A 72,089-nucleotide genomic window follows, 5' to 3' on the forward strand; every position below is an offset into this window, starting at 1 on the left:
CTGCAAAGCTATGTCGCGTGCTGCGGTGTGCGGAGACACTAAAAGCACAATAGTAGAACACAGATGAAGCTTCTAAGTTGATGTAATAGCCAGTAAGGAGTAGTACAATTCAAGTTTTAGGTATCGAATATTGACTTTTTAGCAGGCTTTGGTGCCTTGGACATGGGCTAGGACCTTAAGATTCTGCATGAAAGGAGGACTAGCAGCCGAGTTGCACGGGAGGATGCGAAAAGTGTTCATATGTAGTAAAAACCTGAGAAATCCGTCCGTTTTCGTAATTTATTATCGAATCGACTTAAAGCAGTGCGTCACATTGGCCGCTCTTCTCTCTGAAACGGTTGTACTTATCGTCTGCAAAGCTACGCCGCGTGCTGCGGTATGCGGAGACACTAAAAGCACCATAGTAGAACACAGATTAAGCTTCTAAGTTGATGTAATACCCAGTAAGAAGTAGTACAATTCAAGTTTTAGGTATCGATTATTGACTTTTTAGCTGGCTTTGGTGCCTTGGACATGAGATAGGTCCTTAAGATTCTGCATGAAAGGAGGACTAGCAGCCGAGTTGCATGGGAGAATGTGAAAAGTGTTCATCTGTAGTAAATACCTGAGAAATCCGTCAGTTTTCGTCATTTGTTATCGAATCGCCTTAAAGCCAGATCGTCACATTGGCCGCTCTTCTCTCTGAAACGGTTGTACTTATCGTCTGCAAAGCTATGTCGCGTGCTGCAGTATGCGGAGACACTAAGAGCACCATAGTAGAACAGAGATGAAGCTTCTAAGTTGATGTGATAGCCAGTGAGAAGTAGTACAATTCAAGTTTTAGGTATCGATTATTGACTTTTTAGCTGGCTTTGGTGCTTTGGACATGAGCTAGGACCTTACGATTCTGCATGAAATTAGGACTAGCAGCCGAGTTGCACGGGATAATGTAAAAAGTGTTCATATGTAGTAAAAACCTGAGAAATCCGTCCGTTTTCGATATTTGTTATCGAATCGACTTAAAGCCAGATCGTCACATTGGCCCCTCTTCTCTCTGAAACGGTTGTACTTATCGTCTGCAAAGCTATGTCGCGTGCTGCGGTATGCGGAGACACTAAAAGCACCATAGTAGAACACAGATGAAGCTTCTAAGTTGATGTAATAGCCAGTAAGGAGTAGTACAATTCAAGTTTCAGGTACCGAATATTGAATTTTTAGCTGGCTTTGGTGCCTTGGACATGAGCTAGGAGCTTAAGATTCTGCATGAAAGGAGGACTAGCAGCCGAGTTGCATGGGAGAATGTGAAAAGTGTTCATATGTAGTAAAAACCTGAAAAATCCGTCCGTTTTCGTCATTTGTTATCGAATGGACTTGAAGCCAGATCGTCACTTTGGCCGCTCTTCTCTCTGAAACGGTTGTACTTATCGTTTGCAAAGCTATGTCGCGTGCTGCGGTATGCGGAGACACGAAAAGCACCATAGTGGACACACAGATGAAGCTTCTAAGTTGATGTAATAGCCAGTAAGAAGTAGTACAATTCAAGTTTTAGGTATGGATTATTGACTTTTTAGCTATCTTTGGTGCCTTGGAAATGAGCTAGGACATTAAGATTCTGCATGAAAGGAGGACTAGGATCCGCGTTGCATGGGAGTATGTGACAAGTGTTCATATGTAGTAAAAACCTGAGAAATCCGTCCGTTTTCGTCATTTGTTATCGAATAGACTTAAAGCCAGATCGTCACATTGGCCGCTCTTCTCTCTGAAACGGTTGTACTTAACGTCTGCAAAGCTATGTCGCGTGCTGCGGTATGCAGAGACACTAAAAGCACCATACTAGAACACAGACGAAGCTTCTAAGTTGATGTAATAGCCAGTAAGAAGTAGTACAATTCAAGTTTTAGGTATCGATTATTGACTTTTTAGCTGGCTTTGGTGCCTTGGACATGAGCTAGGACCTTAAGATTCTGCATGAAAGGAGGACTAGCAGCCGCGTTGCACGGGAGTATGTGAAAAGTGTTCATATGTAGTAAAAACCTGAGATATCCGTCCATTTTCGTCATTTGTTATCGAATCGACTTATAGCCAGATCGTCACATTGGCCCCTCTTCTCTATGAAACGGTTGTACTTATCGTCTGCAAAGCTATGTCGCGTGCTGCGGTATGCGAAGACACTAAAATCACCATAGTGGAACACAGATGAAGCTTCTAAGTTGATGTAATAGCCAGTAAGAAGTAGTACAATTCAAGTTTTAGCTATCGATTATTGACTTTTTAGCTGGCTTTGGTGCCTTGGACATGAGCTATGTCCTTAAGATTCTGCACGAAAGGAGGACTAGCAGCCGAGTTGAATGGGAGAATGTGAAAAGTGTTCATATGTAGTAAAAACCTGAGAAATCCGTCCGTTTTCGTCATTTGTTATCGAATCAACTTGATGCCAGATCGTCACATTGGCCGCTCTTCTCTCTGAAACGGTTGTACTTAACGTCTGCAAAGCTATGTCGCGTGCTGCGGTATGCAGAGACACTAAAAGCACCATACTAGAACACAGACGAAGCTTCTAAGTTGATGTAATAGCCAGTAAGAAGTAGTACAATTCAAGTTTTAGGTATCGATTATTGACTTTTTAGCTGGCTTTGGTGCCTTGGACATGAGCTAGGACCTTAAGATTCTGCATGAAAGGAGGACTAGCAGCCGCGTTGCACGGGAGTTTGTGAAAAGTGTTCATATGTAGTAAAAACCTGAGAAATCCGTCCATTTTCGTCATTTGTTATAGAATCGACTTAAAGCCAGATCGTCACATTGGCCGCTCTTCTCTCTGAAACGGTTGTACTTATCGTTTGCAAAGCTATGTCGCATGCTGCGTTATGCGGAGATACTAAAATCACCATAGTGGAACACAGATGAAGCTTCTAAGTTGACGTAATAGCCAGTAAGAAGTAGTACAACTCAAGGTTTAGGTATCGATTATTGACCTTTTAGCTGGCTTTGGTGCCTTGGACATGAGATAGGTCCTTAAGATTCTGCATGAAAGGCGGACTAGCGGCCGAGTTGCATGGGAGAATGTGAAAAGTGTTCATATGTAGTAAAAACCTGAGAAATCCATCCGTTTTCGTCATTTGTTATCGAATCGACTTAAAGCCAGATCGTCACATTGGCCGCTCTTCTCTCTGAAACGGTCGTACTTATCGTCTGCAAAGCTATGTCGCGTGCTGCGGTATGCGGAGACACTAAAAGCACAATAGTAGAACACAGATGAAGCTTCTAAGTTGATGTAATAGCCAGTAAGGAGTAGTACAATTCAAGTTTTAGGTATCGAATATTGACTTTTTGCAGGCTTTGGTGCCTTGGACATGGGCTAGGACCTTAAGATTCTGCATGAAAGGAGGACTAGCAGCCGAGTTGCACGGGAGGATGCGAAAAGTGTTCATATGTAGTAAAAACCTGAGAAATCCGTCCGTTTTCGTAATTTATTATCGAATCGACTTAAAGCAGTGCGTCACATTGGCCGCTCTTCTCTCTGAAACGGTTGTACTTATCGTCTGCAAAGCTACGCCGCGTGCTGCGGTATGCGGAGACACTAAAAGCACCATAGTAGAACACAGATTAAGCTTCTAAGTTGATGTAATACCCAGTAAGAAGTAGTACAATTCAAGTTTTAGGTATCGATTATTGACTTTTTAGCTGGCTTTGGTGCCTTGGACATGAGATAGGTCCTTAAGATTCTGCATGAAAGGAGGACTAGCAGCCGAGTTGCATGGGAGAATGTGAAAAGTGTTCATCTGTAGTAAATACCTGAGAAATCCATCCGTTTTCGTCATTTGTTATCGAATCGCCTTAAAGCCAGATCGTCACATTGGCCGCTCTTCTCTCTGAAACGGTTGTACTTATCGTCTGCAAAGCTATGTCGCGTGCTGCAGTATGCGGAGACACTAAGAGCGCCATAGTAGAACAGAGATGAAGCTTCTAAGTTGATGTGATAGCCAGTGAGAAGTAGTACAATTCAAGTTTTAGGTATCGATTATTGACCTTTTAGCTGGCTTTGGTGCTTTGGACATGAGCTAGGACCTTACGATTCTGCATGAAAGGAGGACTAGCAGCCGAGTTGCACGGGATAATGTAAAAAGTGTTCATATGTAGTAAAAACCTGAGAAATCCGTCCATTTTCGTCATTTGTTATCGAATCGACTTATAGCCAGATCGTCACATTGGCCCCTCTTCTCTCTGAAACGGTTGTACTTATCGTCTGCAAAGCTATGTCGCGTGCTGCGGTATGCGAAGACACTAAAATCACCATAGTGGAACACAGATGAAGCTTCTAAGTTGATGTAATAGCCAGTAAGAAGTAGTACAATTCAAGTTTTAGCTATCGATTATTGACTTTTTAGCTGGCTTTGGTGCCTTGGACATGAGCTATGTCCTTAAGATTCTGCACGAAAGGAGGACTAGCAGCCGAGTTGAATGGGAGAATGTGAAAAGTGTTCATATGTAATAAAAACCTGAGAAATCCGTCCGTTTTCGTCATTTGTTATCGAATCAACTTGATGCCACATCGTCACATTGGCCGCTCTTCTCTCTGAAACGGTTGTACTTAACGTCTGCAAAGCTATGTCGCGTGCTGCGGTATGCAGAGACACTAAAAGCACCATACTAGAACACAGACGAAGCTTCTAAGTTGATGTAATAGCCAGTAAGAAGTAGTACAATTCAAGTTTTAGGTATCGATTATTGACTTTTTAGCTGGCTTTGGTGCCTTGGACATGAGCTAGGACCTTAAGATTCTGCATGAAAGGAGGACTAGCAGCCGCGTTGCACGGGAGTTTGTGAAAAGTTTTCATATGTAGTAAAAACCTGAGAAATCCGTCCAATTTCGTCATTAGTTATAGAATCGACTTAAAGCCAGATCGTCACATTGGCCGCTCTTCTCTCTGAAACGGTTGCACTTATCGTTTGCAAAGCTATGTCGCATGCTGCGTTATGCGGAGATACTAAAATCACCATAGTGGAACACAGATGAAGCTTCTAAGTTGACGTAATAGCCAGTAAGAAGTAGTACAACTCAAGGTTTAGGTATCGATTATTGACCTTTTAGCTGGCTTTGGTGCCTTGGACATGAGATAGGTCCTTAAGATTCTGCATGAAAGGCGGACTAGCGGCCGAGTTGCATGGGAGAATGTGAAAAGTGTTCATATGTAGTAAAAACCTGAGAAATCCATCCGTTTTCGTCATTTGTTATCGAATCGACTTAAAGCCAGATCGTCACATTGGCCGCTCTTCTCTCTGAAACGGTTGTACTTATCGTCTGCAAAGCTATGTCGCGTGCTGCGGTATGCGGAGACACTAAAAGCACAATAGTAGAACACAGATGAAGCTTCTAAGTTGATGTAATAGCCAGTAAGGAGTAGTACAATTCAAGTTTTAGGTATCGAATATTGACTTTTTAGCAGGCTTTGGTGCCTTGGACATGGGCTAGGACCTTAAGATTCTGCATGAAAGGAGGACTAGCAGCCGAGTTGCACGGGAGGATGCGAAAAGTGTTCATATGTAGTAAAAACCTGAGAAATCCGTCCGTTTTCGTAATTTATTATCGAATCGACTTAAAGCAGTGCGTCACATTGGCCGCTCTTCTCTCTGAAACGGTTGTACTTATCGTCTGCAAAGCTACGCCGCGTGCTGCGGTATGCGGAGACACTAAAAGCACCATAGTAGAACACAGATTAAGCTTCTAAGTTGATGTAATAGCCAGTAAGAAGTAGTACAATTCAAGTTTTAGGTATCGATTATTGACTTTTTAGCTGGCTTTGGTGCCTTGGACATGAGATAGGTCCTTAAGATTCTGCATGAAAGGAGGACTAGCAGCCGCGTTGCATGGGAGAATGTGAAAAGTGTTCATCTGTAGTAAATACCTGAGAAATCCATCCGTTTTCGTCATTTGTTATCGAATCGCCTTAAAGCCAGATCGTCACATTGGCCGCTCTTCTCTCTGAAACGGTTGTACTTATCGTCTGCAAAGCTATGTCGCGTGCTGCAGTATGCGGAGACACTAAGAGCATCATAGTAGAACAGAGATGAAGCTTCTAAGTTGATGTGATAGCCAGTGAGAAGTAGTACAATTCAAGTTTTAGGTATCGATTATTGACCTTTTAGCTGGCTTTGGTGCTTTGGACATGAGCTAGGACCTTACGATTCTGCATGAAAGGAGGACTAGCAGCCGAGTTGCACGGGATAATGTAAAAAGTGTTCATATGTAGTAAAAACCTGAGAAATCCGTCCGTTTTCGATATTTGTTATCGAATCGACTTAAAGCCAGATCGTCACATTGGCCCCTCTTCTCTCTGAAACGGTTGTACTTATCGTCTGCAAAGCTATGTCGCGTGCTGCGGTATGCGGAGACACTAAAAGCACCATAGTAGAACACAGATGAAGCTTCTAAGTTGATGTAATAGCCAGTAAGGAGTAGTACAATTCAAGTTTCAGGTATCGAATATTGAATTTTTAGCTGGCTTTGGTGCCTTGGACATGAGCTAGGACCTTAAGATTCTGCATGAAAGGAGGACTAGCAGCCGAGTTGCATGGGAGAATGTGAAAAGTGTTCATATGTAGTAAAAACCTGAAAAATCCGTCCGTTTTCGTCATTTGTTATCGAATGGACTTGAAGCCAGATCGTCACATTGGCCGCTCTTCTCTCTGAAACGGTTGTACTTATCGTTTGCAAAGCTATGTCGCGTGCTGCGGTATGCGGAAACACGAAAAGCACCATAGTGGACACACAGATGAACCTTCTAAGTTGATGTAATAGCCAGTAAGAAGTAGTACAATTAAAGTTTTAGGTATGGATTATTGACTTTTTAGCTATCTTTGGTGCCTTGGAAATGAGCTAGGACATTAAGATTCTGCATGAAAGGAGGACTAGGAGCCGCGTTGCATGCGAGTATGTGACAAGTGCTCATATGTAGTAAAAACCTTAGAAATCCGTCCGTTTTCGTCATTTGTTATCGAATAGACTTAAAGCCAGATCGTCACATTGGCCGCTCTTCTCTCTGAAACGGTTGTACTTAACGTCTGCAAAGCTATGTCGCGTGCTGCGGTATACAGAGACACTAAAAGCACCATACTAGAACAGAGATGAAGCTTCTAAGTTGATGTAATAGCCAGTAAGAAGTAGTACAATTCAAGTTTTAGGTATCGATTATTGACTTTTTAGCTGGCTTTGGTGCCTTGGACATGAGCTAGGACCTTAAGATTCTGCATGAAAGGAGGACTAGCAGCCGCGTTGCACGGGAGTATGTGAAAAGTGTTCATATGTAGTAAAAACCTGAGATATCCGTCCATTTTCGTCATTTGTTATCGAATCGACTTATAACCAGATCGTCACATTGGCCCCTCTTCTCTCTGAAACGGTTGTACTTATCGTCTGCAAAGCTATGTCGCGTGCTGCGGTATGCGAAGACACTAAAATCACCATAGTGGAACACAGATGAAGCTTCTAAGTTGATGTAATAGCCAGTAAGAAGTAGTACAATTCAAGGTTTAGGTATCGATTATTGACTTTTTAGCTGGCTTTGGTGCCTTGGACATGAGCTATGTCCTTAAGATTCTGCACGAAAGGAGGACTAGCAGCCGAGTTGAATGGGAGAATGTGCAAAGTGTTCATATGTAGTAAAAACCTGAGAAATCCGTCCGTTTTCGTCATTTGTTATCGAATCAACTTGAAGCCAGATCGTCACATTGGCCGCTCTTCTCTCTGAAACGGTTGTACTTATCGTCTGCAAAGCTATGTCGCGTGCTGCAGTATGCGGAGACACTAAAAGCACCATAGTAGAACACAGATGAAGCTTCTAAGTTGATGTGATAGATAGTGAGAAGTAGTACAATTCAAGTTTTAGGTATCGATTATTGACTTTCTAGCTGGCTTTGGTGCCTTGGACATGAGCTAGGACCTTAAGATTCTGCATGAAAGGAGGACTAGCAGCCGCGTTGCACGGGAGTTTGTGAAAAGTGTTCATATGTAGTAAAAACCTGAGAAATCCGTCCATTTTCGTCATTTGTTATAGAATCGACTTAAAGCCAGATCGTCATATTGGCCGCTCTTCTCTCTGAAACGGTGGTACTTATCGTTTGCAAAGCTATGTCGCATGCTGCGTTATGCGGAGATACTAAAATCACCATAGTGGAACACAGATGAAGCTTCTAAGTTGACGTAATAGCCAGTAAGAAGTAGTACAACTCAAGGTTTAGGTATCGATTATTGACCTTTTAGCTGGCTTTGGTGCCTTGGACATGAGATAGGTCCTTAAAATTCTGCATGAAAGGAGGACTAGCAGCCGAGTTGCATGGGAGAATGTGAAAAGTGTTCATCTGTAGTAAGTACCTGAGAAATTCGTTCGTTTTCGTCATTTGTTACCGAATCGACTTAAAGCCAGATCGTCACATTGGCCGCTCTTCTCTCTGAAACGGTTGTACTTATCGTTTGCAAAGCTATGTCGCGTGCTGCGGTATTCCGAGACACAAAAAGCACCATAGTGGACACACAGATGAAGCTTCTAAGTTGATGTAATAGCCAGTAAGAAGTAGTACAATTCAAGTTTTAGGTTATGGATTATTGACTTTTTAGCTGGCTTTGGTGACTGGGACATGAGCTAGGACCTTAAGATTCTGCATGAAATTAGGACTAGCAGCCGAGTTCCATGGGAGAATGTGAAAAGTGTTCATATGTAGTAAAAACCTGAGAAATCCGTCCGTTTTCGTAATTTGTTATGGAATCGACTTAAAGCCAGATCGTCACATTGGCCGCTCTTCTCTCTGAAACGGTAGTACTTACCGTCTGCAAAGCTATGTCGCGTGCTGCGGCATGCGTAGCCACTAAAAGCACCATAGTAGAACACCGATGAAGCTTCTAAGTTGATGTAATAGCCAGTAAGAAGTAGTACAATTCAAGATTTACGTATCGATTATTGACTTTTTTGCTGGCTTTGGTGCCTTTGGCATGAGCTAGGTCTTTATGATTCTGCATGAAAGGAGGACTAGCGGCCGAGTTGCATGGGAGAATGTGAAAAGTGTTCATATGTAGTAAAAACCTGAGAAATCCATCCGTTTTCGTCATTTGTTATCGAATCGACTTAAAGCCAGATCGTCACATTGGCCGCTCTTCTCTCTGAAACGGTTGTACTTATCGTCTGCAAAGCTATGTCGCGTGCTGCGGTATGCGTAGCCACTAAAAGCACAATAGTAGAACAGAGATGAAGCTTCTAAGTTGATGTAATAGCCAGTAAGGAGTAGTACAATTCAAGTTTTAGGTATCGAATATTGACTTTTTAGCAGGCTTTGGTGCCTTGGACATGGGCTAGGACCTTAAGATTCTGCATGAAAGGAGGACTAGCAGCCGAGTTGCACGGGAGGATGCGAAAAGTGTTAATATGTAGTAAAAACCTGAGAAATCCGTCCGTTTTCGTAATTTATTATCGAATCGACTTAAAGCAGTGCGTCACATTGGCCGCTCTTCTCTCTGAAACGGTTGTACTTATCGTCTGCAAAGCTATTTCGCGTGCTGCGGTATGCGGAGACACTAAAAGCACCATAGTAGAACACAGATTAAGCTTCTAAGTTGATGTAATACCCAGTAAGAAGTAGTACAATTCAAGTTTTAGGTATCGATTATTGACTTTTTAGCTGGCTTTGGTGCCTTGGACATGAGATAGGTCCTTAAGATTCTGCATGAAAGGAGGACTAGCAGCCGAGTTGCATGGGAGAATGTGAAAAGTGTTCATCTGTAGTAAAAACCTGAGAAATCCATCCGTTTTCGTCATTTGTTATCGAATCGCCTTAAAGCCAGATCGTCACATTGGCCGCTCTTCTCTCTGAAACGGTTGTACTTATCGTCTGCAAAGCTATGTCGCGTGCTGCAGTATGCGGAGACACTAAGAGCACCATAGTAGAACAGAGATGAAGCTTCTAAGTTGATGTGATAGCCAGTGAGAAGTAGTACAATTCAAGTTTTAGGTATGGATTATTGACTTTTTAGCTATCTTTGGTGCCTTGGAAATGAGCTAGGACATTAAGATTCTGCATGAAAGGAGGAATAGGAGCCGCGTTGCATGGGAGTATGTGACAAGTGTTCATATGTAGTAAAAACCTGAGAAATCCGTCCGTTTTCGTCATTTGTTATCGAATAGACTTAAAGCCAGATCGTCACATTGGCCGCTCTTCTCTCTGAAACGGTTGTACTTAACGTCTGCAAAGCTATGTCGCGTGCTGCGGTATGCAGAGACACTAAAAGCACCATACTAGAACACAGACGAAGCTTCTAAGTTGATGTAATAGCCAGTAAGAAGTAGTACAATTCAAGTTTTAGGTATCGATTATTGACTTTTTAGCTGGCTTTGGTGCCTTGGACATGAGCTAGGACCTTAAGATTCTGCATGAAAGGAGGACTAGCAGCCGCGTTGCACGGGAGTATGCGAAAAGTGTTCATATGTAGTAAAAACCTGGATATCCGTCCATTTTCGTCATTTGTTATCGAATCGACTTATAGCCAGATCGTCACATTGGCCCCTCTTCTCTCTGAAACGGTTGTACTTATCGTCTGCAAAGCCATGTCGCGTGCTGCGGTATGTGAAGACACTAAAATCACCATAGTGGAACACAGATGAAGCTTCTAAGTTGATGTAATAGCCAGTAAGAAGTAGTACAATTTAAGTTTTAGCTATCGATTATTGACTTTTTAGATGGCTTTGGTGCCTTGGACATGAGCTATGTCCTTAAGATTCTGCACGAAAGGAGGACTAGCAGCCGAGTTGAATGGGAGAATGTGAAAAGTGTTCATATGTAGTAAAAACCTGAGAAATCCGTCCGTTTTCGTCATTTGTTATCGAATCAACTTGAAGCCAGATCGTCACATTGGCCGCTCTTCTCTCTGAAACGGTTGTACTTAACGTCTGCAAAGCTATGTCGCGTGCTGCGGTATGCAGAGACACTAAAAGCACCATACTAGAACACAGACGAAGCTTCTAAGTTGATGTAATAGCCAGTAAGAAGTAGTACAATTCAAGTTTTAGGTATCGATTATTGACTTTTTAGCTGGCTTTGGTGCCTTGGACATGAGCTAGGACCTTAAGATTCTGCATGAAAGGAGGACTAGCAGCCGCGTTGCACGGGAGTTTGTGAAAAGTGTTCATATGTAGTAAAAACCTGAAAAATCCGTCCGTTTTCGTCATTTGTTATCGAATGGACTTGAAGCCAGATCGTCACATTGGCCGCTCTTCTCTCTGAAACGGTTGTACTTATCGTTTGCAAAGCTATGTCGCGTGCTGCGGTATGCGGAGACACGAAAAGCACCATAGTGGACACACAGATGAAGCTTCTAAGTTGATGTAATAGCCAGTAAGAAGTAGTACAATTCAAGTTTTAGGTATGGATTATTGACTTTTTAGCTATCTTTGGTGCCTTGGAAATGAGCTAGGACATTAAGATTCTGCATGAAAGGAGGACTAGGAGCCGCGTTGCATGGGAGTATGTGACAAGTGTTCATATGTAGTAAAAACCTGAGAAATCCGTCCGTTTTCGTCATTTGTTATCGAATAGACTTAAAGCCAGATCGTCACATTGGCCGCTCTTCTCTCTGAAACGGTTGTACTTAACGTCTGCAAAGCTATGTCGCGTGCTGCGGTATGCAGAGACACTAAAAGCACCATACTAGAACACAGACGAAGCTTCTAAGTTGATGTAATAGCCAGTAAGAAGTAGTACAATTCAAGTTTTAGGTATCGATTATTGACTTTTTAGCTGGCTTTGGTGCCTTGGACATGAGCTAGGACCTTAAGATTCTGCATGAAAGGAGGACTAGCAGCCGCGTTGCACGGGAGTATGTGAAAAGTGTTCATATGTAGTAAAAACCTGAGATATCCGTCCATTTTCGTCATTTGTTATAGAATCGACTTAAAGCCAGATCGTCACATTGGCCGCTCTTCTCTCTGAAACGGTTGTACTTATCGTTTGCAATGCTATGTCGCATGCTGCGTTATGCGGAGATACTAAAATCACCATAGTGGAACACAGATGAAGCTTCTAAGTTGACGTAATAGCCAGTAAGAAGTAGTACAACTCAAGGTTTAGGTATCGATTATTGACCTTTTAGCTGGCTTTGGTGCCTTGGACATGAGATAGGTCCTTAAGATTCTGCATGAAAGGCGGACTAGCAGCCGAGTTGCATGGGAGAATGTGAAAAGTGTTCATCTGTAGTAAATACCTGAGAAATTCGTTCGTTTTCGTCATTTGTTACCGAATCGACTTAAAGCCAGATCGTCACATTGGCCGCTCTTCTCTCTGAAACGGTTGTACTTATCGTTTGCAAAGCTATGTCGCGTGCTGCGGTATTCCGAGACACAAAAAGCACCATAGTGGACACACAGATGAAGCTTCTAAGTTGATGTAATAGCCAGTAAGAAGTAGTACAATTCAAGTTCTAGGTTATGGATTATTGACTTTTCAGCGGGCTTTGGTGACTGGGACATGAGCTAGGACCTTAAGATTTGGCATGAAATTTGGACTAGCAGCCGAGTTGCATGGGAGAATGTGAAAAGTGTTCATATGTAGTAAAAACCTGAGAAATCCGTCCGTTTTCGTAATTTGTTATGGAATCGACTTAAAGCCAGATCGTCACATTGGCCGCTCTTCTCTCTGAAACGGTTGTACTTATCGTCTGCAAAGCTATGTCGCGTGCTGCGGTATGCGGAGACACTAAAAGCACCATAGTAGAACACAGATTAAGCTTCTAAGTTGATGTAATTGCCAGTAAGAAGTAGTACAATTCAAGTTTTAGGTATCGATTATTGACTTTTAGCTGGCTTTGGTGCTTTGGACATGAGCTAGGACCTTATGATTCTGCATGAAAGGAGGACTAGCAGCCGAGATGCATGGGAGAATGTGAATAGTGGTCATATGTAGTAAAAAAATGAGAAATCCATCAGTTTTCGTCATTTGTTATCGAATCGCCTTAAAGCCAGATCGTCACATTGGCCGCTCTTCTCTCTGAAACGGTTGTACTTATCGTCTGCAAAGCTATGTCGCGTGCTGCAGTATGCGGAGACACTAAAAGCACCATAGTAGAACAGAGATGAAGCTTCTAAGTTGATGTGATAGCCAGTGAGAAGTAGTACAATTCAAGTTTTAGGTATCGATTACTGACTTTTTAGCTGGCTTTGGTGCCTTGGACATGAGGTGGGACCTTAAGATTGTGCATGAAACGAGGACTAGCAGCCGCGTTGCACGGGAGTATGTGAAAAGTGTTCATAAGTAGTAAAAACCTGAGAAATCCGTCCATTTTCGTCATTTGTTATCGAATCGACTTAAAGCCAGATCGTCACATTGCCCGCTCTTCTCTCTGAAACGGTTGTACTTATCGTCTGCAAAGCTATGTCGCGTGCTGCGGTATGCGGAGACACTAAAAGCACCATAGTAGAACACAGATGAAGCTTCTAAGTTGATGTAATAGCCAGTAAGAAGTAGTACAATTCAAGCTTTAGCTATCAATTATTGACTTTTTAGCTGGCTTTGGTGCCTTGGACATGAGCTATGTCCTTAAGATTCTGCACGAAAGGAGGACTAGCAGCCGAGTTGAATGGGAGAATGTGCAAAGTGTTCATATGTAGTAAAAACCTGAGAAATCCATCCGTTTTCGTCATTTGTTATCGAATCGACTTAAAGCCAGATCGTCACATTGGCCGCTCTTCTCTCTGAAACGGTTGTACTTATCGTCTGCAAAGCTATGTCGCGTGCTGCGGTATGCGGAGACACTAAAAGCACAATAGTAGAACACAGATGAAGCTTCTAAGTTGATGTAATAGCCAGTAAGGAGTAGTACAATTCAAGTTTTAGGTATCGAATATTGACTTTTTAGCAGGCTTTGGTGCCTTGGACATGGGCTAGGACCTTAAGATTCTGCATGAAAGGAGGACTAGCAGCCGAGTTGCACGGGAGGATGCGAAAAGTGTTCATATGTAGTAAAAACCTGAGAAATCCGTCCGTTTTCGTAATTTATTATCGAATCGACTTAAAGCAGTGCGTCACATTGGCCGCTCTTCTCTCTGAAACGGTTGTACTTATCGTCTGCAAAGCTACGTCGCGTGCTGCGGTATGCGGAGACACTAAAAGCACCATAGTAGAACACAGATTAAGCTTCTAAGTTGATGTAATACCCAGTAAGAAGTAGTACAATTCAAGTTTTAGGTATCGATTATTGACTTTTTAGCTGGCTTTGGTGCCTTGGACATGAGATAGGTCCTTAAGATTCTGCATGAAAGGAGGACTAGCAGCCGAGTTGCATGGGAGAATGTGAAAAGTGTACATCTGTAGTAAATACCTGAGAAATCCATCCGTTTTCGTCATTTGTTATCGAATCGCCTTAAAGCCAGATCGTCACATTGGCCGCTCTTCTCTCTGAAACGGTTGTACTTATCGTCTGCAAAGCTATGTCGCGTGCTGCAGTATGCGGAGACACTAAGAGCACCATAGTAGAACAGAGATGAAGCTTCTAAGTTGATGTGATAGCCAGTGAGAAGTAGTACAAATCAAGTTTTAGGTATCGATTATTGACTTTTTAGCTGGCTTTGGTGCTTTGGGCATGAGCTAGGACCTTACGATTCTGCATGAAAGGAGGACTAGCAGCCGAGTTGCACGGGATAATGTAAAAAGTGTTCATATGTAGTAAAAACCTGAGAAATCCGTCCGTTTTCGATATTTGTTATCGAATCGACTTAAAGCCAGATCGTCACATTGGCCGCTCTTCTCTCTGAAACGGTTGTACTTATCGTTTGCAAAGCTATGTCGCGTGCTGCGGTATGCGTAGACACGAAAAGCACCATAGTGGACACACAGATGAAGCTTCTAAGTTGATGTAATAGCCAGTAAGAAGTATTACAATTCAAGTTTTAGGTATGGATTATTGACTTTTTAGCTATCTTTGGTGCCTTGGAAATGAGCTAGGACATTAAGATTCTGCATGAAAGGAGGACTAGGAGCCGCGTTGCATGGGAGTATGTGACAAGTGTTCATATGTAGTAAAAACCTGAGAAATCCGTCCGTTTTCGTCATTTGTTATCGAATAGACTTAAAGCCAGATCGTCACATTGGTCGCTCTTCTCTCTGAGACGGTTGTACTTAACGTCTGCAAAGCTATGTCGCGTGCTGCGGTATGCAGAGACACTAAAAGCACCATACTAGAACACAGACGAAGCTTCTAAGTTGATGTAATAGCCAGTAAGAAGTAGTACAATTCAAGTTTTAGGTATCGATTATTGACTTTTTAGCTGGCTTTGGTGCCTTGGACATGAGCTAGGACCTTAAGATTCTGCATGAAAGGAGGACTAGCAGCCGCGTTGCACGGGAGTATGTGAAAAGTGTTCATATGTAGTAAAAACCTGAGATATCCGTCCATTTTCGTCATTTGTTATCGAATCGACTTATAGCCAGATCGTCACATTGGCCCCTCTTCTCTCTGAAACGGTTGTACTTATCGTCTGCAAAGCTATGTCGCGTGCTGCGGTATGCGAAGACACTAAAATCACCATAGTGGAACACAGATGAAGCTTCTAAGTTGATGTAATAGCCAGTAAGAAGTAGTACAATTCAAGTTTTAGCTATCGATTATTGACTTTTTAGCTGGCTTTGGTGCCTTGGACATGAGATAGGTCCTTAAAATTCTGCATGAAAGGAGGACAAGCAGCCGTGTTGCATGGGAGAATGTGAAAAGTGTTCATCTGTAGTAAATACCTGAGAAATTCGTTCGTTTTCGTCATTTGTTACCGAATCGACTTAAAGCCAGATCGTCACATTGGCCGCTCTTCTCTCTGAAACGGTTGTACTTATCGTTTGCAAAGCTATGTCGCGTGCTGCGGTATTCCGAGACACAAAAAGCACCATAGTGGACACACAGATGAAGCTTCTAAGTTGATGTAATTGCCAGTAAGAAGTAGTACAATTCAAGTTTTAGGTTATGGATTATTGACTTTTTAGCTGGCTTTGGTGACTGGGACATGAGCTAGGACCTTAAGATTCTGCATGAAATTAGGACTAGCAGCCGAGTTGCATGGGAGAATGTGAAAAGTGTTCATATGTAGTAAAAACCTGAGAAATCCGTCCGTTTTCGTAATTTGTTATGGAATCGACTTAAAGCCAGATCGTCACATTGGCCGCTCTTCTCTCTGAAACGGTAGTACTTACCGTCTGCAAAGCTATGTCGCGTGCTGCGGTATGCGTAGCCACTAAAAGCACCATAGTAGAACACAGATGAAGCTTCTAAGTTGATGTAATAGCCAGTAAGAAGTAGTACAATTCAAGATTTACGTATCGATTATTGACTTTTTTGCTGGCTTTGGTGCCTTTGGCATGAGCTAGGTCTTTATGATTCTGCATGAAAGGAGGACTAGCAGCCGAGTTGCATGGGAGAATGTGAAAAGTGTTCATATGTAGTAAAAACCTGAGAAATCCATCCGTTTTCGTCATTTGTTATCGAATCGACTTAAGGCCAGATCGTCACATTGGCCGCTCTTCTCTCTGAAACGGTTGTACTTATCGTCTGCAAAGCTATGTCGCGTGCTGCGGTATGCGTAGCCACTAAAAGCACCATAGTAGAACACAGATGAAGCTTCTAAGTTGATGTAATAGCCAGTAAGAAGTAGTACAATTCAAGATTTACGTATCGATTATTGACTTTTTTGCTGGCTTTGGTGCCTTTGGCATGAGCTAGGTCTTTATGATTCTGCATGAAAGGAGGACTAGCAGCCGAGTTGCATGGGAGAATGTGAAAAGTGTTCATATGTAGTAAAAACCTGAGAAATCCATCCGTTTTCGTCATTTGTTATCGAATCGACTTAAAGCCAGATCGTCACATTGGCCGCTCTTCTCTCTGAAACGGTTGTACTTATCGTCTGCAAAGCTATGTCGCGTGCTGCAGTATGCGGAAACACTAAAAGCACCATAGTAGAACACAGATGAAGCTTCTAAGTTGATGTGATAGCAAGTGAGAAGTAGTACAATTCAAGTTTTAGGTATCGATTATTGACTTTTTAGCTGGCTTTGGTGCTTTAGACATGAGCTAGGACCTTAAGATTCTGCATGAAAGGAGGACTAGCAGCCGAGTTGCATGGGAGAATGTGAAAAGTTTTCATATGTAGTAAAAACCTGAAAAATCCGTCCGTTTTCGTCATTTGTTATCGAATGGACTTGAAGCCAGATCGTCACATTGGCCGCTCTTCTCTCTGAAACGGTTGTACTTAACGTCTGCAAAGCTATGTCGCGTGCTGCGGTATGCAGAGACACTAAAAGCACCATACTAGAACACAGACGAAGCTTCTAAGTTGATGTAATAGCCAGTAAGAAGTAGTACAATTCAAGTTTTAGGTATCGATTATTGACTTTTTAGCTGGCTTTGGTGACTTGGACATGAGCTAGGATCTGAAGATTCTGCATGAAAGGAGGACTAGCAGCCGAGTTGCATGGGAGAATGTGAAAAGTGTTCATATGTAGTAAAAACCTGAGAAATCCGTCCGTTTTCGTAATTTGTTATGGAATCGACTTAAAGCCAGATCGTCACATTGGAAGCTCTTCTCTCTGATCCGGTTGTACTTATCGTCTGCAAAGCAATGTCGCGTGCTGCGGTATGCGGAGACACTAAAAGCACCATAGTAGAACACAGATGAAGCTTCTAAGTTGATGTAATAGCCAGTAAGAAGTAATACAATTCAAGTTTTAGGTATCGAATATTGACTTTTTAGCTGGCTTTGGTGCCTTGGACATGAGCTAGGACCTTATGATTCTGCATGAAAGGAGGACTAGCAGCCGAGTTGTATGGGACAATCTGAAAAGTGTTCATATGTAGTAAAAACGTGAGAAATCCGTCCGTTTTCGTCATTTGTTATCGAATCGACTTGAAGCCAGATCGTCACATTGGCCGCTCTTCTCTCTGAAACAGTTGTACTTATCGTCTGCAAAGCTATGTCGCGTGCTGCGGTATGCGGAGACACTAAAAGCACCATAGTAGAACACAGATGAAGCTTCTAAGTTGATGTAATAGCCAGTAAGAAGTAGTACAATTCAAGTTTTAGGTATCGATAATTGACGTTTTAGCTGGCTTTGGTGCCTTGGCCATGAGCTAGGACCTTAAGATTCTGCATGAAAGGAGGACTAGAAGCCGAGTTGCATGGGAGAATGTGAAAAGTGTTCATATGTAGTAAAAACCTGAGAAATCCATCCGTTTTCGTCATTTGTTATCGAATCGACTTAAAGCCAGATCGTCACATTGGCCGCTCTTCTCTCTGAAACGGTTGTACTTATCGTCTGCAAAGCTATGTCGTGTGCTGCGGTATGCGGAGACACTAAAAGCACCATACTAGAACACAGGTTAAGCTTCTAAGTTGATGTAATAGCCAGTAAAAGGTAGTACAATTCAAGTTTTAGGTATCGATTATTGACTTTTTGCTGGCTATGTTGCCTTGGACATGAGCTAGGACCTTAAGATTCTGCATGAAAGGAGGACTAGCAGCCGCGTTGCACGGAGAATGTGAAAAGTGTTCATATGTAGTAAAAATATGAGAAATCCGTCCGTTTTCGTCATTTGTTATCGAATCGACTTAAAGCCAGATCGTCACATTGGTCGCTCTTCTCTCTGAAACGGTTGTACTTATCGTCTGCAAAGCTATGTCGCGTGCTGCGGTATGCGGAGACACTAAAATCACCAGAGTGGAACACAGATGAAGCTTCTAAGTTGATGTAATAGCCAGTAAGAAGTAGTACAATTAAAGATTTAGGAATCGATTATTGACTTTTTAGCTGGCTTTGGTACCTTTGGCATGAGCTAGTTTCTTATGATTCTGCATGAAAGGAGGACTAGCAGCCGAGTTGCATGGGAGAATGTGAAAAGTGTTCATATGTAGTAAATACCTGAGAAATCCATCCGTTCTCGTCATTTGTTATCGAATCGACTTAAAGCCAGATCGTCACATTGGCCGCTCTTCTCTCTGAATCAGTTGTACTTATTGTCTGCAAAGCTATGTCGCGTGTTGCGGTATGCGGAGACACTAAAAGCACCATAGTAGAACACAGATGAAACTTCAAAGTTGATGTAATAGCCAGTAAGAAGTAGTACAATTCAAGTTTTAGGTATCGATTATTGACTTTTTAGCTGGCTTTGGTGCCTTGGACATGAGCTAGGACCTTAAGATTGTGCATGAAAGGAAGACTAGCAGCCGCGTTGCATGGGAGTATGTGAAAAGTGTTCATATGTAGTAAAAACCTGAGAAATCCGTCCATTATCGTCATTTGTTATCGAATCGACTTAAAGCCAGATCGTCACATTGGCCGCTCTTCTCTCTGAAACGGTTGTACTTATCGTCTGCAAGGCTATGTCGCGTGCTGCAGTATGCGGAGACACTAAAAGCACCATAGTAGAACAGAGATGAAGCTTCTAAGTTGATGTGATAGCCAGTGAGAAGTAGTACAATTCAAGTTTTAGGTATCGATTATTGCCTTTTTAGCTGGCTTTGGTGCCTTGGACATGAGCTAGGACCTTAAGATTCTGAATGAAAGGAGGACTAGCAGCCGAGTTGCATGGGAGGATGCGAAAAGTGTTCACATGTAGTAAAAACCTGAGAAATACGTCCGTTTTCGTAAATTATTATCGAATCGACTTAAAGCAGTGCGTCACATATGCCGCTCTTCTCTCTGAAACGGTTGTACTTATCGTCTGCAAAGCTATGTCGCGTGCTGCGGTATGCGGAGACACTAAAAGCACCATAGTAGAACACAGATGAAGTTTCTAAGTTGATGTAATAGCCAGTAAGAAGTAGTACAATTCAAGTTTTAGGTATCGATAATAGACGTTTTAGCTGGCTTTGGTGCCTTGGACATGAGGTAGGACCTTAAGATTGTGCATGAAAGGAGGACTAGCAGCCGCGTTGCACGGAGAATGTGAAAAGTGTTCATATGTAGTAAAAACCTGAGAAATCCATCCGTTTTCGTCACTTGTTATCGAATCGACTTAAAGCCAGATCGTCACATTGGCCCCTCTCCTCTCTGAAACGGTTGTACTTATCGTCTGCAAAGCTATGTCGCGTGCTGCGGTATGCGGAGACACTAAAAGCACCATAGTAGAACACAGTTGAAGTTTCTAAGTTGAAGTAATAGCCAGTAAGAAGTAGTAAAATTCAAGTTTTAGGAATCGATTATTGACTTTTTTGATGGCTTTGGTGCCTTTAACATGAGCTAGGTCCTTATGATTCTGCATGAAAGGAGGACTAGCAGCCGAGTTGCATGGAAGAATGTGAAAAGTGTTCATATGTAGTAAAAACCTGAGAAATCCATCCGTTTTCGTCACTTGTAATCGAATCGACTTAAAGCCAGATCGTCACATTGGCCCCTCTCCTCTCTGAAACGGTTGTACTTATCGTCTGCAAAGGTATGTCGCGTGCTGCGGTATGCGGAGACACTAAAAGCACCATAGTAGAACACAGATGAAGTTCCTAAGTTGAAGTAATAGCCAGTAAGAAGTAGTACAATTCAAGTTTTAGGTATCGATTATTGACTTTTTATCTGGCTTTTGTGCCTTGGACATGAGTTAGGACCTTAACATTCTGCATGAAAGGAGGACTAGCAGCCACGTTACACGGGAGTATGTGAAAAGTGTTCATATGTAGTAAAAACCTGAGAAATCCGTCCATTTTCGTCATTTGTTATCCAATCGGCTTATAGCCAGATCGGCACATTAGCCCCTCTTCTCTCTGAAACGGTTGTACTTATCGTCTGCAAAGCTATGTCGCGTGCTGCGGTATGCGGAGACACTAAAAGCACCATAGTAGAACACAGATGAAGCTTCAAAGTTGATGTAATAGCCAGTAAGAAGTAGTACAATACAAGATTTAGGTATCGATTATTGACTTTTTTGCTGGCTTTGGTGCCTTGGACATGAGCTAGGACCTTAAGATTCTGCATGAAAGGAGGACTAGCAGCCGAGTTGCACGGGAGAATGTAAAAAGTGTTCATATGTAGTAAAAACCTGAGAAATCCGTCCGTTTTCGTCATTTGTTATCGAATCGACTTAAAGCCAGATCGTCACATGGGCCACTCTTCTCTCTGAAACGGTTGTACTTATCGTCTGCAAAGCTATGTCGCGTGCTGCAGTATGCGGAGACACTAAAAGCACCATAGTAGAACACAGATGAAGCTTCTAAGTTGATGTGATAGCCAGTGAGAAGTAGTACAATTCAAGTTTTAGGTATCGATTATTGACTTTTTAGCTGGCTTTGGTGCCTTGGACATGAGCTAGGACCTAAAGATTCTGCATGAAAGGAGGACTAGCAGCCGAGTTGCACGGGAGGATGTAAAAAGTGTTCATATGTAGTAAAAACCTGAGAAATCCGTCCGTTTTCGTCATTTGTTATCGAATCGACTTAAAGCCAGATCGTCACATGGGCCCCTCTTCTCTCTGAAACGGTTGTACTTATCGTCTGCAAAGCTATGTCGCGTGCTGCGGTATGCGGAGACACTAAAAGCACCATAGTAGAACACAGATTAAGCTTCTAAGTTGATGTAATAGCCAGTAAGAAGTAGTACAATTCAAGTTTTAGGTATCGATTTTTGACCTTTTAGCTGGCTTTTATGCATTGGACATGAGCTAGGACCTTATGATTCCGCACGGAAGGAGGACTAGCAGCCGAGTTGCTTGGGAGAATGTGAAAAGTGTTCATATGTAGTAAAAACCTGAAAAATGCGTCCGTTTTCGTCATTTGTTATCGAATCGACTTAAAGCCACATTGCCACATTGGCCGCTCTTCTCTCTGAAACGGTTGTACTTATCGTCTGCAAAGCTATGTCGCGTGCTGCGGTATGCGGAGACACTAAAAGCACCATAGTAGAATACAGATGAAGCTTCTAAGTTGATGTAATAGCCAGTAAGGAGTAGTACAATTCAAGTTTTAGGTATCGAATATTGACTTTTTAGCTGGCTTTGGTGCCTTGGACATGAGCTAGGACCTTAAGATTCTGCATGAAAGGAGGACTATCAGCCGCGTTGCACGGGAGTATGTGAAAAGTGTTCATATGTAGTAAAAACCTGTGAAATCCGTCCATCTTCGTCATTTGTTATCTAATCGACTTGAGGCCAGTTCGTCACATTGGCCCCTCTTCTCTCTGAAACGGTTGTACTTATCATCTGCAAAGCTATGTCGCGTGCTGCGGTATGCGGAGACACTAAAAGCACCATAGTAGAACACAGATGAAGCTTCTAAGTTGATGTAATAGCCAGTAAGGAGTAGTACAATTCAAGTTTTAGGTATCGAATATTGACTTTTTAGCTGGCTTTGGCGCCTTGGACATGAGCTAGGACCTTAAGATTCTGCATGAAAGGAGGACTAGCAGCCGAGTTGCACGCGAGGATGCGAAAAGTGTTCATATGTAGTAAAAACCTGAGAAATCCGTCCGTTTTCGTAATTTATTATGGAATCGACTTAAAGCAGTGCGTCACATTGGCCGCTCTTCTCTCTGAAACGGTTGTACTTATCGTCTGCAAAGCTATGTCGCGTGCTGCGGTATGCGGAGACACTAAAAGCACCATAGTAGAACACAGATGAAGCTTCAAAGTTGATGTAATAGCCAGTATGAAGCAGTACAATTCAAGATTTAGGTATCGATTATTGTCTTTTTTGCTGGCTTTGGTGCCTTGGACATGAGCTAGGACCTTAAGATCCTGCATGAAAGGAGGACTAGCAGCCGCGTTGTACGGGACTATGTGACAAGTGTTCATATGTAGTAAAAACCTGAGAAATCCGTCCATTTTCGTCATTTGTTATCGAATCGACTTAAAGCCAAATCGTCACATTGGCCTCTCTTCTCTCTGAAACGGTTGTACTTATCGTCTGCAAATCTATGTCGCGTGCTGCGGTATGCGGAGACACTAAAATCACCATAGTGGAACACAGATGAAGCTTCTAAGTTGATGTAATAGCTAGTAAGATGTAGTCAATTTAGGTATCGATTATTGACTTTTTAGCTGGCTTTGGTGCCTTTGACATGAGCTGGGACCTTATGACTCTGCATGAAAGGAGGACTAGCAGCCGAGATGCATGGGAGAATGTGAATAGTGTTCATATGTAGAAAAAAAATGAGAAATCCGTCCGTTTTCGTCATTTGTTATCGAATCGACTTAAAGCCAGATCGTTACATTGGCCGCTCTTCTCTCTGAAACGGTTGTACTTATCGTCTGCAAAGCTATGTCGCGTGCTGCGGTATGCGGAGACACTAAAAGCACCATAGTAGAACACAGATGAAGCTTCAAAGTTGATGTAATAGCCAGTAAGAAGTAGTACAATACAAGATTTAGGTATCGATTATTGACTTTTAGCTGGCTTTTGTGCCTTGGACATGAGCTAGGACCTTATGATTCCGCACGGAAGGAGGACTAGCAGCCGAGTTGCTTGGGAGAATGTGAAATGTGTTCATATGTAGTAAAAACCTGAAAAATGCGTCCGTTTTCGTCATTTGTTATCGAATCGACTTAAAGCCAGATTGTCACATTGGCCGCTCTTCTCTCTGAAACGGTTGTACTTATCGTCTGCAAAGCTATGTCGCGTGCTGCGGTATGCGGAGACACTAAAAGCACCATAGTAGAATACAGATGAAGCTTCAAAGTTGATGTAATAGCCAGTAAGAAGTAGTACAATTCAAGATTTAGGTATCGATTATTGACTGTTTTGCAGGCTTTGGTGCCTTGGACATGAGCTAGGACCTTACGATTATGCATGAAAGGAGGACTAGCAGCCGAGTTGCACGGGAGAATGTAAAAAGTGTTCATATGTAGTATAAACCTGAGAAATCCGTCCGTTTTCGTCACTTGTTATCGAATCGACTTAAAGCCAGATCGTCACATTGGCCCCTCTTCTCTCTGAAACGGTTGTACTTATCGTCTGCAAAGCTATGTCGCGTGCTGCGGTATGCGGAGACACTAAAAGCACCGTAGTAGAACACAGATGAAGGTTCTAAGTTGATGTGATAGCCAGTGAGAAATACTACAATTCAAGTTTTAGGTATCGATTATTGACTTTTTAGCTGGCTTAGGTGCCTTGGACATGAGCTAGGACCTTAAGATTCTGCATGAAAGGAGGACTAGCAGCCGCGTTGCACAGGAGTATGTGAAAAGTGTTCATATGTAGTAAAAATCAGTTAAATCCTTCCATTTTCGTCATTTGTTATCGAATCGACTTAAAGCCAGTTCGTCACTATGGCCCCTCTTCTCTCTGAAACGGTTGTACTTATCGTCTGCAAAGCTATGTCGCGTGCTGCGGTATGCGGAGACACTAAAAGCACCATAGTAGAACACAGATGAAGCTTCTAAGTTGATGTAATAGCCAGTAAGGAGTAGTACAATTCAAGTTTTAGGTATCGAAAATTGACTTTTTAGCTGGCTTTGGTGCCTTGGACATGAGCTAGGACCTTAAGATTGTGCATGAAAGGAGGACTATCAGCCGCGTTGCACGGGAGTATGTGAAAAGTGTTCATATGTAGTAAAAACCTGTGAAATCCGTCCATTTTCGTCATTTGTTATTTAATCGACTTGAGGCCAGTTCGTCACTTTGGCCCAATCTCTCTGAAACGGTTGTACTTATCATCTGCAAAGCTATGTCGCGTGCTGCGGTATGCGGAGACACTAAAAGCACCATAGTAGAACACAGATGAAGCTTCTAAGTTGACGTAATAGCCAGTAAGGAGTAGTACAATTCAAGTTTTAGGTATCGAATATTGACTTTTTAGCTGGCTGTGGCGCCTTGGACATGAGCTAGGACCTTAAGATTCTGCATGAAAGGAGGACTAGCAGCCGAGTTGCACGCGAGGATGCGAAAAGTGTTCACATGTAGTAAAAACCTGAGAAATCCGTCCGTTTTCGTAATTTATTATGGAATCGACTTAAAGCAGTGCGTCACATTGGCCGCTCTTCTCTCTGAAACGGTTGTACTTATCGTCTGCAAAGCTATGTCGCGTGCTGCGGTATGCGGAGACACTAAAAGCAGCATAGTAGAACACAGATGAAGCTTCAAAGTTGATGTAATAGCCAATAAGAAGCAGTACAATTCAAGATTTAGGTATCGATTATTGTCTTTTTTGCTGGCTTTGGTGCCTTGGACATGAGCTAGGACCTAAAGATTCTGCATGAAAGGAGGACTAGCAGCCGCGTTGCACGGGAGGATGTAAAAAGTGTTCATATGTAGTAAAAACCTGAGAAATCAGTCCGTTTTCATCATTTGTTAACGAATCGACTTAAAGCCAGATCGCCACATGGGCCCCTCTTCTCTCTGAAACGGTTGTACTTATCGTCTGCAAAGCTATGTCGCGTGCTGCGGTATGCGGAGACACTAAAAGCACCATAGCAGAACACAGATTAAGCTTCTAAGTTGATGTAATAGCAAGTAAGAAGTAGTACAATTCAAGTTTTAGGTATCGATTATTGACCTTTTAGCTGGCTTTTGTGCCTTGGACATGAGCTAGGACCTTACGATTCCGCACGGAAGGAGGACTAGCAGCCGAGTTGCTTGGGAGAATGTGAAAAGTGTTCATATGTAGTAAAAACCTGAGAAATCCGTATATTTTCATCATTTGTTATCCAATCGGCTTATAGCCAGATCTGCACATTAGCCCCTCTTCTCTCTGAAACGGTTGTACTTATCGTCTGCAAAGCTATGTCGCGTGCTGCGGTATGCTGAGACACTAGAAGCACAATTGTAGAACACAGATGAAGCTTCTAAGTTGATGTAATAGCCAGTAAGGAGTAGTACAATTCAAGTTTTAGGTATCGAATATTGACTTTTTAGCTGGCTTTGGCGCCTTGGACATGAGCTAGGACCTTAAGATTCTGCATGAAAGGAGGACTAGCAGCCGAGTTGCACGCGAGGATGCGAAAAGTGTTCATATGTAGTAAAAACCTGAGAAATCCGTCCGTTTTCGTAATTTATTATGGAATCGACTTAAAGCAGTGCGTCACATTGGCCGCTCTTCTCTCTGAAACGGTTGTACTTATCGTCTGCAAAGCTATGTCGCGTGCTGCGGTATGCGGAGACACTAAAAGCACCATAGTAGAACACAGATGAAGCTTCAAAGTTGATGTAATAGCCAGTATGAAGCAGTACAATTCAAGATTTAGGTATCGATTATTGTCTTTTTTGCTGGCTTTGGTGCCTTGGACATGAGCTAGGACCTTAAGATCCTGCATGAAAGGAGGACTAGCAGCCGCGTTGTACGGGACTATGTGACAAGTGTTCATATGTAGTAAAAACCTGAGAAATCCGTCCATTTTCGTCATTTGTTATCGAATCGACTTAAAGCCAAATCGTCACATTGGCCTCTCTTCTCTCTGAAACGGTTGTACTTATCGTCTGCAAATCTATGTCGCGTGCTGCGGTATGCGGAGACACTAAAATCACCATAGTGGAACACAGATGAAGCTTCTAAGTTGATGTAATAGCTAGTAAGATGTAGTCAATTTAGGTATCGATTATTGACTTTTTAGCTGGCTTTGGTGCCTTTGACATGAGCTGGGACCTTATGACTCTGCATGAAAGGAGGACTAGCAGCCGAGATGCATGGGAGAATGTGAATAGTGTTCATATGTAGAAAAAAAATGAGAAATCCGTCCGTTTTCGTCATTTGTTATCGAATCGACTTAAAGCCAGATCGTTACATTGGCCGCTCTTCTCTCTGAAACGGTTGTACTTATCGTCTGCAAAGCTATGTCGCGTGCTGCGGTATGCGGAGACACTAAAAGCACCATAGTAGAACACAGATGAAGCTTCAAAGTTGATGTAATAGCCAGTAAGAAGTAGTACAATACAAGATTTAGGTATCGATTATTGACTTTTAGCTGGCTTTTGTGCCTTGGACATGAGCTAGGACCTTATGATTCCGCACGGAAGGAGGACTAGCAGCCGAGTTGCTTGGGAGAATGTGAAATGTGTTCATATGTAGTAAAAACCTGAAAAATGCGTCCGTTTTCGTCATTTGTTATCGAATCGACTTAAAGCCAGATTGTCACATTGGCCGCTCTTCTCTCTGAAACGGTTGTACTTATCGTCTGCAAAGCTATGTCGCGTGCTGCGGTATGCGGAGACACTAAAAGCACCATAGTAGAATACAGATGAAGCTTCAAAGTTGATGTAATAGCCAGTAAGAAGTAGTACAATTCAAGATTTAGGTATCGATTATTGACTGTTTTGCAGGCTTTGGTGCCTTGGACATGAGCTAGGACCTTACGATTATGCATGAAAGGAGGACTAGCAGCCGAGTTGCACGGGAGAATGTAAAAAGTGTTCATATGTAGTATAAACCTGAGAAATCCGTCCGTTTTCGTCACTTGTTATCGAATCGACTTAAAGCCAGATCGTCACATTGGCCCCTCTTCTCTCTGAAACGGTTGTACTTATCGTCTGCAAAGCTATGTCGCGTGCTGCGGTATGCGGAGACACTAAAAGCACCGTAGTAGAACACAGATGAAGGTTCTAAGTTGATGTGATAGCCAGTGAGAAATACTACAATTCAAGTTTTAGGTATCGATTATTGACTTTTTAGCTGGCTTAGGTGCCTTGGACATGAGCTAGGACCTTAAGATTCTGCATGAAAGGAGGACTAGCAGCCGCGTTGCACAGGAGTATGTGAAAAGTGTTCATATGTAGTAAAAATCAGTTAAATCCTTCCATTTTCGTCATTTGTTATCGAATCGACTTAAAGCCAGTTCGTCACAATGGCCCCTCTTCTCTCTGAAACGGTTGTACTTATCGTCTGCAAAGCTATGTCGCGTGCTGCGGTATGCGGAGACACTAAAAGCACCATAGTAGAACACAGATGAAGCTTCTAAGTTGATGTAATAGCCAGTAAGGAGTAGTACAATTCAAGTTTTAGGTATCGAAAATTGACTTTTTAGCTGGCTTTGGTGCCTTGGACATGAGCTAGGACCTTAAGATTGTGCATGAAAGGAGGACTATCAGCCGCGTTGCACGGGAGTATGTGAAAAGTGTTCATATGTAGTAAAAACCTGTGAAATCCGTCCATTTTCGTCATTTGTTATTTAATCGACTTGAGGCCAGTTCGTCACTTTGGCCCAATCTCTCTGAAACGGTTGTACTTATCATCTGCAAAGCTATGTCGCGTGCTGCGGTATGCGGAGACACTAAAAGCACCATAGTAGAACACAGATGAAGCTTCTAAGTTGACGTAATAGCCAGTAAGGAGTAGTACAATTCAAGTTTTAGGTATCGAATATTGACTTTTTAGCTGGCTGTGGCGCCTTGGACATGAGCTAGGACCTTAAGATTCTGCATGAAAGGAGGACTAGCAGCCGAGTTGCACGCGAGGATGCGAAAAGTGTTCACATGTAGTAAAAACCTGAGAAATCCGTCCGTTTTCGTAATTTATTATGGAATCGACTTAAAGCAGTGCGTCACATTGGCCGCTCTTCTCTCTGAAACGGTTGTACTTATCGTCTGCAAAGCTATGTCGCGTGCTGCGGTATGCGGAGACACTAAAAGCAGCATAGTAGAACACAGATGAAGCTTCAAAGTTGATGTAATAGCCAATAAGAAGCAGTACAATTCAAGATTTAGGTATCGATTATTGTCTTTTTTGCTGGCTTTGGTGCCTTGGACATGAGCTAGGACCTAAAGATTCTGCATGAAAGGAGGACTAGCAGCCGCGTTGCACGGGAGGATGTAAAAAGTGTTCATATGTAGTAAAAACCTGAGAAATCAGTCCGTTTTCATCATTTGTTAACGAATCGACTTAAAGCCAGATCGCCACATGGGCCCCTCTTCTCTCTGAAACGGTTGTACTTATCGTCTGCAAAGCTATGTCGCGTGCTGCGGTATGCGGAGACACTAAAAGCACCATAGCAGAACACAGATTAAGCTTCTAAGTTGATGTAATAGCAAGTAAGAAGTAGTACAATTCAAGTTTTAGGTATCGATTATTGACCTTTTAGCTGGCTTTTGTGCCTTGGACATGAGCTAGGACCTTACGATTCCGCACGGAAGGAGGACTAGCAGCCGAGTTGCTTGGGAGAATGTGAAAAGTGTTCATATGTAGTAAAAACCTGAGAAATCCGTATATTTTCATCATTTGTTATCCAATCGGCTTATAGCCAGATCTGCACATTAGCCCCTCTTCTCTCTGAAACGGTTGTACTTATCGTCTGCAAAGCTATGTCGCGTGCTGCGGTATGCTGAGACACTAGAAGCACAATTGTAGAACACAGATGAAGCTTCTAAGTTGATGTAATAGCCAGTAAGGAGTAGTACAATTCAAGTTTTAGGTATCGAATATTGACTTTTTAGCTGGCTTTGGTGCCTTGGACATGAGCTAGGACCTTAAGATTCTGCATGAAAGGAGGACTAGCAGCCGAGTTGCACGGAGGATGCGAAAAGTGTTCATATGTAGTAGAAACCTGAGAAATCCGTCCGTTTTCGTAATTTATTATCGAATTGACTTAAAGCAGTGCGTCACATTGGCCGCTCTTCTCTCTGAAACGGTTGTACTTATCGTCTGCAAATCTATGTCGCGTGCTGCGGTATGCGGAGACACTAAAAGCACCACAGTAGAACACAGATTAAGCTTCTAGGTTGATGTAATAGCCAGTAAGAAGTAGTACAATTGGAGTTTTAGGTATCGATTATTGACTTTTTAGCTGGCTTTTGTGCCTTGGACATGAGCTAGGACCTTATGACTCTGCATGAAAGGAGGACTAGCAGCCGAGATGCATGGGAGAATGTGAATAGTGTTCATATGTAGAAAAAAAATGAGAAATCCGTCCGTTTTCGTCATTTGTTATCGAATCGACTTAAAGCCAGATCGTTACATTGGCCGCTCTTCTCTCTGAAACGGTTGTACTTATCGTCTGCAAAGCTATGTCGCGTGCTGCGGTATGCGGAGACACTAAAAGCACCATAGTAGAACACAGATGAAGCTTCAAAGTTGATGTAATAGCCAGTAAGAAGTAGTACAATACAAGATTTAGGTATCGATTATTGACTTTTTTGCTGGCTTTGGTGCCTTGGACATGAGCTAGGACCTTAAGATTCTGCATGAAAGGAGGACTAGCAGCCGAGTTGCACGGGAGAATGTAAAAAGTGTTCATATGTAGTAAAAACCTGAGAAATCCGTCCGTTTTCGTCATTTGTTATCGAATCGACTTAAAGCCAGATCGTCACATGGGCCCCTCTTCTTTCTGAAACGGTTGTACTTATCGTCTGCAAAGCTATGTCGCGTGCTGCAGTATGCGGAGACACTAAAAGCACCATAGTAGAACACAGACGAAGCTTCTAAGTTGATGTGATAGCCAGTGAGAAGTAGTACAATTCAAGTTTTAGGTATCGATTATTGACTTTTTAGCTGGCTTTGGTGCCTTGGACATGAGCTAGGACCTAAAGATTCTGCATGAAAGGAGGACTAGCAGCCGAGATGCATGGGAGAATGTGAATAGTGTTCATATGTAGAAAAAAAATGAGAAATCCGTCCGTTTTCGTCATTTGTTATCGAATCGACTTAAAGCCAGATCGTTACATTGGCCGCTCTTCTCTCTGAAACGGTTGTACTTATCGTCTGCAAAGCTATGTCGCGTGCTGCGGTATGCGGAGACACTAAAAGCACCATAGTAGAACACAGATTAAGCTTCTAAGTTGATGTAATAGCCAGTAAGAAGTAGTACAATTCAAGTTTTAGGTATCGATTATTGACCTTTTAGCTGGCTTTTATGCATTGGACATGAGCTAGGACCTTATGATTCCGCACGGAAGGAGGACTAGAAGCCGAGTTGCTTGGGAGAATGTGAAAAGTGTTCATATGTAGTAAAAACCTGAAAAATGCGTCCGTTTTCGTCATTTGTTATCGAATCGACTTAAAGCCAGATTGCCACATTGGCCGCTCTTCTCTCTGAAACGGTTGTACTTATCGTCTGCAAAGCTATGTCGCGTGCTGCGGTATGCGGAGACACTAAAAGCACCATAGTAGAACACAGATGAAGCTTCAAAGTTGATGTAATAGCCAGTAAGAAGCAGTACAATTCAAGATTTAGGTATCGATTATTGTCTTTTTTGCTGGCTTTGGTGCCTTGGACATGAGCTAGGACCTTAAGATCCTGCATGAAAGGAGGACTAGCAGCCGCGTTGTACGGGACTATGTGACAAGTGTTCATATGTAGTAAAAACCTGAAAAATCCGTCCATTTTCGTCATTTGTTATCGAATCGACTTAAAGCCAGATCGTCACATTGGCCTCTCTTCTCTCTGAAACGGTTGTACTTATCGTCTGCAAATCTATGTCGCGTGCTGCGGTATGCGGAGACACTAAAATCACCATAGTGGAACACAGATGAAGCTTCTAAGTTGATGTAATAGCTAGTAAGATGTAGTCAATTTAGGTATCGATTATTGACTTTTTAGCTGGCTTTGGTGCCTTGGACATGAGCTGGGACCTTATGACTCTGCATGAAAGGAGGACTAGCAGCCGCGTTGCACGGGAGGATGTAAAAAGTGTTCATATGTAGTAAAAACCTGAGAAATCCGTCCGTATTCATCATTTGTTATCGAATCGACTTAAAGCCAGATCGCCACATGGGCCCCTCTTCTCTCTGAAACGGTTGTACTTATTGTCTGCAAAGCTATGTCGCGTGCTGCGGTATGCGGAGACACTAAAAGCACCATAGCAGAACACAGATGAAGCTTCTAAGTTGATGTAATAGCAAGTAAGAAGTAGTACAATTGGAGTTTTAGGTATCGATTATTGACTTTTTAGCTGGCTTTTGTGCCTTGGACATGAGCTAGGACCTTATGACTCTGCATGAAAGGAGGACTAGCAGCCGAGATGCATGGGAGAATGTGAATAGTGTTCATATGTAGAAAAAAAATGAGAAATCCGTCCGTTTTCGTCATTTGTTATCGAATCGACTTAAAGCCAGATCGTTACATTGGCCGCTCTTCTCTCTGAAACGGTTGTACTTATCGTCTGCAAAGCTATGTCGCGTGCTGCGGTATGCGGAGACACTAAAAGCACCATAGTAGAACACAGATGAAGCTTCAAAGTTGATGTAATAGCCAGTAAGATGTAGTACAATACAAGATTTAGGTATCGATTATTGACTTTTTTGCTGGCTTTGGTGCCTTGGACATGAGCTAGGACCTTAAGATTCTGCATGAAAGGAGGACTAGCAGCCGAGTTGCACGGGAGAATGTAAAAAGTGTTCATATGTAGTAAAAACCTGAGAAATCCGTCCGTTTTCGTCATTTGTTATCGAATCGACTTAAAGCCAGATCGTCACATGGGCCCCTCTTCTCTCTGAAACGGTTGTACTTATCGTCTGCAAAGCTATGTCGCGTGCTGCAGTATGCGGAGACACTAAAAGCACCATAGTAGAACACAGACGAAGCTTCTAAGTTGATGTGATAGCCAGTGAGAAGTAGTACAATTCAAGTTTTAGGTATCGATTTTTGACATTTTAGCTGGCTTTGGTGCCTTGGACATGAGCTAGGACCTAAAGATTCTGCATGAAAGGAGGACTAGCAGCCGAGTTGCACGGGAGGATGTAAAAAGTGTTCATATGTAGTAAAAACCTGAGAAATCCGTCCGTTTTCGTCATTTGTTATCGAATCGACTTAAAGCCAGATCGTCACATGGGCCCCTCTTCTCTCTGAAACGGGTGTACTTATCGTCTGCAAAGCTATGTCGCGTGCTGCGGTATGCGGAGACACTAAAAGCACCATAGTAGAACACAGATTAAGCTTCTAAGTTGATGTAATAGCCAGTAAGAAGTAGTAAAATTCAAGTTTTAGGTATCGATTATTGACCTTTTAGCTGGCTTTTATGCATTGGATATGAGCTAGGACCTTATGATTCCGCACGGAAGGAGGACTAGCAGGCGAGTTGCTTGGGAGAATGTGAAAAGTGTTCATATGTAGTAAAAACCTGAAAAATGCGTCCGTTTTCGTCATTTGTTATCGAATCGACTTAAAGCCAGATTGCCACATTGGCCGCTCTTCTCTCTGAAACGGTTGTACTTATCGTCTGCAAAGCTATGTCGCGTGCTGCGGTATGCGGAGACACCAAAAGCACCATAGTAGAATACAGATGAAGCTTCTAAGTTGATGTAATAGCCAGTAAGGAGTAGTACAATTCAAGTTTTAGGTATCGATTATTGTCTTTTTTGCTGGCTTTGGTGCCTTGGACATGAGCTAGGACCTTAAGATCCTGCATGAAAGGAGGAGTAGCAGCCGCGTTGTACGGGACTATGTGACAAGTGTTCATATGTAGTAAAAACCTGAGAAATCCGTCCATTTTCGTCATTTGTTATCGAATCGACTTAAAGCCAGATCGTCACATTGGCCTCTCTTCTCTCTGAAACGGTTGTACTTATCGTCTGCAAATCTATGTCGCGTGCTGCGGTATGCGGAGACACTAAAATCACCATAGTGGAACACAGATGAAGCTTCTAAGTTGATGTAATAGCTAGTAAGATGTAGTCAATTTAGGTATCGATTATTGACTTTTTAGCTGGCTTTGGTGCCTTGGACATGAGCTGGGACCTTATGACTCTGCATGAAAGGAGGACTAGCAGCCGAGATGCATGGGAGAAGGTGAATAGTGTTCATAAGTAGAAAAAAAATGAGAAATCCGTCCGTTTTCGTCATTTGTTATCGAATCGACTTAAAGCCAGATCGTTACATTGGCCGCTCTTCTCTCTGAAACGGTTGTACTTATCGTCTGCAAAGCTATGTCGCGTGCTGCGGTATGCGGAGACACTAAAAGCACCATAGTAGAACACAGATGAAGCTTCAAAGTTGATGTAATAGCCAGTAAGAAGTAGTACAATACAAGATTTAGGTATCGATTATTGACTTTTAGCTGGCTTTTGTGCCTTGGACATGAGCTAGGACCTTATGATTCCGCACGGAAGGAGGACTAGCAGCCGAGTTGCTTGGGAGAATGTGAAATGTGTTCATATGTAGTAAAAACCTGAAAAATGCGTCCGTTTTCGTCATTTGTTATCGAATCGACTTAAAGCCAGATTGTCACATTGGCCGCTCTTCTCTCTGAAACGGTTGTACTTATCGTCTGCAAAGCTATGTCGCGTGCTGCGGTATGCGGAGACACTAAAAGCACCATAGTAGAATACAGATGAAGCTTCAAAGTTGATGTAATAGCCAGTAAGAAGTAGTACAATTCAAGATTTAGGTATCGATTATTGACTGTTTTGCAGGCTTTGGTGCCTTGGACATGAGCTAGGACCTTACGATTATGCATGAAAGGAGGACTAGCAGCCGAGTTGCACGGGAGAATGTAAAAAGTGTTCATATGTAGTATAAACCTGAGAAATCCGTCCGTTTTCGTCACTTGTTATCGAATCGACTTAAAGCCAGATCGTCACATTGGCCCCTCTTCTCTCTGAAACGGTTGTACTTATCGTCTGCAAAGCTATGTCGCGTGCTGCGGTATGCGGAGACACTAAAAGCACCGTAGTAGAACACAGATGAAGGTTCTAAGTTGATGTGATAGCCAGTGAGAAATACTACAATTCAAGTTTTAGGTATCGATTATTGACTTTTTAGCTGGCTTAGGTGCCTTGGACATGAGCTAGGACCTTAAGATTCTGCATGAAAGGAGGACTAGCAGCCGCGTCGCTCAGGAGTATGTGAAAAGTGTTCATATGTAGTAAAAACCTGATAAATCCTTCCATTTTCGTCATTTGTTATCGAATCGACTTACAGCCAGTTCGTCACAATGGCCCCTCTTCTCTCTGAAACGGTTGTACTTATCGTCTGCAAAGCTATGTCGCGTGCTGCGGTATGCGGAGACACTAAAAGCACCATAGTAGAACACAGATGAAGCTTCTAAGTTGATGTAATAGCCAGTAAGGAGTAGTACAATTCAAGTTTTAGGTATCGAATATTGACTTTTTAGCTGGCTGTGGCGCCTTGGACATGAGCTAGGACCTTAAGATTCTGCATGAAAGGAGGACTAGCAGCCGAGTTGCACGCGAGGATGCGAAAAGTGTTCACATGTAGTAAAAACCTGAGAAATCCGTCCGTTTTCGTAATTTATTATGGAATCGACTTAAAGCAGTGCGTCACATTGGCCGCTCTTCTCTCTGAAACGGTTGTACTTATCGTCTGCAAAGCTATGTCGCGTGCTGCGGTATGCGGAGACACTAAAAGCACCATAGTAGAACACAGATGAAGTTTCAAAGTTGATGTAATAGCCAGTAAGAAGCAGTACAATTCAAGATTTAGGTATCGATTATTGTCTTTTTTGCTGGCTTTGGTGCCTTGGACATGAGCTAGGACCTAAAGATTCTGCATGAAAGGAGGACTAGCAGCCGCGTTGCACGGGAGGATGTAAAAAGTGTTCATATGTAGTAAAAACCTGAGAAATCCGTCCGTATTCATCATCTGTTATCGAATCGACTTAAAGCCAGATCGCCACATGGGCACCTCTTCTCTCTGAAACGGTTGTACTTATCGTCTGCAAAGCTATGTCGCGTGCTGCGGTATGCGGAGACACTAAAAGCACCATAGCAGAACACAGATTAAGCTTCTAAGTTGATGTAATAGCAAGTAAGAAGTAGTACAATTGGAGTTTTAGGTATCGATTATTGACTTTTTAGCTGGCTTTTGTGCCTTGGACATGAGCTAGGACCTTATGACTCTGCATGAAAGGAGGACTAGCAGCCGAGATGCATGGGAGAATGTGAATAGTGTTCATATGTAGAACAAAAATGAGAAATCCGTCCGTTTTCGTCATTTGTTATCGAATCGACTTAAAGCCAGATCGTTACATTGGCCGCTCTTCTCTCTGAAACGGTTGTACTTATCGTCTGCAAAGCTATGTCGCGTGCTGCGGTATGCGGAGACACTAAAAGCACCATAGTAGAACACAGATGAAGCTTCAAAGTTGATGTAATAGCCAGTAAGATGTAGTACAATACAAGATTTAGGTATCGATTATTGACTTTTTTGCTGGCTTTGGTGCCTTTGACATGAGCTAGGACCTTAAGATTCTGCATGAAAGGAGGACTAGCAGCCGAGTTGCACGGGAGAATGTAAAAAGTGTTCATATGTAGTAAAAACCTGAGAAATCCGTCCGTTTTCGTCATTTGTTATCGAATCGACTTAAAGCCAGATCGTCACATGGGCCCCTCTTCTCTCTGAAACGGTTGTACTTATCGTCTGCAAAGCTATGTCGCGTGCTGCAGTATGCGGAGACACTAAAAGCACCATAGTAGAACACAGACGAAGCTTCTAAGTTGATGTGATAGCCAGTGAGAAGTAGTACAATTCAAGTTTTAGGTATCGATTATTGACATTTTAGCTGGCTTTGGTGCCTTGGACATGAGCTAGGACCTAAAGATTCTGCATGAAAGGAGGACTAGCAGCCGAGTTGCACGGGAGGATGTAAAAAGTGTTCATATGTAGTAAAAACCTGAGAAATCCGTCCGTTTTCGTCATTTGTTATCGAATCGACTTAAAGCCAGATCGTCACATGGGCCCCTCTTCTCTCTGAAACGGTTGTACTTATCGTCTGCAAAGCTATGTCGCGTGCTGCGGTATGCGGAGACACTAAAAGCACCATAGTAGAACACAGATTAAGCTTCTAAGTTGATGTAATAGCCAGTAAGAAGTAGTACAATTCAAGTTTTAGGTATCGATTATTGACCTTTTAGCTGGCTTTTATGCATTGGACATGAGCTAGGACCTTATGATTCCGCACGGAAGGAGGACTAGCAGGCGAGTTGCTTGGGAGAATGTGAAAAGTGTTCATATGTAGTAAAAACCTGAAAAATGCGTCCGTTTTCGTCATTTGTTATCGAATCGACTTAAAGCCAGATTGCCACATTGGCCGCTCTTCTCTCTGAAACGGTTGTACTTATCGTCTGCAAAGCTATGTCGCGTGCTGCGGTATGCGGAGACACCAAAAGCACCATAGTAGAATACAGATGAAGCTTCTAAGTTGATGTAATAGCCAGTAAGGAGTAGTACAATTCAAGTTTTAGGTATCGAATATTGACTTTTTAGCTGGCTTTGGTGCCTTGGACATGAGCTAGGACCTTAAGATTCTGCATGAAAGGAGGACTATCAGCCGCGTTGCACGGGAGTATGTGAAAAGTGTTCATATGTAGTAAAAACCTGTGAAATCCGTCCATCTTCGTCATTTGTTATCTAATCGCCTTGAGGCCAGTTCGTCACATTGGCCCCTCTTCTCTCTGAAACGGTTGTACTTATCATCTGCAAAGCTATGTCGCGTGCTGCGGTATGCGGAGACACTAAAAGCACCATAGTAGAACACAGATGAAGCTTCTAAGTTGATGTAATAGCCAGTAAGGAGTAGTACAATTCAAGTTTTAGGTATCGAATATTGCCTTTTTAGCTGGCTTTGGCGCCTTGGACATGAGCTAGGACCTTAAGATTCTGCATGAAAGGAGGACTAGCAGCCGAGTTGCACGCGAGGATGCGAAAAGTGTTCATATGTAGTAAAAACCTGTGAAATCCGTCCGTTTTCGTAATTTATTATGGAATCGACTTAAAGCAGTGCGTCACATTGGCCGCTCTTCTCTCTGAAACGGTTGTACTTATCGTCTGCAAAGCTATGTCGCGTGCTGCGGTATGCGGAGACACTAAAAGCACCATAGTAAAACGCAGATGAAGCTTCTAAGTTGATGTGATAGCCAGTGAGAAGTAGTACAATTAAAGTTTTAGGTATCGATTATTGACTTTTTAGCTGGCATTGGTGCCTTGGACATGAGCTAGGACCTTATGATTCTGCATGAAAGGAGGACTAGCAGCCGAGTTGCACGGGAGAATGTAAAAAGTGTTCATATGTAGTAAAAACCTGAGAAATCCGTCCGTTTTCGTCATTTGTTATCGAATCGATTTAAAGCCAGATCGTCGCATGGGCCCCTCTTCTCTCTGAAACGGTTGTACTTATCGTCTGCAAAGCTATGTCGCGTGCTGCGGTATGCGGAGACACTAAAAGCACCATAGTAGAACACAGATGAAGCTTCTAAGTTGATGTGATAGCCAGTGAGACGTAGTACAATTCAAGTTTTAGGTATCGATTATTGCCTTTTTAGCTGGCTTTGGTGCCTTGGACATGAGGTAGGACCTAAAGATTCTGCATGAAAGGAGGATTAGCAGCCGCGTTGCACAGGAGGATGTAAAAAGTGTTCATATGTAGTAAAAACCTGAGAAATCCGTCCGTTTTCATCATTTGTTATCGAATCGACTTAAAGCCAGATCGTCACATGGGCCCCTCTTCTCTCTGAAACGGTTGTACTTATCGTCTGCAAAGCTATGTCACGTGCTGCGGTATGCAGAGACACTAAAAGCACCATAGCAGAACACAGATTAAGCTTCTAAGTTGATGTAATAGCAAGTAAGAAGTAGTACAATTCAAGTTTTAGGTATCGATTATTGACCTTTTAGCTGGCTTTTGTGCCTTGGACATGAGCTAGGACCTTATGATTCCGCACGGAAGGAGGACTAGCAGCCGAGTTGCTTGGGAGAATGTGAAAAGTGTTCATATGTAGTAAAAACCTGAAAAATGCGTCCGTTTTCGTCATGTGTTATCGAATCGACTTAAAGCCAGATTGTCACATTGGCCGCTCTTCTATCTGAAACGGTTGTACTTATCGTCTGCAAAGCTATGTCGCGTGCTGCGGTATGCGGAGACACTAAAAGCAATATAGTAGAATACAGATGAAGCTTCTAAGTTGATGTAATAGCCAGTAAGATGTAGTACAATTCAAGATTTAGGTATCGATTATTGACTTTTTTGCTGGCTTTGGTGCCTTGGACATGAGCTAGGACCTTACGATTCTGCATGAAAGGAGGACTAGCAGCCGAGTTGCACGGGAGAATGTAAAAAGTGTTCATAAGTAGTATAAACCTGAGAAATCCGTCCGTTTTCGTCACTTGTTATCGAATCGACTTAAAGCCAGATCGTCACATTGGCTCCTCTTCCCTCTGAAACGGTTGTACTTATCGTCTGCAAAGCTATGTCGCGTGCTGCGGTATGCGGAGACACTAAAAGCACCATAGTAGAACACAGATGAAGCTTCTAAGTTGATGTAATAGCCAGTAAGGAGTAGTACAATTCAAGTTTTAGGTATCGAATATTGACTTTTTAGCTGGCTTTGGCGCCTTGGACATGAGCTAGGACCATAAGATTCTGCATGAAAGGTGGACTAGCAGCCGAGTTGCACGGGAGGATGCGAAAAGTGTTCGTATGTAGTAAAAACCTGAGAAATCCGTCCGTTTTCGTAATTTATTATCGAATCGACTTAAAGCAGTGCGTCACATTGGCCGCTCTTCTCTCTGAAACGGTTGTACTTATCGTCTGCAAAGCTATGTCGCGTGCTGCGGTATGCGGAGACACTAAAATCACCATAGTGGAACACAGATGAAGCTTCTAAGTTGATGTAATAGCTAGTAAGATGTAGTCAATTTAGGTATCGATTATTGACTTTTTAGCTGGCTTTGGTGCCTTGGACATGAGCTATGTCCTTAAGATTCTGCATGAAATGAGGACTAGCAGCCGAGTTGAATGGGAGAATGTGAAAAGTGTTCATATGTAGTAAAAACCTGAGAAATTCGTCGGTTTTCGTCATTTGTTATCGAATCGACTTAAAGCCAGATCGTCACATGGGCCCCTCTTCTCTCTGAAACGGTTGTACTTATCGTCTGCAAGCTATGTCGCGTGCTGCAGTATGCGGAGACACTAAAAGCACCATAGTAGAACACAGATGAAGCTTCTAAGTTGATGTGATAGCCAGTGAGAAGTAGTACAATTCAAGTTTTAGGTATCGATTACTGACTTTTTAGCTGGCTTTGGTGCCTTGGACATGAGCTAGGACCTAAAGATTCTGCATGAAAGGAGGACTAGCAGCCGCGTTGCACGGGAGGATGTAAAAAGTGTTCATATGTAGTAAAAACCTGAGAAATCTGTCCGTTTTCGTCATTTGTTATCGAATCGACTTAAAGCCAGATCGTCACATGGGCCCCTCTTCTCTCTGAAACGGTTGTACTTATCGTCTGCAAAGCTATGTCGCGTGCTGCGGTATGCGGAGACACTAAAAGCACCATAGTAGAACACAGATTAAGCTTCTAAGTTGATGTAATAGCCAGTAAGAAGTAGTAAAATTCAAGTTTTAGGTATCGATTATTGACCTTTAAGCTGGCTTTTGTGCCTTGGACATGAGCTAGGACCTTATGATTCCGCACGGAAGGAGGACTAGCAGCCGAGTTGAATGGGAGAATGTTAAAAGTGTTCATATGTAGTAAAAACCTGAGAAATCCGTCGGTTTTCGTCATTTGTTATCGAATCGACTTAAAGCCAGATCGTCACATGGGCCCCTCTTCTCTCTGAAACGGTTGTACTTATCGTCTGCAAAGCTATGTCGCGTGCTGCAGTATGCGGAGACACTAAAAGCACCATAGTAGAACACAGATGAAGCTTCTAAGTTGATGTGATAGCCAGTGAGAAGCAGTACAATTCAAGTTTTAGGTATCGATTATTGACTTTTTAGCTGGCTTTGGTGCCTTGGACATGAGCTATGTCCTTAAGATTTTGCATGAAATGAGGACTAGCAGCCGAGTTGAATGGGAGAATGTGAAAAGTGTTCATATGTAGTAAAAACCTGAGAAATCCGTCCGTTTTCGTCATTTGTTATCGAATCGACTTAAAGCCAGATCGTCACATGGGCCCCTCTTCTCTCTGAAACGGTTGTACTTATCGTCTGCAAAGCTATGTCGCGTGCTGCGGTATGCGGAGATACTAAAAGCACCGTAGTAGAACACAGATGAAGGTTCTAAGTTGATGTGATAGCCAGTGAGAAATACTACAATTCAAGTTTTAGGTATCGATTATTGACTTTTTAGCTGGCTTAGGTGCCTTGGACATGAGCTAGGACCTTAAGATTCTGCATGAAAGGAGGACTAGCAGCCGCGTTGCACGGGAGTATGTGAAAAGTGTTCATATGTAGTTAAAACCTGATAAATCCTTCCATTTTCGTCATTTGTTATCGAATCGACTTAAAGCCAGTTCGTCACATTGGCCCCTCTTCTCTCTGAAACGGTTGTACTTATCGTCTGCAAAGCTATGTCGCGTGCTGCGGTAAGCGCAGACACTAAAAGCACCATAGTAGAACACAGATGAAGCTTCTAAGTTGATGTAATAGCCAGTAAGGAGTAGTACAATTCAAGTTTTAGGTACTGAATATTGACTTTTTAGCTGGCTTTGGTGCCTTGGACATGAGCTAGGACCTTAAGATTCTGCATGAAAGGAGGACTGTCAGCCGCGTTGCACGGGAGTATGTCAAAAGTGTTCATATGTAGTAAAAACCTGTGAAATCCGTCCATTTTCGTCATTTGTTATCTAATCGACTTGAGGCCAGTTCGTCACATTGGCACCTCTTCTCTCTGAAACGGTTGTACTTATCATCTGCAAAGCTATGTCGCGTGCTGCGGTATGCGGAGACACTAAAAGCACCATAGTAGGACTCAGATGAAGCTTCTAAGTTGATGTAATAGCCAGTAAGGAGTAGTACAATTCAAGTTTTAGGTATCGAATATTGACTTTTTAGGTGGCTTTGGCGCCTTGGACATGAGCTAGGACCTTAAGATTCTGCATGAAAGGAGGACTAGCAGCCGAGTTGCACGCGAGGATGCGAAAAGTGTTAATATGTAGTAAAAACCTGAGAAATCCGTCCGTTTTCGTAATTTATTATGGAATCGACTTAAATCAGTGCGTCACATTGGCCGCTCTTCTCTTTGAAACGGTTGTACTTATCGTCTGCAAAGCTATGTCGCGTGCTGCGGTATGCGGAGATACTAAAAGCACCATAGTAGAACACAGATGAAGCTTCAAAGTTGATGTAATAGCCAGTAAGAAGCAGTACAATTCAAGATTTAGGTATCGATTATTGTCTTTTTTGCTGGCTTTGGTGCCTTGGACATGAGCTAGGACCTTAAGATTCTGCATGAAAGGAGGACTAGCAGCCGCGTTGCACGGGACTATGTGACAAGTGTTCATATGTAGTAAAAACCTGAGAAATCCGTCCATTTTCGTCATTTGATATCGAATCGACTTAAAACCAGATCGTCACATTGGCCTCTCTTCTCTCTGAAACCGTTGTACTTATCGTCTGCAAAGCTATGTCGCGTGCTGCGGTATGCGGAGACACTAAAATCACCATAGTGGAACACAGATGAAGCTTCTAAGTTGATGTAATAGCTAGTAAGATGTAGTCAATTTAGGTATCGATTATTGACTTTTTAGCTGGCTTTGGTGCCTTGGACATGAGCTATGTCCTTATGATTCTGCATGAAAGGAGGACTTGCTGCCGAGTTGCATTGGAGAATGTGGAAAGTGTTCATATGTAGTAAAAACCTGAGAAATCCGTCCGATTTAGCCATTTGTTATCGAATCAACTTGAAGCCAGATCGTCACATTGCCCGCTTTTCTCTCTGAAACGGTTGTACTTATCGTCTGCAAAGCTATGTCGCGTGCTGCAGTATGCGGAGACACTAAAAGCACCATAGTAGAACGCAGATGATGCTTCTAAGTTGATGTGATAGCCAGTGAGAAGTAGTACAATTCAAGTTTTAGGTATCGATTATTGAGTTTTTAGCTGGCTTTTGTGCCTTGGACATGAGCTAGGACCTTATGAGTCTGCATGAAAGGAGGACTAGCAGCCGAGTTACATGGGAGAATGTGAAAAGTGTTCATATGTAGTAAAAACCTGAGAAAACCGTCCGTTTTCGTCATTTGTTATCGAATCGACTTAAAGCCAGATCGTCACATTGGCCGCTCTACTCTCTGAAACGGTTGTACTTATCGTCTGCAAAGCTATGTCGCGTGCTGCGGTATGCGGAGACACTAAAAGCACCATAGTGGAACACAGATGAAGCTTCAAAGTTGATGTAATAGCCAGTAAGAAGTAGTACAATTCAAGATTTAGGTATCGATTATTGACTTTTTTGCTGGCTTTGGTGCCTTGGACATGAGCTAGGACCTAAAGATTCTGCATGAAAGGAGGACTAGCAGCCGCGTTGCACGGGAGGATGTAAAAAGTGTTCATATGTAGTAAAAACCTGAGAAATCCGTCCGTTTTCGTCATTTGTTATCGAATCGACTTAAAGCCAGATCGTCACATGGGCCCCTCTTCTCTCTGAAACGGTTGTACTTATCGTCTGCAAAGCTATGTCGCGTGCTGCGGTAAGCGCAGACACTAAAAGCACCATAGTAGAACACAGATGAAGCTTCTAAGTTGATGTAATAGCCAGTAAGGAGTAGTACAATTCAAGTTTTAGGTACTGAATATTGACTTTTTAGCTGGCTTTGGTGCCTTGGACATGAGCTAGGACCTTAAGATTCTGCATGAAAGGAGGACTGTCAGCCGCGTTGCACGGGAGTATGTCAAAAGTGTTCATATGTAGTAAAAACCTGTGAAATCCGTCCATTTTCGTCATTTGTTATCTAATCGACTTGAGGCCAGTTCGTCACATTGGCACCTCTTCTCTCTGAAACGGTTGTACTTATCATCTGCAAAGCTATGTCGCGTGCTGCGGTATGCGGAGACACTAAAAGCACCATAGTAGGACTCAGATGAAGCTTCTAAGTTGATGTAATAGCCAGTAAGGAGTAGTACAATTCAAGTTTTAGGTATCGAATATTGACTTTTTAGGTGGCTTTGGCGCCTTGGACATGAGCTAGGACCTTAAGATTCTGCATGAAAGGAGGACTAGCAGCCGAGTTGCACGCGAGGATGCGAAAAGTGTTAATATGTAGTAAAAACCTGAGAAATCCGTCCGTTTTCGTAATTTATTATGGAATCGACTTAAATCAGTGCGTCACATTGGCCGCTCTTCTCTTTGAAACGGTTGTACTTATCGTCTGCAAAGCTATGTCGCGTGCTGCGGTATGCGGAGATACTAAAAGCACCATAGTAGAACACAGATGAAGCTTCAATGTTGATGTAATAGCCAGTAAGAAGCAGTACAATTCAAGATTTAGGTATCGATTATTGTCTTTTTTGCTGGCTTTGGTGCCTTGGACATGAGCTAGGACCTTAAGATTCTGCATGAAAGGAGGACTAGCAGCCGCTTTGCACGGGACTATGTGACAAGTGTTCATATGTAGTAAAAACCTGAGAAATCCGTCCATTTTCGTCATTTGATATCGAATCGACTTAAAACCAGATCGTCACATTGGCCTCTCTTCTCTCTGAAACCGTTGTACTTATCGTCTGCAAAGCTATGTCGCGTGCTGCAGTATGCGGAGACACTAAAAGCACCATAGTAGAACGCAGATGATGCTTCTAAGTTGATGTGATAGCCAGTGAGAAGTAGTACAATTCAAGTTTTAGGTATCGATTATTGAGTTTTTAGCTGGCTTTTGTGCCTTGGACATGAGCTAGGACCTTATGAGTCTGCATGAAAGGAGGACTAGCAGCCGAGTTACATGGGAGAATGTGAAAAGTGTTCATATATAGTAAAAACCTGAGAAAACCGTCCGTTTTCGTCATTTGTTATCGAATCGACTTAAAGCCAGATCGTCACATTGGCCGCTCTACTCTCTGAAACGGTTGTACTTATCGTCTGCAAAGCTATGTCGCGTGCTGCGGTATGCGGAGACACTAAAAGCACCATAGTGGAACACAGATGAAGCTTCAAAGTTGATGTAATAGCCAGTAAGAAGTAGTACAATTCAAGATTTAGGTATCGATTATTGACTTTTTTGCTGGCTTTGGTGCCTTGGACATGAGCTAGGACCTAAAGATTCTGCATGAAAGGAGGACTAGCAGCCGCGTTGCACGGGAGGATGTAAAAAGTGTTCATATGTAGTAAAAACCTGAGAAATCCGTCCGTTTTCGTCATTTGTTATCGAATCGACTTAAAGCCAGATCGTCACATGGGCCCCTCTTCTCTCTGAAACGGTTGTACTTATCGTCTGCAAAGCTATGTCGCGTGCTGCGGTATGCGGAGACACTAAAAGCACCATAGCAGAACACAGATTAAGCTTCTAAGTTGATGTAGTAGCAAGTAAGAAGTAGTACATTTCAAGTTTTAGGTATCGATTATTGACCTTTTAGCTGGCTTTTGTGCCTTGGACATGAGCTAGGACCTTATGATTTCGCACGGAAGGAGGACTAGCAGCCGAGTTGCTTGGGAGAATGTGAAAAGTGTTCATATGTAGTAAAAACCTGAAAAATGCGTCCGTTTTCGTCATGTGTTATCGAATCGACTTAAAGCCAGATTGTCACTTTGGCCGCTCTTCTATCTGAAACGGTTGTACTTATCGTCTGCAAAGCTATGTCGCGTGCTGCGGTATGCGGAGACACTAAAAGCAATATAGTAGAATACAGATGAAGCTTAAAAGTTGATGTAATAGCCAGTAAGAAGTAGTACAATTCAAGTTTTAGGTATCGATTATTGACTTTTTAGCTGGCTTAGGTGCCTTGGACATGAGCTAGGACCTTAAGATTCTGCATGAAAGGAGGACTAGCAGCCGCGTTGCACGGGAGTATGTGAAAAGTGTTCATATGTAGTAAAAACCTGAGAAATCCGTCCATTTTCGTCATTTGTTATCGAATCGACTTAAAGCCAGTTCGTCACATTGGCCCCTCTTCTCTCTGAAACGGTTGTACTTATCGTCTGCAAAGCTATGTCGCGTGCTGCGGTATGCGGAGACACTAAAAGCACCATAGTAGAACACAGATGAAGCTTCTAAGTTGCTGTAATAGCCAGTAAGGAGTAGTACAATTCAAGTTTTAGGTATCGAATATTGACTTTTTAGCTGGCTTTGGCGCCTTGGACATGAGCTAGGACCTTAAGATTCTGCATGAAAGGAGGACTAGCAGCCGAGTTGCACGGGAGGATGCGAAAAGTGTTCATATGTAGTAAAAACCTGAGAAATCCGTCCGTTTTCGTAATTTATTAAGGAATCGACATAAGGAGTGCGTCACATTGGCCGCTCTTCTCTCTGAAACGGTTGTACTTATCGTCTGCAAAGCTATGTCGCGTGCTGCGGTATGCGGAGACACTAAAAGCACCATAGTGGAACACAGATTAAGCTACTAAGTTGATGTAATAGCCAGTAAGGAGTAGTACAATTCAAGTTTTAGGTATCGAATATTGATTTTTTGCTGGCTTTGGCGCCTTGGACATGAGCTAGGACCTTAAGATTCTGCATGAAAGGAGGACTAGCAGCCGCGTTGCACGGGACTATGTGACAAGTGTTCATATGTAGTAAAAACCTGAGAAATCCGTCAATTTTCGTCATTTGTTATCGAATCGACTTAAAGCCAGATCGTCACATTGGCCTCTCTTCCTCTGAAACGGTTGTACTTATCGTCTGCAAAGCTATAACGCGTGGTACGCTTTGCGGAGACACTAAAATCACCATAGTGGAAAACAGATGAAGCTTCTAAGTTGATGTAACAGCTAGTAAGATGTAGTCAATTTAGGTATCGATTATTGACTTTTTAGCTGGCTTTGGTGCCTTGGACATGAGCTATGTCCTTAAGATTCTGCATGAAACGAGGACTAGCAGCCGAGTTGAATGGGAGAATGTGAAAAGTGTTCATATGTAGTAAAAATCTGAGAAATCCATCCTTTTTCGTCAGTTGTTATCGAATCAACTTGAAGCCAGATCGTCATATTGCCCGCTCTTCTCTCTGAAACGGTTGTACTTATCGTCTGCAAAGCTATGTCGCGTGCTGCGGTATGCGGAGTCACTAAAAGCACCATAGTAGAACACAGATGAAGCTTCTAAGTTGATGTAATAGCCAGTAAGGAGTAGTACAATTCAAGTTTTAGGTATCGAAAATTGACTTTTTAGCTGGCTTTGGTGCCTTGGACATTAGGTAGGACCTTATGATTGTGCATGAAAGGATTACTAGCAGCCGAGTGGCACGGGAGGATGCGAAAAGTGTTCATATGTAGTAAAAACCTGAGAAATCCGTCCGTTTTCGGAATATATTATCGATTCGACTTAAAGCAGTGCGTCACATTGGCCGCTCTTCTCTCTGAAACGGTTGTACTTATCGTCTGCAAAGCTATGTCGCGTGCTGCAGTATGCGGAGACACTAAAAGCACCATAGTAGAACACAGATGAAGCTTCTAAGTTGATGTAATAGCCAGTAAGAAGTAGTACAATTCAAGATTTAGGTATCGATTATTGACTTTTTTGCTGGCTTTGGTGCCTTGGACATGAGCTAGGACCTAAAGATTCTGCATGAAAGGAGGACTGGCAGCCGCGTTGCACGGGAGGATGTAAAAAGTGTTCATATGTAGTAAAAACCTGAGAAATCCGTCCGTTTTCGTCATTTGTTATCGAATCGACTTAAAGCCAGATCGTCACATGGGCCCCTCTTCTCTCTGAAACGGTTGTACTTATCGTCTGCAAAGCTATGTCGCGTGCTGCGGTAAGCGCAGACACTAAAAGCACCATAGTAGAACACAGATGAAGCTTCTAAGTTGATGTAATAGCCAGTAAGGAGTAGTACAATTCAAGTTTTAGGTACTGAATATTGACTTTTTAGCTGGCTTTGGTGCCTTGGACATGAGCTAGGACCTTAAGATTCTGCATGAAAGGAGGACTGTCAGCCGCGTTGCACGGGAGTATGTCAAAAGTGTTCATATGTAGTAAAAACCTGTGAAATCCGTCCATTTTCGTCATTTGTTATCTAATCGACTTGAGGCCAGTTCGTCACATTGGCACCTCTTCTCTCTGAAACGGTTGTACTTATCATCTGCAAAGCTATGTCGCGTGCTGCGGTATGCGGAGACACTAAAAGCACCATAGTAGGACTCAGATGAAGCTTCTAAGTTGATGTAATAGCCAGTAAGGAGTAGTACAATTCAAGTTTTAGGTATCGAATATTGACTTTTTAGGTGGCTTTGGCGCCTTGGACATGAGCTAGGACCTTAAGATTCTGCATGAAAGGAGGACTAGCAGCCGAGTTGCACGCGAGGATGCGAAAAGTGTTAATATGTAGTAAAAACCTGAGAAATCCGTCCGTTTTCGTAATTTATTATGGAATCGACTTAAATCAGTGCGTCACATTGGCCGCTCTTCTCTTTGAAACGGTTGTACTTATCGTCTGCAAAGCTATGTCGCGTGCTGCGGTATGCGGAGATACTAAAAGCACCATAGTAGAACACAGATGAAGCTTCAAAGTTGATGTAATAGCCAGTAAGAAGCAGTACAATTCAAGATTTAGGTATCGATTATTGTCTTTTTTGCTGGCTTTGGTGCCTTGGACATGAGCTAGGACCTTAAGATTCTGCATGAAAGGAGGACTAGCAGCCGCTTTGCACGGGACTATGTGACAAGTGTTCATATGTAGTAAAAACCTGAGAAATCCGTCCATTTTCGTCATTTGATATCGAATCGACTTAAAACCAGATCGTCACATTGGCCTCTCTTCTCTCTGAAACCGTTGTACTTATCGTCTGCAAAGCTATGTCGCGTGCTGCGGTATGCGGAGACACTAAAATCACCATAGTGGAACACAGATGAAGCTTCTAAGTTGATGTAATAGCTAGTAAGATGTAGTCAATTTAGGTATCGATTATTGACTTTTTAGCTGGCTTTGGTGCCTTGGACATGAGCTATGTCCTTATGATTCTGCATGAAAGGAGGACTTGCTGCCGAGTTGCATTGGAGAATGTGGAAAGTGTTCATATGTAGTAAAAACCTGAGAAATCCGTCCGATTTAGCCATTTGTTATCGAATCAACTTGAAGCCAGATCGTCACATTGCCCGCTTTTCTCTCTGAAACGGTTGTACTTATCGTCTGCAAAGCTATGTCGCGTGCTGCAGTATGCGGAGACACTAAAAGCACCATAGTAGAACGCAGATGATGCTTCTAAGTTGATGTGATAGCCAGTGAGAAGTAGTACAATTCAAGTTTTAGGTATCGATTATTGAGTTTTTAGCTGGCTTTTGTGCCTTGGACATGAGCTAGGACCTTATGAGTCTGCATGAAAGGAGGACTAGCAGCCGAGTTACATGGGAGAATGTGAAAAGTGTTCATATGTAGTAAAAACCTGAGAAAACCGTCCGTTTTCGTCATTTGTTATCGAATCGACTTAAAGCCAGATCGTCACATTGGCCGCTCTACTCTCTGAAACGGTTGTACTTATCGTCTGCAAAGCTATGTCGCGTGCTGCGGTATGCGGAGACACTAAAAGCACCATAGTGGAACACAGATGAAGCTTCAAAGTTGATGTAATAGCCAGTAAGAAGTAGTACAATTCAAGATTTAGGTATCGATTATTGACTTTTTTGCTGGCTTTGGTGCCTTGGACATGAGCTAGGACCTAAAGATTCTGCATGAAAGGAGGACTAGCAGCCGCGTTGCACGGGAGGATGTAAAAAGTGTTCATATGTAGTAAAAACCTGAGAAATCCGTCCGTTTTCGTCATTTGTTATCGAATCGACTTAAAGCCAGATCGTCACATGGGCCCCTCTTCTCTCTGAAACGGTTGTACTTATCGTCTGCAAAGCTATGTCGCGTGCTGCGGTATGCGGAGACACTAAAAGCACCATAGCAGAACACAGATTAAGCTTCTAAGTTGATGTAGTAGCAAGTAAGAAGTAGTACATTTCAAGTTTTAGGTATCGATTATTGACCTTTTAGCTGGCTTTTGTGCCTTGGACATGAGCTAGGACCTTATGATTTCGCACGGAAGGAGGACTAGCAGCCGAGTTGCTTGGGAGAATGTGAAAAGTGTTCATATGTAGTAAAAACCTGAAAAATGCGTTCGTTTTCGTCATGTGTTATCGAATCGACTTAAAGCCAGATTGTCACTTTGGCCGCTCTTCTATCTGAAACGGTTGTACTTATCGTCTGCAAAGCTATGTCGCGTGCTGCGGTATGCGGAGACACTAAAAGCAATATAGTAGAATACAGATGAAGCTTAAAAGTTGATGTAATAGCCAGTAAGAAGTAGTACAATTCAAGTTTTAGGTATCGATTATTGACTTTTTAGCTGGCTTAGGTGCCTTGGACATGAGCTAGGACCTTAAGATTCTGCATGAAAGGAGGACTAGCAGCCGCGTTGCACGGGAGTATGTGAAAAGTGTTCATATGTAGTAAAAACCTGAGAAATCCGTCCATTTTCGTCATTTGTTATCGAATCGACTTAAAGCCAGTTCGTCACATTGGCCCCTCTTCTCTCTGAAACGGTTGTACTTATCGTCTGCAAAGCTATGTCGCGTGCTGCGGTATGCGGAGACACTAAAAGCACCATAGTAGAACACAGATGAAGCTTCTAAGTTGCTGTAATAGCCAGTAAGGAGTAGTACAATTCAAGTTTTAGGTATCGAATATTGACTTTTTAGCTGGCTTTGGCGCCTTGGACATGAGCTAGGACCTTAAGATTCTGCATGAAAGGAGGACTAGCAGCCGAGTTGCACGGGAGGATGCGAAAAGTGTTCATATGTAGTAAAAACCTGAGAAATCCGTCCGTTTTCGTAATTTATTAAGGAATCGACATAAGGAGTGCGTCACATTGGCCGCTCTTCTCTCTGAAACGGTTGTACTTATCGTCTGCAAAGCTATGTCGCGTGCTGCGGTATGCGGAGACACTAAAAGCACCATAGTGGAACACAGATTAAGCTACTAAGTTGATGTAATAGCCAGTAAGGAGTAGTACAATTCAAGTTTTAGGTATCGAATATTGATTTTTTGCTGGCTTTGGCGCCTTGGACATGAGCTAGGACCTTAAGATTCTGCATGAAAGGAGGACTAGCAGCCGCGTTGCACGGGACTATGTGACAAGTGTTCATATGTAGTAAAAACCTGAGAAATCCGTCAATTTTCGTCATTTGTTATCGAATCGACTTAAAGCCAGATCGTCACATTGGCCTCTCTTCCTCTGAAACGGTTGTACTTATCGTCTGCAAAGCTATAACGCGTGGTACGCTTTGCGGAGACACTAAAATCACCATAGTGGAAAACAGATGAAGCTTCTAAGTTGATGTAACAGCTAGTAAGATGTAGTCAATTTAGGTATCGATTATTGACTTTTTAGCTGGCTTTGGTGCCTTGGACATGAGCTATGTCCTTAAGATTCTGCATGAAACGAGGACTAGCAGCCGAGTTGAATGGGAGAATGTGAAAAGTGTTCATATGTAGTAAAAATCTGAGAAATCCATCCTTTTTCGTCAGTTGTTATCGAATCAACTTGAAGCCAGATCGTCATATTGCCCGCTCTTCTCTCTGAAACGGTTGTACTTATCGTCTGCAAAGCTATGACGCGTGCTGCGGTATGCGGAGTCACTAAAAGCACCATAGTAGAACACAGATGAAGCTTCTAAGTTGATGTAATAGCCAGTAAGGAGTAGTACAATTCAAGTTTTAGGTATCGAAAATTGACTTTTTAGCTGGCTTTGGTGCCTTGGACATTAGGTAGGATCTTATGATTGTGCATGAAAGGATTACTAGCAGCCGAGTGGCACGGGAGGATGCGAAAAGTGTTCATATGTAGTAAAAACCTGAGAAATCCGTCCGTTTTCGGAATATATTATCGATTCGACTTAAAGCAGTGCGTCACATTGGCCGCTCTTCTCTCTGAAACGGTTGTACTTATCGTCTGCAAAGCTATGTCGCGTGCTGCAGTATGCGGAGACACTAAAAGCACCATAGTAGAACACAGATGAAGCTTCTAAGTTGATGTAATAGCCAGTAAGAAGTAGTACAATTCAAGATTTAGGTATCGATTATTGACTTTTTTGCTGGCTTTGGTGCCTTGGACATGAGCTAGGACCTAAAGATTCTGCATGAAAGGAGGACTAGCAGCCGCGTTGCACGGGAGGATGTAAAAAGTGTTCATATGTAGTAAAAACCTGAGAAATCCGTCCGTTTTCGTCATTTGTTATCGAATCGACTTAAAGCCAGATCGTCACATGGGCCCCTCTTCTCTCTGAAACGGTTGTACTTATCGTCTGCAAAGCTATGTCGCGTGCTGCGGTAAGCGCAGACACTAAAAGCACCATAGTAGAACACAGATGAAGCTTCTAAGTTGATGTAATAGCCAGTAAGGAGTAGTACAATTCAAGTTTTAGGTACTGAATATTGACTTTTTAGCTGGCTTTGGCGCCTTGGACATGAGCTAGGACCTTAAGATTCTGCATGAAAGGAGGACTAGCAGCCGAGTTGCACGCGAGGATGCGAAAAGTGTTAATATGTAGTAAAAACCTGAGAAATCCGTCCGTTTTCGTAATTTATTATGGAATCGACTTAAATCAGTGCGTCACATTGGCCGCTCTTCTCTTTGAAACGGTTGTACTTATCGTCTGCAAAGCTATGTCGCGTGCTGCGGTATGCGGAGATACTAAAAGCACCATAGTAGAACACAGATGAAGCTTCAAAGTTGATGTAATAGCCAGTAAGAAGCAGTACAATTCAAGATTTAGGTATCGATTATTGTCTTTTTTGCTGGCTTTGGTGCCTTGGACATGAGCTAGGACCTTAAGATTCTGCATGAAAGGAGGACTAGCAGCCGCTTTGCACGGGACTATGTGACAAGTGTTCATATGTAGTAAAAACCTGAGAAATCCGTCCATTTTCGTCATTTGATATCGAATCGACTTAAAACCAGATCGTCACATTGGCCTCTCTTCTCTCTGAAACCGTTGTACTTATCGTCTGCAAAGCTATGTCGCGTGCTGCGGTATGCGGAGACACTAAAATCACCATAGTGGAACACAGATGAAGCTTCTAAGTTGATGTAATAGCTAGTAAGATGTAGTCAATTTAGGTATCGATTATTGACTTTTTAGCTGGCTTTGGTGCCTTGGACATGAGCTATGTCCTTATGATTCTGCATGAAAGGAGGACTTGCTGCCGAGTTGCATTGGAGAATGTGGAAAGTGTTCATATGTAGTAAAAACCTGAGAAATCCGTCCATTTTCGTCATTTGTTATCGAATCGACTTAAAGCCAGTTCGTCACATTGGCCCCTCTTCTCTCTGAAACGGTTGTACTTATCGTCTGCAAAGCTATGTCGCGTGCTGCAGTATGCGGAGACACTAAAAGCACCATAGTAGAACGCAGATGATGCTTCTAAGTTGATGTGATAGCCAGTGAGAAGTAGTACAATTCAAGTTTTAGGTATCGATTATTGAGTTTTTAGCTGGCTTTTGTGCCTTGGACATGAGCTAGGACCTTATGAGTCTGCATGAAAGGAGGACTAGCAGCCGAGTTACATGGGAGAATGTGAAAAGTGTTCATATGTAGTAAAAACCTGAGAAAACCGTCCGTTTTCGTCATTTGTTATCGAATCGACTTAAAGCCAGATCGTCACATTGGCCGCTCTACTCTCTGAAACGGTTGTACTTATCGTCTGCAAAGCTATGTCGCGTGCTGCGGTATGCGGAGACACTAAAAGCACCATAGTGGAACACAGATGAAGCTTCAAAGTTGATGTAATAGCCAGTAAGAAGTAGTACAATTCAAGATTTAGGTATCGATTATTGACTTTTTTGCTGGCTTTGGTGCCTTGGACATGAGCTAGGACCTAAAGATTCTGCATGAAAGGAGGACTAGCAGCCGCGTTGCACGGGAGGATGTAAAAAGTGTTCATATGTAGTAAAAACCTGAGAAATCCGTCCGTTTTCGTCATTTGTTATCGAATCGACTTAAAGCCAGATCGTCACTTGGGCCCCTCTTCTCTCTGAAACGGTTGTACTTATCGTCTGCAAAGCTATGTCGCGTGCTGCGGTATGCGGAGACACTAAAAGCACCATAGCAGAACACAGATTAAGCTTCTAAGTTGATGTAGTAGCAAGTAAGAAGTAGTACATTTCAAGTTTTAGGTATCGATTATTGACCTTTTAGCTGGCTTTTGTGCCTTGGACATGAGCTAGGACCTTATGATTTCGCACGGAAGGAGGACTAGCAGCCGAGTTGCTTGGGAGAATGTGAAAAGTGTTCATATGTAGTAAAAACCTGAAAAATGCGTCCGTTTTCGTCATGTGTTATCGAATCGACTTAAAGCCAGATTGTCACTTTGGCCGCTCTTCTATCTGAAACGGTTGTACTTATCGTCTGCAAAGCTATGTCGCGTGCTGCGGTATGCGGAGACACTAAAAGCAATATAGTAGAATACAGATGAAGCTTAAAAGTTGATGTAATAGCCAGTAAGAAGTAGTACAATTCAAGTTTTAGGTATCGATTATTGACTTTTTAGCTGGCTTAGGTGCCTTGGACATGAGCTAGGACCTTAAGATTCTGCATGAAAGGAGGACTAGCAGCCGCGTTGCACGGGAGTATGTGAAAAGTGTTCATATGTAGTAAAAACCTGAGAAATCCGTCCATTTTCGTCATTTGTTAACGAATCGACTTAAAGCCAGTTCGTCACATTGGCCCCTCTTCTCTCTGAAACGGTTGTACTTATCGTCTGCAAAGCTATGTCGCGTGCTGCGGTATGCGGAGACACTAAAAGCACCATAGTAGAACACAGATGAAGCTTCTAAGTTGCTGTAATAGCCAGTAAGGAGTAGTACAATTCAAGTTTTAGGTATCGAATATTGACTTTTTAGCTGGCTTTGGCGCCTTGGACATGAGCTAGGACCTTAAGATTCTGCATGAAAGGAGGACTAGCAGCCGAGTTGCACGGGAGGATGCGAAAAGTGTTCATATGTAGTAAAAACCTGAGAAATCCGTCCGTTTTCGTAATTTATTAAGGAATCGACATAAGGAGTGCGTCACATTGGCCGCTCTTCTCTCTGAAACGGTTGTACTTATCGTCTGCAAAGCTATGTCGCGTGCTGCGGTATGCGGAGACACTAAAAGCACCATAGTGGAACACAGATTAAGCTACTAAGTTGATGTAATAGCCAGTAAGGAGTAGTACAATTCAAGTTTTAGGTATCGAATATTGATTTTTTGCTGGCTTTGGCGCCTTGGACATGAGCTAGGACCTTAAGATTCTGCATGAAAGGAGGACTAGCAGCCGCGTTGCACGGGACTATGTGACAAGTGTTCATATGTAGTAAAAACCTGAGAAATCCGTCAATTTTCGTCATTTGTTATCGAATCGACTTAAAGCCAGATCGTCACATTGGCCTCTCTTCCTCTGAAACGGTTGTACTTATCGTCTGCAAAGCTATAACGCGTGGTACGGTTTGCGGAGACACTAAAATCACCATAGTGGAAAACAGATGAAGCTTCTAAGTTGATGTAACAGCTAGTAAGATGTAGTCAATTTAGGTATCGATTATTGACTTTTTAGCTGGCTTTGGTGCCTTGGACATGAGCTATGTCCTTAAGATTCTGCATGAAACGAGGACTAGCAGCCGAGTTGAATGGGAGAATGTGAAAAGTGTTCATATGTAGTAAAAATCTGAGAAATCCATCCTTTTTCGTCAGTTGTTATCGAATCAACTTGAAGCCAGATCGTCATATTGCCCGCTCTTCTCTCTGAAACGGTTGTACTTATCGTCTGCAAAGCTATGTCGCGTGCTGCGGTATGCGGAGTCACTAAAAGCACCATAGTAGAACACAGATGAAGCTTCTAAGTTGATGTAATAGCCAGTAAGGAGTAGTACAATTCAAGTTTTAGGTATCGAAAATTGACTTTTTAGCTGGCTTTGGTGCCTTGGACATTAGGTAGGACCTTATGATTGTGCATGAAAGGATTACTAGCAGCCGAGTGGCACGGGAGGATGCGAAAAGTGTTCATATGTAGTAAAAACCTGAGAAATCCGTCCGTTTTCGGAATATATTATCGATTCGACTTAAAGCAGTGCGTCACATTGGCCGCTCTTCTCTCTGAAACGGTTGTACTTATCGTCTGCAAAGCTATGTCGCGTGCTGCAGTATGCGGAGACACTAAAAGAACCATAGTAGAACACGGATGAAGCTTCTAAGTTGATGTGATAGCCAGTGAGAAGTAGTACAATTCAAGTTTTAGGTATCGATTATTGACTTTTTAGCTGGCTTTTATGCCTTGGACATGAGCTAGGACCTTATGATTCTGCATGAAAGGAGGACTAGCAGCCGAGATGCATGGGAGAATGTGAATAGTGTTCATATGTAGTAAAAACCTGAGAAATCCGTCCGTTTTCTTAATTTATTATCGAATCGACTTAAAGCAGTGCGTCACATTGGCCGCTCTTCTCTCTGAAACGGTTGTACTTATCGTCTGCAAAGCTATGTCGCGTGCTGCGGTATGCGGAGACACTAAAAGCACCATAGTAGAACACAGATTAAGCTTCTAAGTTGATGTAATAGCCAGTAAGAAGTAGTACAATTCAAGTTTTAGGTATCGATTATTGACTTTTTAACTCGCTTTTCTGCCTTGGACATGAGCTAGGACCTTATGATTCTGCATGAAAGGAGGACTAGCAGCCGAGTTGCATGGGAGAATGTGAAAAGTGTTCATATGTAGTAAAAACCTGAGAAATCCGTCCGTTTTCGTCATTTGTTATCGAATCGACTTAAAGCCAGATCGTCACATTGGCCGCTCTTCTCTCTGAAACGGTTGTACTTATCGTCTGCAAAGCTATGTCGCGTGCTGCGGTATGCGGAGACACTAAAAGCACCATAGTGGAACACAGATGAAGCTTCAAAGTTGATGTAATAGCCAGTAAGAAGTAGTACAATTCAAGATTTAGGTATCGATTATTGACTTTTTTGCTGGCTTTGGTGCCTTGGACATGAGCTAGGACCTAAAGATTCTGCATGAAAGGAGGACTAGCAGCCGAGTTGCTTGGGAGAATGTGAAAAGTGTTCATATGTAGTAAAAACCTGAAAAATGCGTCCGTTTTCGTCATGTGTTATCGAATCGACTTAAAGCCAGATTGTCACTTTGGCCGCTCTTCTATCTGAAACGGTTGTACTTATCGTCTGCAAAGCTATGTCGCGTGCTGCGGTATGCGGAGACACTAAAAGCAATATAGTAGAATACAGATGAAGCTTAAAAGTTGATGTAATAGCCAGTAAGAAGTAGTACAATTCAAGTTTTAGGTATCGATTATTGACTTTTAGCTGGCTTAGGTGCCTTGGACATGAGCTAGGACCTTAAGATTCTGCATGAAAGGAGGACTAGCAGCCGCGTTGCACGGGAGTATGTGAAAAGTGTTCATATGTAGTAAAAACCTGATAAATCCTTCCATTTTCGTCATTTGTTATCGAATCGACTTAAAGCCAGTTCGTCACATTGGCCCCTCTTCTCTCTGAAACGGTTGTACTTATCGTCTGCAAAGCTATGTCGCGTGCTGCGGTAAGCGCAGACACTAAAAGCACCATAGTAGAACACAGATGAAGCTTCTAAGTTGATGTAATAGCCAGTAAGGAGTAGTACAATTCAAGTTTTAGGTACTGAATATTGACTTTTTAGCTGGCTTTGGTGCCTTGGACATGTGCTAGGACCTTAAGATTCTGCATGAAAGGAGGACTGTCAGCCGCGTTGCACGGGAGTATGTCAAAAGTGTTCATATGTAGTAAAAACCTGTGAAATCCGTCCATTTTCGTCATTTGTTATCTAATCGACTTGAGGCCAGTTCGTCACATTGGCACCTCTTCTCTCTGAAACGGTTGTACTTATCATCTGCAAAGCTATGTCGCGTGCTGCGGTATGCGGAGACAGTAAAAGCACCATAGTAGGACTCAGATGAAGCTTCTAAGTTGATGTAATAGCCAGTAAGGAGTAGTACAATTCAAGTTTTAGGTATCGAATATTGACTTTTTAGGTGGCTTTGGCGCCTTGGACATGAGCTAGGACCTTAAGATTCTGCATGAAAGGAGGACTAGCAGCCGAGTTGCACGCGAGGATGCGAAAAGTGTTAATATGTAGTAAAAACCTGAGAAATCCGTCCGTTTTCGTAATTTATTATGGAATCGACTTAAATCAGTGCGTCACATTGGCCGCCCTTCTCTTTGAAACGGTTGTACTTATCGTCTGCAAAGCTATGTCGCGTGCTGCGGTATGCGGAGATACTAAAAGCACCATAGTAGAACACAGATGAAGCTTCAAAGTTGATGTAATAGCCAGTAAGATCTGTCTCGCGTGTGTATTTAGGTATCGATTATTGTCTTTTTTGCTGGCTTTGGTGCCTTGGACATGAGCTAGGACCTTAAGATTCTGCATGAAAGGAGGACTAGCAGCCGCGTTGCACGGGACTATGTGACAAGTGTTCATATGTAGTAAAAACCTGAGAAATCCGTCCATTTTCGTCATTTGATATCGAATCGACTTAAAACCAGATCGTCACATTGGCCACTCTTCTCTCTGAAACCGTTGTACTTATCGTCTGCAAAGCTATGTCGCGTGCTGCGGTATGCGGAGACACTAAAATCACCATAGTGGAACACAGATGAAGCTTCTAAGTTGATGTAATAGCTAGTAAGATGTAGTCAATTTAGGTATCGATTATTGACTTTTTAGCTGGCTTTGGTGCCTTGGACATGAGCTATGTCCTTATGATTCTGCATGAAAGGAGGACTTGCTGCCGAGTTGCATTGGAATCTGTCTCGCGTGTGCATATGTAGTAAAAACCTGAGAAATCCGTCCGATTTAGCCATTTGTTATCGAATCAACTTGAAGCCAGATCGTCACATTGCCCGCTTTTCTCTCTGAAACGGTTGTACTTATCGTCTGCAAAGCTATGTCGCGTGCTGCAGTATGCGGAGACACTAAAAGCACCATAGTAGAACGCAGATGATGCTTCTAAGTTGATGTGATAGCCAGTGAGAAGTAGTACAATTCAAGTTTTAGGTATCGATTATTGAGTTTTTAGCTGGCTTTGGTGCCTTGGACATGAGCTAGGACCTTATGAGTCTGCATGAAAGGAGGACTAGCAGCCGAGTTACATCTGAGAATGTGAAAAGTGTTCATATGTAGTAAAAACCTGAGAAAACCGTCCGTTTTCTTCATTTGTTATCGAATCGACTTAAAGCCAGATCGTCACATTGGCCGCTCTACTCTCTGAAACGGTTGTACTTATCGTCTGCAAAGCTATGTCGCGTGCTGCGGTATGCGGAGACACTAAAAGCACCATAGTGGAACACAGATGAAGCTTCAAAGTTGATGTAATAGCCAGTAAGAAGTAGTACAATTCAAGATTTAAGTATCGATTATTGACTTTTTTGCTGGCTTTGGTGCCTTGGACATGAGCTAGGACCTAAAGATTCTGCATGAAAGGAGGACTAGCAGCCGCGTTGCACGGGAGGATGTAAAAAGTGTTCATATGTAGTAAAAACCTGAGAAATCCGTCCGTTTTCGTCATTTGTTATCGAATCGACTTAAAGCCAGATCGTCACATGGGCCCCTCTTCTCTCTGAAACGGTTGTACTTATCGTCTGCAAAGCTATGTCGCGTGCTGCGGTATGCGGAGACACTAAAAGCACCATAGCAGAACACAGATTAAGCTTCTAAGTTGATGTAGTAGCAAGTAAGAAGTAGTACATTTCAAGTTTTAGGTATCGATTATTGACCTTTTAGCTGGCTTTTGTGCCTTGGACATGAGCTAGGACCTTATGATTTCGCACGGAAGGAGGACTAGCAGCCGAGTTGCTTGGGAGAATGTGAAAAGTGTTCATATGTAGTAAAAACCTGAAAAATGCGTCCGTTTTCGTCATGTGTTATCGACTTAAAGCCAGATTGTCACTTTGGCCGCTCTTCTATCTGAAACGGTTGTACTTATCGTCTGCAAAGCTATGTCGCGTGCTGCGGTATGCGGAGACACTAAAAGCAATATAGTAGAATACAGATGAAGCTTAAAAGTTGATGTAATAGCCAGTAAGAAGTAGTACAATTCAAGTTTTAGGTATCGATTATTGACTTATTAGCTGGCTTAGGTGCCTTGGACATGAGCTAGGACCTTAAGATTCTGCATGAAAGGAGGACTAGCAGCCGCGTTGCACGGGAGTATGTGAAAAGTGTTCATATGTAGTAAAAACCTGAGAAATCCGTCCATTTTCGTCATTTGTTATCGAATCGACTTAAAGCCAGTTCGTCACATTGGCCCCTCTTCTCTCTGAAACGGTTGTACTTATCGTCTGCAAAGCTATGTCGCGTGCTGCGGTATGCGGAGACACTAAAAGCACCATAGTAGAACACAGATGAAGCTTCTAAGTTGCTGTAATAGCCAGTAAGGAGTAGTACAATTCAAGTTTTAGGTATCGAATATTGACTTTTTAGCTGGCTTTGGCGCCTTGGACATGAGCTAGGACCTTAAGATTCTGCATGAAAGGAGGACTAGCAGCCGAGTTGCACGGGAGGATGCGAAAAGTGTTCATATGTAGTAAAAACCTGAGAAATCCGTCCGTTTTCGTAATTTATTATGGAATCGACATAAGCAGTGCGTCACATTGGCCGCTCTTCTCTCTGAAACGGTTGTACTTATCGTCTGCAAAGCTATGTCGCGTGCTGCGGTATGCGGAGACACTAAAAGCACCATAGTGGAACACAGATTAAGCTACTAAGTTGATGTAATAGCCAGTAAGGAGTAGTACAATTCAAGTTTTAGGTATCGAATATTGATTTTTTGCTGGCTTTGGCGCCTTGGACATGAGCTAGGACCTTAAGATTCTGCATGAAAGGAGGACTAGCAGCCGCGTTGCACGGGACTATGTGACAAGTGTTCATATGTAGTAAAAACCTGAGAAATCCGTCAATTTTCGTCATTTGTTATCGAATCGACTTAAAGCCAGATCGTCACATTGGCCTCTCTTCCTCTGAAACGGTTGTACTTATCGTCTGCAAAGCTATAACGCGTGGTACGGTTTGCGGAGACACTAAAATCACCATAGTGGAAAACAGATGAAGCTTCTATGTTGATGTAACAGCTAGTAAGATGTAGTCAATTTAGGTATCGATTATTGACTTTTTAGCTGGCTTTGGTGCCTTGGACATGAGCTATGTCCTTAAGATTCTGCATGAAACGAGGACTAGCAGCCGAGTTGAATGGGAGAATGTGAAAAGTGTTCATATGTAGTAAAAATCTGAGAAATCCATCCTTTTTCGTCAGTTGTTATCGAATCAACTTGAAGCCAGATCGTCATATTGCCCGCTCTTCTCTCTGAAACGGTTGTACTTATCGTCTGCAAAGCTATGTCGCGTGCTGCGGTATGCGGAGTCACTAAAAGCACCATAGTAGAACACAGATGAAGCTTCTAAGTTGATGTAATAGCCAGTAAGGAGTAGTACAATTCAAGTTTTAGGTATCGAAAATTGACTTTTTAGCTGGCTTTGGTGCCTTGGACATTAGGTAGGACCTTATGATTGTGCATGAAAGGATTACTAGCAGCCGAGTGGCACGGGAGGATGCGAAAAGTGTTCATATGTAGTAAAAACCTGAGAAATCCGTCCGTTTTCGGAATATATTATCGATTCGACTTAAAGCAGTGCGTCACATTGGCCGCTCTTCTCTCTGAAACGGTTGTACTTATCGTCTGCAAAGCTATGTCGCGTGCTGCAGTATGCGGAGACACTAAAAGAACCATAGTAGAACACGGATGAAGCTTCTAAGTTGATGTGATAGCCAGTGAGAAGTAGTACAATTCAAGTTTTAGGTATCGATTATTGACTTTTTAGCTGGCTTTTATGCCTTGGACATGAGCTAGGACCTTATGATTCTGCATGAAAGGAGGACTAGCAGCCGAGATGCATGGGAGAATGTGAATAGTGTTCATATGTAGTAAAAACCTGAGAAATCTGTCCGTTTTCTTAATTTATTATCGAATCGACTTAAAGCAGTGCGTCACATTGGCCGCTCTTCTCTCTGAAACGGTTGTACTTATCGTCTGCAAAGCTATGTCGCGTGCTGCGGTATGCGGAGACACTAAAAGCACCATAGTAGAACACACATTAAGCTTCTAAGTTGATGTAATAGCCAGTAAGAAGTAGTACAATTCAAGTTTTAGGTATCGATTATTGACTTTTTAAATCGCTTTTCTGCCTTGGACATGAGCTAGGACCTTATGATTCTGCATGAAAGGAGGACTAGCAGCCGAGTTGCATGGGAGAATGTGAAAAGTGTTCATATGTAGTAAAAACCTGAGAAATCCGTCCGTTTTCGTCATTTGTTATCGAATCGACTTAAAGCCAGATCGTCACATTGGCCGCTTTTCTCTCTGAAACGGTTGTACTTATCGTCTGCAAAGCTATGTCGCGTGCTGCGGTATGCGGAGACACTAAAAGCACCATAGTAGAACACAGATGAAGGATCTAAGTTGATGTAATAGCCAGTAAGGAGTAGTAAAATTCAAGTTTTAGGTATCGAATATTGACTTTTTAGCTGGCTTTGGTGCCTTGGACATGAGCTAGGACCTTAAGATTCTGCATGAAAGGAGGACTAGCAGCCGAGTTGCACGGGAGGATTCGAAAAGTGTTCATATGTAGTAAAAACCTGAGAAATCCGTCCGTTTTCTTAATTTATTATCGGATCGACTTAAAGCCAGATCGTCACATTGGCCGCTCTTCTCTCTGAAACGGTTGTACTTATCGTCTGCAAAGCTATGTCGCGTGCTGCGGTATGCGGAGTCACTAAAAGCACCATAGTAGAACACAGATGAAGCTTCTAAGTTGATGTGATTGCCAGTGAGAAGTAGTACAATTCAAGTTTTAGGTATCGATTATTGACTTTTTAGCTGGCTTTTATGCCTTGGACATGAGCTAGGACCTTATGATTCTGCATGAAAGGAGGACTAGCAGCCGAGATGCATGGGAGAATGTGAATAGTGTTCATATGTAGTAAAAAAATGAGAAATCCGTCCGTTTTCGTCATTTGTTATCGAATCGACTTAAAGCCAGATCGTCACATTGGCCGCTCTTCTCTCTGAAACGGTTGTACTTATCGTCTGCAAAGCTATGTCGCGTGCTGCGGTATGCGGAGACACTAAAAGCACCATAGTAGAACACAGATGAAGCTTCAAAGTTGATGTAATAACCAGTAAGAAGTAGTAAAATTCCAGGTTTAGGTATCGATTATTGACTTTTTTGCTGGCTTTGGTGCCTTGGACATGAGCTAGGACCTTACGATTCTGCATGAAAGGAGGACTAGCAGCAGCGTTGCACGGGGGTATGTGAAAAGTGTTCATATGTAGTAAAAACCTGAGAAATCCGTCCGTTTTCGTAATTTATTATCGAATCGACTTAAAGCAGTGCGTCACATTGGCCGCTCTTCTCTCTGAAACGGTTGAACTTATCGTCTGCAAAGCTATGTCGCGTGCTGCGGTATGCGGCGACACTAAAAGCACCATAGTAGAACACAGATGAAGGATCTAAGTTGATGTAATAGCCAGTAAGAAGTAGTACAATTCAAGTTTTAGGTATCGATTATTGACTTTTTAGCTGGCTTTTCTGCCTTGGACATGAGCTAGGACCTTATGATTCTGCATGAAAGGAGGACTAGCAGCCGAGTTGCATGGGAGAATCTGAAAAGTGTTCATATGTAGTAAAAACCTGAGAAATCCGTCCGTTTTCGTCATTTGTTATCGAATCGACTTAAAGCCAGATCGTCACATTGGCCGCTCTTCTCTCTGAAACGGTTGTACTTATCGTCTGCAAAGCTATGTCGCGTGCTGCGGTATGCGGAGACACTAAAAGCACCATAGTAGAACACAGATGAAGGATCTAAGTTGATGTAATAGCCAGTAAGGAGTAGTAAAATTCAAGTTTTAGGTATCGAATATTGACTTTTTAGCTGGCTTTGGTGCCTTGGACATGAGCTAGGACCTTAAGATTCTGCATGAAAGGAGGACTAGCAGCCGAGTTGCACGGGAGGATTCGAAAAGTGTTCATATGTAGTAAAAACCTGAGAAATCCGTCCGTTTTCTTAATTTATTATCGGATCGACTTAAAGCAGTGCGTCACATTGGCCGCTCTTCTCTCTGAAACGGTTGTACTTATCGTCTGCAAAGCTATGTCGCGTGCTGCGGTATGCGGAGTCACTAAAAGCACCATAGTAGAACACAGATGAAGCTTCTAAGTTGATGTGATTGCCAGTGAGAAGTAGTACAATTCAAGTTTTAGGTATCGATTATTGACTTTTTAGCTGGCTTTTATGCCTTGGACATGAGCTAGGACCTTATGATTCTGCATGAAAGGAGGACTAGCAGCCGAGATGCATGGGAGAATGTGAATAGTGTTCATATGTAGTAAAAAAATGAGAAATCCGTCCGTTTTCGTCATTTGTTATCGAATCGACTTAAAGCCAGATCGTCACATTGGCCGCTCTTCTCTCTGAAACGGTTGTACTTATCGTCTGCAAAGCTATGTCGCGTGCTGCGGTATGCGGAGACACTAAAAGCACCATAGTAGAACACAGATGAAGCTTCTAAGTTGATGTAATAGCCAGTAAGGAGTAGTACAATTCAAGTTTTAGGTAATGAATATTGAATTTTTAGCTGGCTTTGGTGCCTTGGATATGAGCTAGGACCTTACGATTCTGCATGAAATCAGGACTAGCAGCCGCGTTGCACGGGAGTATGTGAAAAGTGTTCATATGTAGTAAAAACCTGAGAAATCCGTCCATTTTCGTCATTTGTTATCGAATCGACTGAGAGCCAGATCGTCACATTGGCCATTCTTATCTCTGAAACAGTTGTACTTATCGTCTGCAAAGGTATGTCGTGTGCTGCGATATGCGGAGACACTAAAATCACCATAGTGGAACACAGATGAAGCTTCTAAGTTGATGTAAAAGCCAGTAAGAAGTAGTACAATTCAAGTTTTAGGTATCGATTATTGACTTTTTAGCTGGCTTTGGTGCCTTGGACATGAGCTAGGACCTTAAGATTCTGCATGAAAGGAGGACTAGCAGCCGAGTTGCACGGGAGAATGCGAAAAGTTTTCATATGTAGTAAAAACCTGAGAAATCCGTCCGTTTTCGTAATTTGTTATCGAATCGACTTAAAGCCAGATCGTCACATTGGCCCCTCTTCTCTCTGAAACGGTTGTACTTATCGTCTGCAAAGCTATGTCGCGTGCTGCGGTATGCGGAGTCACTAAAAGCACCATTGTAGAACACAGATGAAGCTCCTAAGTTGATGTGATAGCCAGTGAGAAGTAGTACAATTCAAGTTTTAGGTATCGATTATTGACTTTTTAGCTGGCTTTGGTGCCTTGGACATGAGGTAGGACCTTAAGATTGTGCATGAAAGGAGGACTAGCAGCCGCGTTGCACGGGAGTATGTGAAAAGTGTTCATATGTAGTAAAAACCTGAGAAATCCGTCCGTTTTCGTCATTTGTTATCGAATCGACTTAAAGCGTGATCGTCACATTGGCCGCTCTTCTCTCTGAAACGGTTGTACTTATCGTCTGCAAAGCTATGTCGCGTGCTGCGGTATGTGGAGACACTAAAAGCACTATAGTAGAACACAGATGAAGCTTCTAAGTTGATGTAATAGCCAGTAAGGAGTAGTACAATTCAAGTTTTAGGTATCGAATATTGAAATTTTAGCTGGCTTTGGTGCCTTGGACTTGAGCTAGGACCTTAAGATTCTGCATGAAAGGAGGACTAGCAGCCGAGTTGCACGGGAGAATGTGAAAAGTGTTCATATGTAGTAAAAACCTGAGAAATCCGTCCGTTTTCGTCTTTGTTATCGAATCGACTTAAAGCCAGGTCGTCACATTGGCCGCTCTTCTCTCTGAAACGGTTGTACATATCGTCTGCAAAGCTATGTCGCGTGTTGCGGTATGTGGAGACTCTAAACGCACCATAGTAGAACACAGATGATGCTTGTAAGTTGATGTAATAGCCAGTAAGAAGTAGTACAACTCAAGTTCTAGGTATCGATTATTGACTTTTTAGCTGGCTTTGGTGCCTTGGACATGAGCTAGCACCATAAGATTCTGCATGAAAGGAGGACTAGCAGCCGAGTTGCACGGGAGAATGTGAAAAGTGTTCATATGTAGTAAAAACCTGAGAAATCCGTCCGTTTTCGTCATTTGTTATCGAATCGACTTAAAGCCAGATCGTCTCATTGGCCGCTCTTCTCTCTGAAACGGTTGTACTTATCGTCTGAAAGCTATGTCGCGTGCTGCAGTAAGCGGAGACACTATAAGCACCATAGTAGAACATAGATTAAGCTTCCAAGATGATGTAATAGCCAGTAAGAATTAGTACAATACCAGATTTAGGTATCGATTATTGACTTTTTAGCTGGATTTGGTGCATTGGACATGAGCTAGGACCTTAAGATTCTGCATGAAAGGAGGACTAGCAGCCGAATTGCACGCGAGATTTTGAAAAGTGGTCATATGTAGTAAAAACCTGAGAAATCCGGCTGTATTCGTCATTTGGTATGGAATCGACTTAAAGCAAGATCGTCACATTGGCCGCTCTTCTCTCTGAAACGGTTGTACTTATCGTCTGCAAAGCTATGTCGCATGCTGCGGTATGCGGAGTCACTAAAAGCACCATAGTAGAACACAGATGAAGCTTCTAAGTTGATGTAATAGCCAGTAAGAAGTAGTACAATTCAAGTTTCAGGTATCGATTATTGACTTTTTAGCTGGCCTTGGTGCATTGGACTTGAGCTAGGACCTTAAGACTCTGCATGAAAGGAGGACTAGCAGCCGAGTAGCAAGGGAGAATGTGAAAAGTGTTCATATGTAGTAAAAACCTGAGAAATCCGTCCGTTTTCGTAATTTGTTATCGAATCGACTTAAAGCCAGATCGTCACATTGGCCGCTCTTCTCTCTGAAACGGTTGTACTTATCGTCTGCAAAGCTATGTCGCGTGTTGCCGTAGGCGGAAACAGGAAAAGCACCATTGTCGAACACAGATGAAGCTTCTAAGTTGATGTAATAGCCAGTAAGATGTAGTACAACTCAAGTTTTAGGTCTCGATTATTGACTTTTTAGCTGGCTTTGGTGCCTTGGACATGAGCTAGGACCATAAGATTCTGCATGAAAGGAGGACTAGCAGCCGAGTTGCATGGGAGAATGTGAAACGTGTTCATATGTAGTAAAAACCTGAGTAATTCGTCCGTTTTCGTCATTTGTTATCGAATCGACTTAAAGCCAGATCGTCGCATTGGCCGCTCTTCTCTCTGAAACGGTTGTACTTATCGTCTGAAAGCTATGTCGCGTGCTGCGGTATGCGGAGACACTAAAAGCACCATAGTAGAACACAGATGAAGCTTCTAAGTTGATGTAATAGCCAGTAAGAATTAGTACAATACCAGATTTAGGTATCGATTATTGAATTTTTAGCTGGATTTGGTGCCTTGGACATGAGCTAGGACCTTAAGATTCAGCATGAAACGAGGACTAGCAGCCGAATTGCACGCGAGATTGTGAAAAGTGTTCATATGTAGTAAAAACCTGAGAAATCCGTCTGTATTCGTCATTTGGTATTGAATCGACTTAAAGCCAGATGGTCACATGGGCCGCTCTTCTCTCTGAAACAGTTGTACTTATCGTCTGCAAAGCTATGTCGCGTGGTGCGGTTTGTGGAGACACTAAAAGCACCATAGTAGAACACAGATGAAGCTTCTAAGATGATGTAATAGCCAGTAAGATGTAGTACAATTCAAGTGTTAGGTATCGATTATTGACTTTTTAGCTGGCTTTGGTGCCTTGGACATGAGCTAGGACCTTAAGATTCTGCATGAAAGGAGGACTAGCTGCCGAGTTGCACGATAGAATGTGAAAAGTGTTCATATGTAGAAAAACCTGAGAAATCCGTCCGTTTTCGTCATTTGTTATCGAATCGACTTAAAGCCAGATCGTCACATTGGCCGCACTTCGCTCTGAAACGGTTGTACTTGTCGTCTGCAAAGCTATGTCGCGTGCTGCAGTAAGCGGAGACACTAATAGCACCATAGTAGAACACAGATGAAGCTTCTAAGTTGATGTAATAGCCAGTAAGAAGTAGTACAATTCAAGTTTTAGGTATGGATTATTGACTTTTTAGCTGGCCTTGGTGCATTGGACGTGAGCTAGGACCTTAAGATTCTGCATGAAAGGAGGACTAGCAGGCGAGTTGCACGGGAGAATGTGAAAAGTGTTCATATGTAGTAAAAACCTGAGAAATCCGTCCGTTTTCGTCATTTGTTATCGAATCGACTTAAAGCCAGGTCGTCACATTGGCCGATCTTCTGTCTGAAACGGTTGTACATATCGTCTGCAAAGCTATGTCGCGTGTTGCGGTATTTGGAGACTCTAAAAGCACCATAGTAGAACACAGATGAAGCTTCTAAGATGATGTAATAGCCAGTAAGAATTAGTACAATACCAGATTTAGGTATCGATTATTGAATTTTTAGCTGGATTTGGTGCCTTGGACATGAGCTAGGACCTTAAGACTCAGCATGAAAGGAGGACTAGCAGCCGAATTGCACGCGAGATTGTGAAAAGTGTTCATATGTAGTAAAAACCTGAGAAATCCGTCTGTATTCGTCATTTGGTATTGAATCGACTTAAAGCCAGATGGTCACATGGGCCGCTCTTCTCTCTGAAACGGTTGTACTTATCGTCTGCAAAGCTATGTCGCGTGGTGCGGATTGTGGAGACACTAAAAGCACCATAGTAGAACTCAGATGAAGCTTCTAAGATGATGTAATAGCCAGTAAGATGTAGTACAATTCAAGTGTTAGGTATCGATTATTGACTTTTTAGCTGGCTTTGGTGCCTTGGACATGAGCTAGGACCTTAAGATTCTGCATGAAAGGAGGACTAGCTGCCGAGTTGCACGATAGAATGTGAAAAGTGTTCATATGTAGAAAAACCTGAGAAATCCGTCCGTTTTCGTCATTTGTTATCGAATCGACTTAAAGCCAGATCGTCACATTGGCCGCACTTCGCTCTGAAACGGTTGTACTTGTCGTCTGCAAAGCTATGTCGCGTGCTGCAGTAAGCGGAGACACTAATAGCACCATAGTAGAACACAGATGAAGCTTCTAAGTTGATGTAATAGCCAGTAAGAAGTAGTACAATTCAAGTTTTAGGTATCGATTATTGACTTTTTAGCTGGCCTTGGTGCATTGGACGTGAGCTAGGACCTTAAGATTCTGCATGAAAGGAGGACTAGCAGGCGAGTTGCACGGGAGAATGTGAAAAGTGTTCATATGTAGTAAAAACCTGAGAAATCCGTCCGTTTTCGTCATTTGTTATCGAATCGACTTAAAGCCAGGTCGTCACATTGGCCGACCTTCTGTCTGAAACGGTTGTACATATCGTCTGCAAAGCTATGTCGCGTGTTGCGGTATTTGGAGACTCTAAAAGCACCATAGTAGAACACAGCTGAAGCTTCTAAGTTGATGTAATAGCCAGTTAGAAGTAGTACATCTCAAGTTCTAGGTATCGATTATTGACTTTTTAGCTGGCTTTGGTGCCTTGGACATGAGCTAGGACCATAAGATTCTGCATGAAACGAGGACTAGCAGCCGAGTTGCACGAGAGAATGTGAAAAGTGTTCATATGTAGTAAAAACCTGAGAAATCCGTCCGTTTTCGTCATTTGTTATCGAATCGACTTAAAGCCAGATCGTCACATTGGCCGCTCTTCTCTCTGAAACGGTTGTACTCATCGTCTGAAAGCTATGTCGCGTGCTGAGGTATGCGGAGACACTAAAAGCACCATAGTAGAACACAGATGAAGCTTCTAAGATGATGTAATAGCCAGTAAGAAGTAGTACAACTCAAGTTCTAGGTATCGACTATTGACTTTTTAGCTTGCTTTGGTGCCTTGGACATGAGCTAGGACCATAAGATTCTGCATGAAAGGAGGACTAGCAGCCGAGTTGCATGGGAGAATGTGAAAAGTGTTCATATGTAGTAAAAATCTGAGAAATCCGTCCGTTTTCGTCATTTGTTATCGAATCGACTTAAAGCCAGATCGTCACATTAGCTGGTCTTCTCTCTGAAACGGTTGTACTTATCGTCTGAAAGCTATGTCGCGTGCTGCAGTATGCGGAGACACTAAAAGCACAATAGTAGAACACAGATGAAGCATCTAAGATGATGTAATAGCCAGTAAGAATTAGTACAATACCAGATTTAGGTATCGATTATTGACATTTTAGCTGGCTTTGGTGCCTTGGACATGAGCTAGGACCTTAAGATTCTGCATGAAAGGAGGACTAGCAGCCGAATTGCACGCGAGATTGTGAAAAGTGTTCATATGTAGTAAAAACCTGAGAAATCCGTCCGTATTCGTCATTTGCTATGGAATCGACTTAAAGCCAGATCGTCACATTGGCAGCTCTTCTCTCTGAAACGGTTGTACTTACCGTCTGCAAAGCTATGTCGCGTGCTGCGGTATGCGGAGACACTAAAAGCACCATTGTAGAACACAGATGAAGCTTCTAAGTTGATGTAATAACCAGTAAGAAGTAGTACAATTCAAGTTTTAAGTATCGATTATTGACTTTTTAGCTGGCTTTGGTGCCTTGGACATGAGCTAGGACCTTAAGATTCTGCATTAAAGGAGGACTAGGCGCCAAGTTGCACGGGAGAATGTGAAAAGTGTTCATATGTAGTAAAAACCTGAGAAATCCGTCCGTTTTCGTCATTTGTTATCGAATCGACTTAAAGCCAGGTCGTCACATTGGCCGCTCTTCTGTGTGAAACGGTTGTACATATCGTCTGCAAAGCTATGTCGCGTGTTGCGGTATGTGGAGACTCTAAAAGCACCATAGTAGAACACAGATGAAGCTTCTAAGTTGATGTAATATCCAGTAAGAAGTAGTACATCTCAAGTTCTAGGTATCGATTATTGAATTTTTAGCTGGCTTTGGTGCCTTGGACATGAGCTAGGACCATAAGATTCTGCATGAAACGAGGACTAGCAGCCGAGTTGCACGAGAGAATGTGAAAAGTGTTCATATGTAGTAAAAACCTGAGAAATCCGTCTGTATTCGTCATTTGTTATCGAATCGACTTAAAGCCAGATCGACACATTGGCCCCTCTTCCCTCTGAAACGGTTGTACTTATCGTCTGAAAGCTATGTCGCGTGCTGCAGTATGCGGAGACACTAAAAGCACCATAGTAGAACACAGATGAAGCTTCTAAGATGATGTAATAGCCAGTAAGAAGTAGTATAATTCAACTTTTAAGTATCGATTATTGACTTTTTAGCTGGCTTTGGTGCCTTGGGCATGAGCTAGGACCTTAAGATTCTGCATGAAAGGAGGACTAGCAGCCGAGTTGCACGGGAGGATGTGAAATGTGTTCATATGTAGTAAAAACCTGAGACATCCGTCCGTTTTCGTCATTTGTTATTGAATCGACTTAAAGCCAGATCGTCACATTGGCCGCTCTTCGCTCTGAAACGGTTGTACCTATCGCCTGCAAAGCTATGTCGCGTGCTGCGTTATGCGGAGACACTAATAGCACCATAGTAGATCACAGATGAAGCTTCAAAGTTGATGTAATAACCAGTAAGAAGTAGTACAATCCAAGTTTTAGGTATCGATTATTGACTTTTTAGCTGGCTTTGGTGCATTGGACGTGAGCTAAGACCTTAAGATTCTGCATGAAAGGAGGACTAGCAGCCAAGTTGCACGGGAGGATGTGAAAAGTGTTCATATGTAGTAAAAACCTGAGAAATCCGTCCGTTATCGTCATTTGTTATCGAATCGACTTAAAGCCAGATCGTCACATTGGCCGCTCTTCTCTCTAAAACGGTTGTACTTATCGTCTGCAAAGCTATGTCGCGTGATGCGGTATGTGGAGGCACTAAAAGCACCATAGTAGAACACAGATGAAGGTTCTAAGTTGATGTAATAGCCAGTAAGAAGTAGTACAATTCAAGTTTTAAGTGTCGATTATTGACTTTTTAGCTGCCTTTGGTGCCTTGGACATGAGCTAGGACCTTAAGATTCTGCATGAAACGAGGACTAGCATGCCGAGATGCACGAAAGAGTGTGAAAAGTGTTCATATGTAGTAAAAACCTGAGAAATCCGTCTGTATTCGTCATTTGTTATCGAATCGACTTAAAGACAGATCGTCACATTGGCCGCTCTTCTCTCTGAATCGGTTGTACTTATCGTCTGAAAGCTATGTCGCGTGCTGCGGTATGCGGAGACACTAAAAGCACCATAGTAGAACACAGATGAAGCTTCTAAGATGATGTAATAGCCAGTA

This window comes from Schistocerca gregaria, chromosome 6, assembly GCF_023897955.1.
Source record: "Schistocerca gregaria isolate iqSchGreg1 chromosome 6, iqSchGreg1.2, whole genome shotgun sequence".
In the NCBI taxonomy this organism is placed as follows: domain Eukaryota; kingdom Metazoa; phylum Arthropoda; class Insecta; order Orthoptera; family Acrididae; genus Schistocerca; species Schistocerca gregaria.